This window comes from Coenobita brevimanus, chromosome 60 (genome assembly GCF_032717465.1).
Source record: "Coenobita brevimanus isolate Jiangsu-jjx chromosome 60, ASM3271746v2, whole genome shotgun sequence".
In the NCBI taxonomy this organism is placed as follows: Eukaryota; Metazoa; Arthropoda; class Malacostraca; order Decapoda; family Coenobitidae; genus Coenobita; species Coenobita brevimanus.
In genome coordinates, this window is record NC_137013.1 from 31,755,449 (window position 1) to 31,827,537 (window position 72,089).

The window sequence follows — 72,089 nt, forward strand, 5'->3', positions numbered from 1 at the left end:
TGAGAATGGCCGTATTAGGTGCATGTTTCTGCCACCTAATACGACTGCTCTCATTCAACCAATGGACCAAGGAGTGATCGTGGCAACAAAGCGCCTGTACCGTCGGAAGTTCCTGGGCCGAGGGTGATGGTGGTTCTCGAGACGAGGACGAGCGCAGGGAAGGACGTGACACTCGAGGCAAGCGGACTTTGGAAAACCTTCGCCGCTACAACATCAAGTCTGCGCTGTACAACTGGGCTAGTGCATGGAAGGAAGTCCCTGTGAAAACTCTTGAAAATGGTTGGTCTCGTCTGCTTCTCGGAACAGATGTGAGTACGATTTCCTAGGGTTTGACGTGGATGACTTCCATGCACGGCTGCACGCACGGCGACGATGTTGATGTGGACGATGTTCGTGAGTGGTTGGACGCCGACGAGGGCGCTCCTGGGTATCAGACGTTGTCTGATATCGAGATCGCGTCTTCGGTTGCTGGTGTCAGGCCCGAACTTGAAGATTCCGACGAGAAGGCGATGATGATGCAGACTCCGCCCAGCAGGACACTACTCCAGCCATCCCCAAGCTGAGCGCACTCCGGAACATCTAGAGTTCGTCCTAGACTACCTGGAACACCCGGACTCGACAGGGAGATGGGGCCCTTGGGACTCGTGGAGAAGTGCGTGCTTTCCGGCAGCGCATCATCAATCGCCAGAATCGTCGGTCCTTGCGTCAGTCAACGATTGACAGTTTTTCAGGCCCGTGACCCCGCTGTGCCAAGCCCTGGTTCCACTCCGTTGCCTCCCCAAGACAGGCCCTCATGCTCCGGAAGCCACAGCCCAGCACATCAGCTACAGTGGAGTCACCGCTCGACGTGAGTTTGCGGCTGTCTTCAGAGTCTTCTGTAGTCGGTACGCCATCACCACTACCCACCGATGCACCCCTTGGACGCCTGCCAGTGATACTCTCGGGCTCTGACAGTGAATAAACCGCAAGAACTTCTCCACTAGACCACACGGGAATTTTGAGTGTTGTGCAGTGAAAAAAACGGTGTGTTGTGTTAAGGTTTTCAAGTTGGGAGAAAAGACTAAGTAGAAAAGAAATTTAACGTAACTAACCTTCTTTGTTTTGGCTTTGGAAACTTAAAAAACTTGGGAAAAGTTAATGTGCAACACTTAAATTTAATGGAACATTATTTGGACTAAAGTGAACACTGTGAAAAGAACGGACTTCTGTGTGTTAGTGACTAAGTTCAGTGCAAGACTTCAGGAAGAGTGTAGTGCAAGTGCTTCAGGAAATCGTTCTTACTGTCAGAGTCCGAGAGGAGCGGTTATTCATCGAGGTGGCCAGGGACTTGCTGTAAGTAGCCAAAATGTTTCATGTTGTACTATTTTCCATACTATATTTACCAGAATGTTTCATATTGTATTTTTTCCCATACTATACTTACCAGAAAGTGTCATACTGTACTTCTTTCCATACTAAACTTACCTCATGCATGTGCAGTAGGAATGTGTTTTTCAGAGTTCGGTTAGGTTCGGTTAGGTTAGGTTCGGTTAGAGTCCATAAGTACCAGAATGTTTATTAATGTATGAACATACTTCTAAACCCACATTTTATGTGTCTATTGCATTTATTTCAGTCATTTATGTGCCTTATTGGTGTGATTTGGGTGTTAAATAGGTGCTATGCATGTCCGGAGGGAGTTGTATAGGTGTTTCTCTGTGTTAGGGTCCGTAAGTACAAGTCCATAAGCTGGGGCCCAATATCCGGACAAAACCAATATCCGAACCTACCGATGGCTCTATTGATCCGGATATTGGAGTGATTACTGTATATATAAGTGTTATATAGTAATAGAAATATAAACTGTGAGTGTTTTTATGAATAATATATGACAGAACACCAGCGGCGAACGATGTCAAGTGGGAAGGTCATACGCCCTCGTAATTTTCATTGCTTTCACAGTTTTTTTTTTTTTTTTTTTTTTTTGAGAGAGGGGAAGTCAGTGGATGTACAGCGAGGTTAGATGGTGAAGAATTGGAAAATGTGAGTACGTTTAAGTACTTGGGTAGTGTGATGAGTAAGGATGGAGGTTTGGAGGGTGAAGTGCTTGAAAGGGTACAGCAGGGAAGAAAGGTTGCTGGTTCTTTGAAAGCAGTGATAAGAAACAGGGAAGTGAGCATGGAAGTGAAAAAGTTACTACATGACAGTATTGTGATACCAACTCTAATGTACGGAAGTGAAGCTTGGACGTTGTTGGAAGGACACAAATCAAGAGTGAGAGTAGTGGAAATGAGTTATTTAAAAGGAGCCTGTGGAGTCACATGGAGAGAGAGGCTGACGAATGAGGATATAAAGGAGCGTTGTGGTGTTGATGTGGATGTGATAGGAAGCGTTATGAGGAACACACTGAGGTGGTTTGGCCATGTGGAGAGGATGGAGGGTGAAAGACTGACGGAGAGAGTGTATGTGAGTGAGGTGGAGGGGGGAAGAGGGAGGGGGAGGCCGAGGATGAGATGGAGGGATGGGGTGGAGAGGTATATGAGAGAGGGGGGTGTGAGTTGGGAGCAGGGCAGTGAAATGGCGGGGGACAGGGCGACTTGGAGGCGATTTGTTTGTGGCCAACCCAAACGGGATTGAGGCGTCTGGCAATAGATAGATTCCAAACTATTTGAGAATCATAGAATAGTGTTTCTAGTGATAATATCAGGCTGTGGTAATCATATTACGGGTTGTCGGGAAGTGTAAAGTGGAGACTTCGTTACCCAACTTCAGAGGTCTCCACAAGTCCTACGGTACTCGATGAAGGCTCAACAAACACCCCAGGAGGAAGCTGATGGTATGTGCCATAAGCATATATGATTTTAATATTCTAGGACTAATAACTGATTTTTGGTAAATATTTTTAGAGAGTGTCATAGCGCGAATATGCCTGCGGGAGCCGCAAGTCAAAGCAAAACAAGCCCGCGGTTAAGAGGTTAATGTGTTTTTGACATAGGTATGGTGAAATTTTTCATTTTGGGGAATAGTTTACTAAGTTTAATTTTTTCCTGACATTTGATGATTTTCACATTTTATTTGTTGGTTTTAGTGAGTTATTTACATGTGTTAGACATAGGTTAGCTTCTTTTACAGCTGTTAGGTCATTTAGAGTGGCTTTAAACTTGTTTTTGGGCTCATTTAGGTGGGTTTTGGACTTGGTTGGGGAGGAAACCCAAGGCTGAAAAATGCATCCCACACAGACATATCTCAACTTATGAGCATTCAAGATCTAAGCATTTCAAAGATGCGAACACGAAAAAACTAATGAACACATCACAGGTACGAACGTAACCACAAAAAAACTAATTTAGCTTGTGTTGGCCTATTGCGACTGCTTTTGAATGTGGCAGGTGACAGTAGTTGCGAGGCGGGTCGCTAGGCAGCTAAACCGCCATCTATTGTTTTTGTTTTGTTCACCTGGAGGAGAGAGGATCACTGCTTATTGTGCTTTAGTACTTTCACTCCATTTAATATGGCTGATAAATGCGTGTTGATAGTGGTGCTTCTGGCTCATCTAGAAAGCAACATGCCATCTCTGTGGAACAAAAACTCGAAATAATAAAGTGTGTTCAGCCTGCTTCTCCCGAAAATCCCGACTCACCCACTGCTTTCTCCTCACCCTTATCTTCCAACTAATTCCACTCCTCCACCTGCCTCCTCTCACTTCCTGGAAGTCCTCCTATGCCTGCCCTCAGATGAGGTACAGTAATGATTATAAAATTAGATAACTCTGTTATCGCCTATGTCCAATGTATATTTACAACTAACGAAACAAAATGAATTGCCACATCCACATCTTCGCAGGTGGTAGACGTTCCATCATCTTTCGTCAGTTGTAAATAGGCTTCGGACAATAGCAGGAACAGAGTCGTGTCTTATACTGTATGTTTTTAGTGTGTATTTCTTGTGTTAATATATGCATTTATATTTCATAATACAATATAAACTGCTTAAGAACATTTAAAACCTTACCGACAGATCATTGAACAGTGCGGTGTTTTTTATGTTGTACGCGTAGTACTATAAGGGATTTTCATTTTGCGAACAAAATCAACTTGCGAATAGCCTCTTGGAACCAATTATGTTCATAAATTGAAGTATGCCAGTACTGTACTTTATAATACCCTGCCTAACGAAGAGTTTTTATCTAACTAGTTGCATCGTTAAACCGGGGTATACCTGTAGCTATAGTCTAGTTCTTATGCATATGTAAATTATTGTTAATGCACTTTATCCGCAAGTGCTCTAGATGAACATAGTACTGTCCTGGAATTTCACAGGGGTTGACATTGGGAAAGCACCAAAGGGCCGAAAGCCACGATTAATATTTCTTGCTGACTTCCAATTCCTCCTCTTTTTCATTTCAGTCTTTCCTTTGAAATTTCCATGTCAGTTATTCCATGTTGCATGGTGGTGGTTCTCACTTTTTCCTGCCAAATTTAACTGGATGGTTTGGAGGTGGGGGAAGCTTTCTTGCTTTACTATCCTTATTCTTCAGCATGTAGGATTAGATCGCATAGTCATAGTCTGCTCTGTAACAAGCAGCCTTGAAAGGACCATTAAGTCTGTTGCTGTTTGCTTTCCTCCTCCTCCCAGGAAATTACAGGCACATCAGCTTAACATCAGCAGTACAGTATGTAAATTAATGGAAACAGTGTTATGAGATAAAATAGTTAATTAACTAGAAGAAAATATAATCAAAGACTCGCAGCATGGATTCAGACATTGACCTTCATGCTTAACTAACTTACTGGATTTCTTCTATGATGTTTACAAATCATATGACGACTCAAGAGCAGTAGATATAATTTACCTTGACTTCAGAAGGCATTTGACGTCCTTCACAAGCGTCTCTTTAGCAAAATAGAAGCCCATGGAGTAAAAGTAAATATGCAGAGATGGTTACAACACTGGCTTTTAGACCCAAAACAGTGATGTGTGATAAATGGAAAGGAATCCAAATGGCATAATGTGATTAGTGGCGTTTACCAGGGCTCAGTACTTGGACTGATACTTTCATTATCTACGTAAACGACATAGATGTGGTTTGAAATTGTAAAATCCAAGTTTGCAGACGATACTAAGATAACCAATAAAGTGACCAGCATTACAGTGGCAGCAGTTACAAAATGACCTTAATACTTTGGCAAGCTGGGCAGAAAAATGGCAAATGAAATTCAACATAGAAAAATGCAGTGCACTTCATATTGGAAATAACAGCATCCATGCAAATTACAAAATGAACAATATCCAGTTATCAAGTACAGAAAATGAAAAGGATCTTGGTGTGATACTATCAAATGACCTAAAACCGAGTAAGCAGTTCACCGAGACAGTTAAACTTGCAGACAAGTTGGTTTTATTGGAAGAACTTTTGGGCTTAAATCGGGAAAAGTCATTACAATACACAGGACTGCAGCTCAGACAGAAAAGTATACCTCAGTTATGGCATCAACTGTGACCAGAAACCTCCACCGGGTAGCCGAATATGAGTGTCTGCACCAGAAGAACACAAAGAGCTGGCTCGCCCAGCGTCCAGAAGTCACTCTATTCCGGAGCTGTCACACCGCCACCATCGCAACCCTAGCCACCAGCACCAACGACAGTGGGGGGCTTGGCAATATAGAAGGAGTTCCAATGTTTCAGAGTGGTTGCTAGAAGCAACATAATCGAGCTTCCTGGAGGCAGCTTGGAAACAGAAGGCATTCCAATGTTCCAGTGTGCTTGCTAGACGCGGCACAACTGAGCTTGGTAGAGGCAGCTTCAGGGCTCTCACAACAGTTGATATGAAAATCCCTAGGTTTGGTGCAAAAAATCCCCAGATTGGACAAAAAATCCCCAAATATAAAATGGCTATATAAATGTACTTACACATAGAAAAATACTATTTTATGAAATAATAAAACAATTTTTTTAATACACATGAGGTATAAATTATAGCTCTGCTTTGGTTACAGGAGACAGTCTGCAAATTGATAAAAATAAATTAAAAAAGCCCTCACTCAGTATTGTTTTACCAAAGTGAAACCTCTGGGTCTAGGAACTTGCAGAATAGGCCTACTAAAATGAAATTAAATCCTATTTCTGACTAGACGGCTGAAAGATAAAAATGAAGAAAAGCATGAGAGTTAAAATAAAGGCAGCAGAAGTAAAGAATGAATGGAGAGGTGAAGAAGAAAAATGGATTAATAAAAGTAGGAAGATAGGAGTAAGAGAAGAAAAAGAGTAAGGGAACAGAGTAAAAAGAAAGACATAGATATAAATAGCTGAAGGAGATATGAAGGAAGAAAACACTAATAAATAGGCTGCATAGATATAAATTAATGAAGAGAAGAAAGGGGGGAATGAAGGCGAGAAGTAAGTATACAGACTATTATCATCATAGTGTAAGAACAGAAGAAATAAGGAAGCTGGAGAAGACCAATTGCTTCACACAAGGCAGGAATGTAAATGAGAGGAAATTATGGCTAACTGAATTGGAGAGAAAGATAAGGGAGAGGGAATAAAGATATAAAGAAAGAGAGAGAGAGAGAGAGGAATGATTGAAGGAAGGGGATCAGTTATGGAGAACAAGTTGAAAAAGGCTGGTTTACTTTCACTCCATATGACTAAAAGAATCACAGTTTCTCAGATAAATCAGGTACAACCCAGGAACTGGTTGATTTAATCCAAATTAAAGCATCAGTTTAACAAAAATAATACTGTAACATGTAATATGCTCCTGGCACTAATTTTCAGCAATATATTGTATATAGTATGATATTCTGTATATGTATAAAAATATATGTAATCCATATAAATAATTACTGAGGGCATTCTATGTCAATTATAACACATAATAAGCAAAAATCCCCAAATAATCACTAAATATGACCAAAAATCACCAAAAAATCCCTAAAAATACAAAATCCCTAAGTTTGTCACTAAATGTACTGAAAAGTTCCAATCTAGGGACAAAATCCCTAAAAGTGAGAGCGCTGGGCAGCATGGCAACACAGAAGATCCAGTGTTTCAGTGTGCTTGCTAGAGGTTGCTTGGGAATGCTGAAGAAGTTCCAGTGTGCTTGCTAGATGTGGCATGGCAAAGCAGAAGGAGTTCCAGACCACACACTCCCTGGAGTCTGGCAGGCTTCCCCAACATGATGCTGAAGCTGGAGTCCATCCCCCCTCCCTCCCCCCCCACACACACACATCCTCTCACACATGTAAAGAATACCCTCCTACCCGTGGAAAAGGAATCCCGGGCTTAGTAATACAAACTTTTCCCAACTATCTCGGGTCCCTGCTAACTTCATCACTAGACCCACTCAGGGTACAGACCCAATCACTCTGTCCCCAGGCTGAGGTAGAGAGAGCCAGACATCGGGTCTCCACTTTGTCGGAGCCAAGGTTGTAGTCTATCTCCCCCTTGATCCTACCTCAAATAATTCACTAACTTCAACACCCCCTACAGATGTAGAGAGAAAACCCAGCCTCATCCTTTTCCAGAGAGGTCCTTGTTATGGGTGTCAGTGTAATATGCGGGACATCCCCTCCAGGTGTCACCTCCCAATTCCCCATTATCCCAGTTGACCATTTCTTGTATATAAATCTCACAATATTGGATATAAGGTGGTAAATAGATGTTTGTGCAATAACAAATCTTTTGTCCTGCCATCCGGAGTTTCTGTGTGTACCTTGACCCTGTACTCTTAAGATGCGTTGAAGCCTACTTTGGTGTTCCTCCCTGTTTAGAACCCCACTAGACTAGATGGACTCCAGCATAACACGGTTGGCTGGCGGTGGTTCGAAATACAGAGGCAAGGCAAAACAGAGTTTCGGTCACCGAGGTACATGGTAACATAGACACCATGATGGCAGCTCTAAGGTCCCACATCCCCATTTCCAAGCATGGTCCCGAATTGTATGATATTATAACATACAGTATAAGGAAATGGTCAAACCGGTGTTCGATTTGGTATACAAAGATATGCGGAAAATTGTGGTATTATTGCCCCATTTAGAGAAGTCGGTAGCCTGGTAGCCGGGAAATTTAATGTGGTCCTAACATGGGCACAGTTCAGCAAAATCAGTGATTGACTCTATCCAACCATCCCTTAGGGCGGTCATCGCGCTGTCACAGTTGAGTGATGTAAAATTCGAGGGAGACCTTAACAATACCTTAGCGGACTTGCAGAAGTTCACAATGACTGCTTATGCCCATATAACCGAGGAACAGTGTAATCAACACATCTTCACTCACCTTATGTACATCCTACCGAGTGCCATCTGGGAACATTTTACCATTCACGACGCTCAAGGGTTTGACCGGGATATAGTGACAATCTGACAGCTGCTGGCAGTGCACGCAGGGAAGCAGAAACAGATTGGGGCTGTGCACCACATCCATATGCAAACCAACTGGAAGACGGAGGAGGGGCGAAATTCGAACTGCCTCTTCCATCCAGAATCTTCCCATCCCCACCATCAAGACAGTCTAATCCATATCCACTCCTCGGAATTCGAAGCCTGTAATGCGTCCTGCGTGCTGCACAACATATGGGAACAAATCAAGGCTCAGTGCAACCAGTCCAACCACCAGGGTCCATCACAACCCCGCCTTGTCCAGCGTCATGTGGTCAGCAACGACACCCGAACAAGTGGCACCGAACTAGGGCCCAAAGATGAGGTGGATCCAGCAGCCACCTTTTATGGCATGGAAGAGCAGCTGAAAACCATGGGATCCTCAGATGCTGGGCTGGATTTTTAGGATTCCCCCCGTCAGCTCTGGCCCTGGTGGGGGCAAGTAGCACCAGCCTAAATTGCCAGTCCACATGAAAATCAAACTCCAGGGAGTCCCCGTTCGGCTCCTAGTGGATACTGGTGCTGTATGGTCCTGCCTGTACATGCGGTTCTACCAGCAGAATCAGGCAACCTTCAACACCCTCCAGGCCTCATCAACCAACCTCATTGGGGACGGGGACAAGCCCTTGACCCTGAAGGGCAAAACCTTTCCATTCTTGGTAACCACCCCAGAGCCGTCGGTCTACACCAACCACTCCTTCATTGTGTTCAACTTGAGGCATTCATCATGCAACGATTATCTTGGGTTGGACCCACTACAAAAGCTGGGAGCCACAATCGACTGCCAGCACCGGCGCCTCCGTTTCAGGGCCAACGATCACGTTGCTGGCCTGCACACAGTCATGCAGGCCATCGCAAAAAAGACAACCACCATTCAACCCCATTACCTAGCCTGGGTACCACTGAGTACCTCGGCCCAACAACCCCTGCTTTTCTCTCCACAGATGGACCAACCATTTTCTGCTAACTGCCTAATTTCCCAGGCAGTTCCCCCCCCCCACCTCAACGCCGCCACACTCGCGAATGTCAGTGATAAACCCTTCACTCTTCCCAAAGGGTTAGTCTTACGAGAACTGGAGACGTTCAATGCCCTCCAAGAATCTCCAGGCGTGATGGACACTCCTGCCCGCAACACCCCCTCCCTACCCCACATACGCTTTCCCCCCCCCCCCTGCCCAATACCAGCTAGACCTGGAACAGCTACTTCTCCGCTACCAGGAGGTCTTCGCCTCGCATCCTGGAGATCTGGGCCAGATTGAGGTCTTACACCACTCCATCCACACTACGGGACCCTTCATATGCCAGCTGTCATGCCAGAAAAATCCAGTGCACCTCCAAGAGGAAGACCACCAGGTCCAAGAGATGATCGATGCAGGGATAGTGACACCCTCCAATGGCCCCTGGTCTTCCCCTGAAGTCTTAGTAGAAAAGAAAGATGGATCCATGAGGTTCTGTGTTGATTACCACCAGCTTAATGATGTAACTGTAAAAGATACCATGCCACTTCCTTGGATCGACAACTCCCTAGACTCTCTATACAGTGTGTGATGGTTCTCCACCTTAGACCTGCAGTCAGGCTACTGGTAGGTACCCATCGAACTGGAGCACCATGACAAAACTGCCTTCTCCACCAGTGGCAAACAGCTCTATGAATTTAACGTCCTCCCTTTTGGCCTGTGTAATGGGCCAGCCACCTTCTCCTGCTTAATGGAGTCAGTCCTGCGAGGGCTTACCTGGGAGATGTGCCTAGCTTACCTGGATGATGTTATCGTACTCGAGCACACCTAGAAAGAACACTTCGACCGCTTATGACAGGTGCTGCACTGCACACAACCTATGGGCCTGAAACTCAAACCATCCAAGTGTAACCTGGCACGGGAGTCCATCACTTTCCTCGGCCACATCATCTCGCGCGAAGGACTTGCCCCAGATCCTGACAAGCTCCGAGTGATCACAGAGATCACCCCACCTACGGAGTTCAAAGGAATCCATGTCTTCCTTGGCCTCGCCTCCTATTACCAGCAGTTTGTTACGAATTTTGCCACCATTGCTAAACCCTTACACGACCTGACGAAAAAGGGGTAGGCCTTCCAGTGGACTGCCCCGAGGCTTGAGGCTTTTGAGGCACTCAAGCACCACCTCACCATGGCCCCAGTAGTCGCATTTTCTGATTATACCCAGCCCTTCCAGCTGTACACCGATGTGTCACTAGTCAGGATAGGCACCTTCCTCGCACAAGTCAGGGAAGGCAAGGAGCCCATCATAGCATGTGCCAGCTGGACCCTGACCCCATTGGAGTGGGTACCCCACTCACCATTATTACAGACCACCAGTCCCTACAGTGGCTGCGGAGGTCCCGTACTACCAACACCCTCTTAGTTCAGTAGAGGGAGATTCTGGAGGAGTTCAGTTTTGACATTTCATATTGCCCCAGCAAACCCCACATCAGCGCCACTGCTTTGTCGAGGCTTCCCCTGAACTCGCTCCTCGAGATGCAGAAAACGGAACACCATGCACCACTGAACACCCTGATGTGACAATGGGAGAATAACCAAAACATGATGTGGATGTCCAGCCATATCCTCAGCAAGCTGGCGAGGGTAGGCGACCACCTCTATACCCCTCCTGGCCATATTGTCATCTACCTGGAGAAGGTTGAGGACAGCCTGACCTATCTACACCACGGAAACGGGATCCACCTTGAACAGCAGAAGTTGCTTCAAACCTTCAGAGACATGTACTGGACATCGCACCCCATGGCCATCACCAAACAAGTGATAGAAGCATGTCAGGCCTGTGCCCTTGGGAAGGACATCTCCCAAACCCCGGAACCCACCAGGCACCTAACAGCCACCTGACCCAGGCAGCTGCTGGCCATAGAGTCATGGGCCCTCTCCCATCTAAGACATCTGTTCAATTTGTAAATACCTTTGTTGATACTGAGAATTTTTAGTTGCCTGTCCTGCCAAGTCTCACTCTGCTATCACAGTCACTGAGGCTCTCATCACTGACGTGTTCCCCTACTTTGGCCTACCACAGGCCCTCCATTCAGACAATACTTCTGAATTCTCAGGCCAAGTTTAGGAACAATTGTCCCAGTTGTTTGGGTACTGCCTCTCACACTCCTCCCCTTACCACCCCAGGGAAACACCATCTGTGAGAGAAGCCACTGGAGTCTCACTAACCATCTTTGGACCATGCTACTCATCCTGGATACTGAGGACTGGCCCTCCCAAGTGAAAATCATGCAGTGGGGGGATGAACACCTGCCCGCAATCAGAAAATATCACGCCCCACGAGCGCATCGTGGGAGAACCCCCTCTGCTAATCTCCTTCCAGCACATGGCGCAATTGCTAACCGCCAGCTCCACCTCCCTAGACCCCCTCGCGCACCTCAAGAGCTGGCTCTGCCACATGCAATCTTGCCTGGAACTGCCAAAGGACAAGTCTTAACCAGACAACCCTTATCAAGTAGGCCAGTAAGTCATGGATGCTCGGTTGTCCCTTGACCACGAACTTCAAACCAAATTCATAGGCCCCTTCGAAATTACACGCATACCGAAGTGTTACCAGGTCATTGTTAGTTTTCATGGCAAAACCAGGGTCTGCCATAACAGGCATGTACAGTATGATGGTACAACCCCCTCCCAAACAACCAGACCAACACTGAGACCAGCGACATGAAAACTCCCTGTGTTGCCAAACCCCATCGCCAACCAACCCTGATCCCCACACCTCCCCTTCAACTTTTCACCCCACCCCTCCCCACCTCGAACAACTACCACCCCTCTCTCTCCCTCCCCGTCTGCGCCTCTGACACCTAGCCTTGCGACCCTACCACCACCTGGCTTGCAGGTCTCCTCTATCTTATCCCCAACCAGCTCTCCTATTCCCCAAACCCCCAGCCCCCCATCCACACCAACTACAAACAAATCATCCTTCCGGTGCTCCCCGCCAGCCCCCCCACCCCCCATCACCTGACCCCTCCAGCTCTGCCTCATCACCATCCCAACCCACCATCACTCCACCTTGCCTTGTGCATCCAGGGATTCTTCCTCATCCCTCACCCCAAGCTGCACTTCACCAGCCTCCTCACTGCCCCCACGGCCTTCCATGATTCTGTCTCCCCCCTTTCTCGTAGTCCTGACTTTGCCTCCAGCTCCACATCTTCCTTCTCCCGCTTGCTTAACAGATGGAGTCACATTCTAGTATTCACAAGATCAGGCTGACAGTCATGACCCCTGAACAGATATGGCCCCACACTACCACCGCACAACATAACACAACTGCTAGCACCCCTGCCAACTCCCATTGCCAACTGCACACTCCACCCAACACCACAACCCCTTGAAATCAAGTCCCTCACAAACTCACTCCTACCCTCTCAACTACACCACTACCTCCCCTTGTTGCAGCAGTACTTCTGCATCTGCTCCAGCCCATGACAAGCCAGCCCCCGGGTCAAAGGTCACCATCCATCTCCCTGCCATAACTGCAGCCACCATCATCACTGCCACCTTCTCTCTCCAACCACAGCTGACCCAAATCAACACGTTTGTCTGCTATGCCATCTGTGTCATGCAGGACGGGCAGCAAAGGAGGATCCAGAAACCACAACACCTGCCCTGGCTGCTAGCCAGTTATCCTCACCCCAGCTCCATGATCCTCATCAAAGATCCTGCCAAAGAACCTGATGAACAATCCCACTCCTGGTACCTCCTCCTCCACAGTCTCAAACCAAGCAGCGTCACCAGCCAGGAACAGGTACAGGCATACCCTGGTTTAACGATGTAATTGGTTAGGCGGGGTATTGTATATCGGGGTACTTTTAATAAAGTAGTGTGGAGTGCATACCAGCCTTGGGTTTACCCCCAAACCAAGCCCAAAATCCACCCAGATAAGCCCCAAAACAAGTTTAAAGCCAATCTAAATGGCCTAACAGCTGTCAAGGAAGCTACCCTAAGCCTAAAGTCTATAAATAACTCACTAAAACTATCTACTATCTCTACTGCCAGACGCCATAATCCCGTAAGGGGTGGCCATTTGACTTTGAATTAGTTGTTTTACGAGGAGGGACACTAACCCTCCACCAACCCACTTGTTGACATGTAGGGAGCACGTAAAATAAAAATCTGAAAATTGTCAAATATAAGTCTGGAAAAAATCAAGCTTAGTAAACTGTACCACAAAATGATAATGTTCATCCACCTGTGGCTATAGCACATTAATTTAAGTCTAAAAACAGTTTATAAATCAACCTAAACACAATTTTAGTCTAAGATATCAAAATCAATAAAAAAAATAAAAAGAAAAACCCATTGTTAAACCAGGGTTTGGCCACACTAGGCGGGTTGTGGTGGTATTTCTACCCCCATCCTTAAGCTGGGGTATCGTATATCGAGGTTTTACTGAATTCGACGTTCTGCCACAAGGACATGGCTTAAAGGACAGCGGGGGTGGCAAAATAGCCGGGACTGCAGCTCAAACAGAAAAATGTACCACAGTCCCACCTCCGACTGCGACCAGAAATCTCCGCTGGGTATCTGAAACACGAGTGTCTGCAGCAGAAGGATACAATGAACCAGCACGCCCAGCGTCCAGAAGTCCCTCTAGCCCAGAGCCACCACACCGCCACCATTGCAACCTGAGCCACCAGTACCAGTGATTGTGGGGGCTTGTCAGCTTTGTGCCTGCTAGAGGCAGCACAACCAAGCTTGCTAGATGTAGCTTGGCAGTGCAGAAGGAGTTCCAGTGTTCCAGAGTGCTCACTAGAAGCGACACAACCGAGCTTGCTAGAGGTGGCTTGGCAGTGCAGGAGTTCCAGTGCTCTAGTGTGCTTGCTAGATGTAGCACAACTGAGTTTGCTAGAGATGGCAACGTTAAAGGAGTTCCAGTGTGCTTGCTAGATGCGATGCAACCGAGCTTGCTAGAGGCGGCTTGGCAATGCAGAAGGAGCTCTAGCCCAAACACTCACCGGAGTCCGGCAGGCATCCCCAACGTGACGCTGAAGCTTGGGTCAGTACCCGACAAACACACACATCACCTCACAAGAATGGAAGAGGGCAAATGTGGTACCAGTTTATAAGGGAGGACACAGGGAAGAACCCCTGAATTATAGACCAGTGTCCCTAACCAGCATGGTCGCAAAATTGTGTGAAAGAATTCTGAAAGATAGATGGATAAAATATGTGGAAGATAAATGGATAAAATATCTGGAAGAAATGAATATTTTGGCTGATAGCCAGTTTGGATTTAGAAGTGGAAGGTCATGTGTTTCCAACTTGTTGAGTTTTTACTCAAGAGCGATTGACGTGCTACAGGAGAGAGAGAGTTGGGTGGATTGTGTGTATTTAGATTTGGAGGCCTTCGACAAGGTACCCCATAAGAGACTAATATGGAAACTAGAGCATATAGGTGGACTGAAGGGGAACCTTCTGGAATGGATGAGAGACCTTTTGAGAAACAGACAAATGAGGACAGTAATAAAGGATAGGATGTATGGATGGAAGGAAGTAACAAGTGGAGTCCCACTGGGCTCGGTGTTGGCGCCAGTAATGTTCCTGATTTATGTAAATGATATGGTAGACAGAGTGAATGGTTATGCAAGTCTGTTTGCTGATGATGCAAAGATCTTGAGGAAGGTAGAGGTTGAAGAGTAAAATATTAGAAATGGTTAAAAGTACCAAGAGGCCATCATTGAATTATTTGATGGGTAACGAACCAATCTCAAAAGCGAGAGAAGAGAAAGATTTGGGAGTGCTGGTCCAGGACAGTTTGTCACCTGAAAAACACATGAACAAGGCAGTTAGAGAGACTTTTAAACTCCTGAGTAATATATGAGTAGCTTTTCATTATATGGATGAGAAATGATGAAAAAATTGATAGTGGCCATGATTCACCCCAGGTTAGAATATGCAGCAGTAATGTGGTCCCCACACAAAAAGAATGATATAAACAAGATTGAGAGAATACAAAGAACAACAACCAAAAAGGTCTCCAGTCTAGCAGATCTGTCATCCAGAGAGAGGCTGGAAAAGCTGGATTTGCCTTCCTTAGAAGAAAGGAGAAGGAGAGGCGACGTGATTGCAGTGTTCAGGACCATGGTGGGAGTAGATAAAATTGACAAGGAAGATCTGTTTTTATGGGATAAGATAGCAACAAGAGGACACGGAATGAAACTGAAGAAACCAAGCTGCTTGAAGGATATCAAGAAATATAGTTTTCCTTATAGATGTATAGATCTGTAGAATAGCCTGGACAAAGAGATCGTCCAGTCTACAAACTTAAACGAGTTTAAAGCTCAATTTGACTTATTGAGAAACAGAGACGGGACCCCACGAGCGTAGCTCATTTCCTGTATATCACAATTAGGTAATTACACATGTAAAGAGCACCTTCCTACCCCAGGAAAAGGAGTCCCAGGCTTAGTAACATAAATTTGTTTTCCTGACTATCTCGGGTCCATTCTAACTTCACCGCTAGGCCCACTCTGGGTACAGACCACACTACTCTATCCCCAGGCTGAGAGAGAGCCAGACATCGAGTCTCCATCATGTCGGAGCCAGAGTTTTAGTCTATCTTCCCCTTGATCCTACCTCAAATAATTCACTAACCCCAGCACCCCCTACAGATGTAGAGACAAAACCCAGCCCCATCCTTTTCCAGAGAGGTCCTTGTAATGGCTGTCAGTGTTGTATGCGGGACATCCCCTCCAGATCTTACCTCCCAATTCCCCATTACCCCAGTTGACCATTTCTTTCATATAATTCTCACGGTACTGGATGTAAGGTTGTATATAGATGTTTGTGCAATAATAAATCTTTTGTCCTGCCATCTGGAGTTTCTGTGTCTAACCCGTACTCTTAAGGTGTGGTGAAGGCTACTTTGGTGTTCCTCCCTGTTTAGAAGAACCCCACTAGACTAGGACTCCAGTATAACAGTCATACTTGCCTTGTACAACTGGCTAGTGTGCCTCCATCTCTATTATTGTGTGAAGTTCTGGTCTCGGTACTACAGAAACGATATAGAAAAATACGAGAAAATACAGCGAAGAATTACCAAAATGATACCACGACTGAGAAACAAACCATATGAGGAGCGCCTTCAAGAACTTAATTATTTACCCCAACAAAATGCTGGTTAAGAGGCGACCTTACTGAAGTTTTCAAAATCATGAAGGGATATGACAACTTAGACATGAATAAATATTTTGAAATAGACCGATCGAGTGAACAGATATTTTGAAATAGGCTAGCCGAGTCAAACCAGAAGTAATGGCTCCAAAGTTATAGGAAAGCATTTCCAGTCCCATGAAACAAACTACTTCTTCTTCAACAGTCGTAAATATCTGGAACAGATTACCTTCATATACTGTGAACAGTATCTCTGTTAAGACATTTAAAAACAAAATAGACAAGTACTGCATGAGAATTCTCAGTTGCCCTTGTTTCTGTCTGAATAACTTACTTTTACCAGTTATGCGTAAATTTATTCCCCTTGTGTCTACAAGGCACCCTGTAAACTTAATATACCTGTACACAGCGTCACATCACGTCATTATATATTTACCGATTTGTTAAATGCAAATACAGTAGTGTAAGCACAAACCAGGATCTGCACAGATAGCCGTGAGTTAACGGTCACTACTCTTACTTTCGACCTGTGATGGGCTGTGGATCACTGAGGGTCTCTGTTAGTTGACTACCATCGGAATTTTTAAAATGTACCAGGGGTTACTGCTTCAGGAGGTAACTTGTGTGCTTGTCCAGCATGGGAAAGTTCCTTGTCTGAGTGGAGAGAAGGGGGCTGGGCCTGATTGACTGCTGCCTACCGTAAAAGTGCCAGGCAATGCTGCCACACCACCCCTGAAAATCCACACAGTACCGTACATTTTCCACACTATGTCTACAGATGTCATGTTAACTCAATGTACCAATGCATAATGTCATGCGTTAGTCTTTTATCTATTCATTTTACTTTATTACTTTCTCTTTCAGGTTTTTCAAACTGGTAGGTTATAGACAAAGTATTATAGAATGTAACTTTTCCCTTTCAGTCTTTCGTATGAAATTTCCTTGTCAGTTTTTCCATGCTGCATGGTGGTCCTTCTCACTTTTTCCTGCCAGTTTTAGGTGGAGGGTTTGGAGGAGGGGGGAGTCTTCTTGCTTTACTATCCTTATCCTTCAGCATGTACAATTAGATCTTGTAGTCACAGTCTACTCTGTAACAAGCAGCCTCGAAAGGACCATTAGGTCTGTTGCTGTTTACTTTCCATTGTATTTGTATTCCTCCTCCTCCTCCTCCATATCTTCATTATCATCATCCCACTTGCACAAATACTCTACTCGTTTTAGTAATAATTCTTATCTACACTTGAAACTCTCTCCTGCACCTTATACAGTAATCCCTCCACTATCCGATATAATAGAGCCAAAGGCATGTCCGGAAGGTGGTCCCATCTGGAAAGTGGGCCTCTGGCTCCTGGACTGGTACTTAAGTACCCTAACCCAGCCTAACTTTGAAAGCCACCTAAATAACTCCCTACCAGACATGCATAGCACCTATTTAAACCTATTTAAAACCCTATTCACACCAATAATGGACATAAAGCATGATATAAATGAAAAGGAACCAAAGAATGAGGAATTAGAAGTGACTGTACCTCAGCCAAGGTACTTACGGCATGCTTTCTCTAAGGCTTTGGCAGTGGTGAAAGTGCTCTTGAACCACGTACAGTAATCCAGTGTTGTGCTGCACTTACAGTAATTCTTTGCACTGTGAGTTATAACCGTTTAACACTGCACATTGTTAATTGCACCACGCCAGTTTCAACCACCAGTTTGCACTCCACAGTTGATCCTTTGCACTCTAAATTCAAATTTCTTAACACTGTAAATTCCACTGTGGTCTAGTGGCGAAGTATTGAAGTTTATTCACTGTTTATTCACAAAAAAACGAGCACGTGCACCATCCATTGAGATAAGCATCTACACTCGTGATCGCAGTTAAGCTGTAACTGGTGGTGAGGGAGGAACAGGATTGCCAGATTGGAGCTCGGCCACATTATCACACTCGGTTTTCATTACCAAATTTAACTTTTCATTACCAAATTCGTAAAGCTAGCATTTATTCTTCACTAATTATATATAAGTGGAAATAAATGTAATCACTCTCCTTATAATTAACAAGCAGATTAATCAGAGACAGCAGACAGTCCACCATCTCCATCCTGTGTATCCTCATACATGTGAAAAATCCGTTTGGTAATCCATTATTCTGCCTCATTACCAAACGAATTGTTCTTTACCAAATTGGTCCACATTTGGTAATGAAAAATACCAAAAGGCAACCCTGACAGGGGAGGGGGGAGGGGGAGGAAGGAAGGAAGGAAGAGGTGAAGGGGCCGTGGTGTGAACAGCTGTTCAGCGCCATGCGCCAATTTTAAATTACAAGTGGGGAAAAAATAGGATTTTGGGGGGATTTTTTTCATTTTTTGGCCATATTTGGGTTCTGAAGGTCCAGGCCCACAACGTCCAGTAAGTGGGGTGTCTGGAAAGTGGGTGTCCGGATAGTATGGAGATTACTGTATATCTTTAACACATACTACAAGTTTTCACTGTTATGTGCTGTATCATATGCCCTCACATCTGTAAAATCTACATACTTATCCCCTCTGTTCTCCCTGTATTTTTTACACACATTGCTGAAGGATACTCCTGAGTGCTTACTGCATATGCACCTTGCTTCACCTAAAACATCCCAGTTTGTCCATAATACAATATTTTGTATGTTGCACTATTGCAAGCACTTCTCTTACATACACTATACATGATATGCTTAACAGATGTATACCTTTAAAATTTGGGTACAGTATTTCTTTTTGTCACCCATGTCCTGATAAAGAAGCACAATATCAACAGAATTACGGTATACTTCTGAAATTTGATTATTCACTTTTGTCAACCTTGCTTTGATATAGTGACCCAGTACATACAGTGTGTACGTATCAGTTGGTCCTTAACCCCTAGGCGCCGGGCATGGGTTTACCTATCCACGTCCCAGAACCAGGTTATTTCCAGGATAATCGATTTTCCCCCAAATAATTTTTTTTCATTACAAATCAATCACATATGACAAAAAACAAAAAGTGTGTACTTATTCTCTGTTGGCGATTTGGAGGTGGTGGTGGGGTGTGAGGGAGCCGGTGTGTGGTAGCTGGGCTGAGCATGTTCAAGATCTCGGTGGTGTGTTGATGGTATTAGTGGAGGGAAGAGGGATGATTACTTCACGCCCAAGTGTTGAGTGTGTGTTTGTTTCTCTCACTAATTCACAATGCCATATGAACACAATATTACAACTAAAATAGGAAAAAAACACAAGAAAGTAACTAATAAAGATTGGCTTATTTTATGTCTTCCATGATCTATCTATCTATCTATCCATTGACAGACGCCTCAATCCCGTTTGGGGTGGCCACAAACAAATCGCCTCCAAGTCGCCCTGTCCCCCGCCATTTCACTGCCCTGCTCCCAACTCACACCCCCCTCTCTCATATACCTCTCCACCCCATCCCTCCATCTCATCCTCGGCCTCCCCCTCCCTCTTCCCCCCTCCACCTCACTCAAATACACTCTCTTCATCAGTCTTTCACCCTCCATCCTCTCCAAATGGCCAAACCACCCCAGTGTGTTCCTCATAACGCTTCCTATCACATCCACATCCACACCACAACGCTCCTTTATATCCTCATTCGTCAGCCTGTCTCTCCACATGACTCCACAGGCTCCTCTTAAATAACTCATTTCCACTGCTCTCACTCTTGACTTGTGTCCTTCCAACAATGTCCAAGCTTCACTTCCGTACGTTAGAGTTGGTATCACAATACTGTCATGTAGTAACTTTTTCACTTCCATGCTCACTTCCCTGTTTCTTATCACTGCTTTCAAGGAACCAGCAACCTTTCTTCCCTGCTGTACCCTTTCAAGCACTTCACCCTCCAGACCTCCATGCTTACTCATCACACTACCCAAATACTTAAACGTACTCACATTTTCCAATTCCTCACCATCTAACCTCGCTGTACATTCACTAACTTCACCTCTCTCAAAGACCATCACTTTACTCTTCCCTACATTCACCTTTAGGTTCTGTTTCTTACTCTCTCAAACTCATCCACCAAGCCTTGCAGCTCCCCTTCGTCTTCACTCAACAACACAGTATCATCTGCAAACAACAGTACAGGGAGTTTCCAAACACTATCCTCTCTCACCAGGGCCACTCCAACATCCACTACCCTACCTTGTACCTCTTTTATTACCCCATCCATGTACAGATTGAACAACCATGGAGACATGACACATCCCTGTTTCAAACCAACTTTCAAAGAGAAAAATTCACTTAGTTCACCATCCACACGCACTGCAGCCTTCGCACCATCGTACATACTCTTCACAGCATTCAACAACTTCCCATCTACTCCATATATTCTTACCACTTTCCACAATCCTTGTCTATCCACCCTGTCATATGCTTTCTCCAAATCCATGAAAGCCGCATACGACTTCTTTCCCTTCTCTAGAAACTTTTCCACTAAAGATCTAAGAATGAATATCTGATCTACACAACCTCTTCCCTTCCTAAAACCTCCCTGTTCTTCTCCAACTAATTTCTCTGTTCTTTCTCCAACTCTGTCTATAAGTATCCTACCATACACTTTTCCTATTATACTAAGAAGACAAATGCCCCTATGATTACCACACACTTCTTTTTCCCCTTTTCCTTTGTACAAGGGAATAATTATACCTGACTTCCAATCCTCCAGGACTCTACGTTCCTCCCAGGCCAATCTGCACATCTTCCACATCCATTCTACTACTATCTCTCCCCCATGCTTCAGCATTTCACCACACACTCCATCAATTCCTGGGGCTTTCCCCGATTTAACTTGCTTCATTGCTTCCACAACTTCTATCCTACTGATTTCTTCCTGTCCTCTCACCTCCCTCCTTCTCCCAGCCATTCCCCAGCCACTTATACTCGCATTACTTCCATCCTCTACGTTCAACAATTCCTTAAAGTGTTCTCTCCATCTGCTCACTTTTTCTCCCTTCTCCACTAGTAATCTACCATTTTTGTCTTTCACTCCCCTGCTAACTTCACTTCCACCCTGTCTTACTCTTTTCACTTCTCTCCAGAACATTTTCTTACAGTCCCTCCACTTTACACTCAAATTCCTTCCAAATTCCTCATCCACTTTCTTCTTACTCTCTCTTACTAATCTTTTCACCTCTCTCTTCCTTTCCACATATAACTCTCTCTTCCGCCTCTCAGCTTCTTCCACGCCCCTATTTCTCACCCATTCAGTGTATGCTTTCTTCTTTTGTGCCACAGCCTGTTTCACCTCTTCAGTCCACCACGCTGTTCCTTGCACCCCCCTCCGTCTTCTATTCCTTCCACACACCACATCACATGCTGCACATATTTCTTCTGTAAATATCTTACACACACCTTCCACGTCTCCCATCTGCTCCAATTCATATTTGCCCAATCGTTCCTCCACTTCTTTCTTATACTCTGCCTTTTTCTCATCCTCTTGTAACCTTTCCACTCTCCTTGCAACTACTCCTTCCTCTCGTCTTTCCCTTCTTCTATTCCTCCATCTCACTTGCATCCTAATTCTGGCCACCACCAAGTAGTGGTCAGAAAGTCCACTCCCCCAACCTCTATACACTCTTGCATCCTTTACACATCTTCGCATCCTTTCATCCACACACACATAATCAATCATTGCCTTCCTTTCATTCAGTTCACCACCCACCCTTCTCATCACTGGCCATGTATACCTGTGGATCCTTTTATGCCTGAAGAGGGTATTGGCTATCACCAACCCCCTCCCAGCACAAATGTCCACTAACGCACTCCCATTCTCATCTATCTCGGCAGGCACACCCCACTCACCAACTATTCCATCCACCTTCACATTACCAACTTTACCATTCATATCACCAATCAAAAACACTCTCTCATTCCTTCCAAACTTTTCCATGCACACTTCCACATTTGTCCAGAACTCTTCTCTCACTCTTCTAGCACGATCTTGCGTTGGCGCATACACACATACAATCGCCCACATTTGTATTCCAACTTTCAACTTTACCCACACAATCCTTGACCCAACTGATCCATACTGTCTTATGCTCTTCTTCCATCTTTTACTCACAACTATACACACTCCTTCCTTTGCCCTCTCATTCTCATCTACTCCTGCACATATACCCCATCCATACTCCCATTCTCTCACACTTTCTCCTCTCCATTTTGTTTCAGTTATTCCACATACATCCACTTTCGCACCCTCAAGCACCTGGACAATCTCTCTCTCTTTCACCTCATCATTCCATGATACTTTTAAAAAATTGTCTGTTTATTTATTCACTATTATTTACACACTATTTACACATTAGTTCACTGTTTTTAGTAACTCTTGACAGTATGATACTCGCCATACACTCTCCCCAACACCCTTCAGGGCCCCCTAATAGCCCTTCCCACCACCCCACCCCACCCCACCCCTCCCTACCCCTATCCCAACCCTGAACCAGTATCAGCTGGTTCCAAGGCCACACTCTCCCTATGCTGGCCTCCCACCACCCTCCACCACAGCCCTCCTCCCTGCTGGGCTGCCCTCCCCCCCCCACCCACACCCCTGCCCCCTCCCCTGGCCAGCTAGCATTAACCTGCGCACCAGCCATGCCGGGACAATACTCTGAGTCCATATGGTGCACCACTAAGTTCAAACATGCCCGCAAAAAATTAAAACGTCATATGACGTGGACCGTAGGCCTCTACCAACACGTCATATGATGTGGACCGGCACCTAGAAGTTAAGCAGTGTAGAGAAAATTATGTAGAAATATCCTCATGACTAGCTGGGGTACCCGGTGTTGCGTGGGCCAAAAAGGCGAACACTCTAATCCTATTTGTTCTAGTTCAGTTTTTCTTTCTACTCCAGAAAGACCATGTACCTCTTATGCTTTTGAAGAGGGATTATATGAGGTCCAGGAACTTTCTATTTCAACTTTCGCAGACTAATGCATAGTATTTGTGCGCACTTGTTTACTATCACCGGTGACCTCAAATGACTTTGGAGGTCAGCCTCACATAGCCTATGTTTGAACTGGAGGTTATATGAATCTCCATGCCAAAAATTGGGCTGCTAGGTCCAGTCGTGACCTCAAATTATTTCTGACTGGTGGCCTCAAATGGCGTTGGAGGTCAACCTGACATAGCCTATGTCCGAACTGGAGGTCAGGTGAGTCTTCATGCCAAAAATTGGGCTGCAGGGGTACCTGGCGTTGCCCGGGCCAAAAAGGCAAACACTCCACCGGTGACCTCAAATGACACAGATCTGAATTTTGACCCCCCTAAAACCATCCTTGGGTCACCCTGATTCAGAATATATATGGGTCTGGGGTTCTCTGGCCCATGGTTTGGGCGTGATTGAAGGACACACAAACAACGCGTCTCTTTTATATATTGTATACAGAAGATATATATATATATATATATATATATATATATATAATATTCTCTCTCTCTCTCTCTCTCTCTCTCTCAATACATACATACACAGTATATACAGTATGTATATATGTACAGTCTGTCCTTGCCTAACCTGGGTATTTTCCTCTTCACCGACCTCGCGTTTGGCAAACATCGCATTACAGGAACTCTTGAGAACCCCTCTTTCCTTACACACCCCTGCCTAAGTCCACTTTTTCCCCCCATGTGGTGCAAAAAAAATTTTATCCACCAGTTTAAACCTCCAGAAAGCTTTAACATGGTTATTAGAAATACGTTAAGTGAACAGGACATTTTTATTTATTGTACTGTACCTTATGAGAGGAGGAGAGCAGACACATGTCGCCGGAGATGAGTTAGAGGGAGAGAACACACACTAAAATCCATCAAAGTCTGTTTCACTAGCAACACTCCAAACATCACTTTCTAGGTCCTCAATAACTTTTTCATCCTGTTGTCTCTGGATATCCTCTTGCCGCAGACCAATGGCAGCTTGTCTGGCGATGTAACGAGTGATCATTGTTTACGGCAGTTTACTCAATCGGTGTGCATACGATTGTAGATGCTGACTGCATCAGCAATCTGCTTAATCACGTCGCTACCTCTTGCAAGGGATGGGCCGCTGTCAAAGGTGAACTCCTTGAGAGTCTCAGCTCGACTCAGGATTCAAATTACCACATTACGCTAACAGTGCCCACGTTAGACTGTTTACTCGTATTTCTTTCCACAAAATCGTGCCATGTTAGGGCAATATCATGTTACAGCAAACCGTGTTAGGCAAGGACAGACTGTATATACAGTGGAATCCCCTCAGTCGTGAGCACATGCTGTGATTTGAGAATTCTGCAGTTAGAAATAACTAATCTTATGGGGAAAATTGTTTATTGGTTTGTCATCTCAGCAAAGTATCCCCCCATACCCCCAAACCTACATCAAACTGGTCACCAGCAAACAAGCAACCTGGAAAAGAAATTATTAAAGTATGTTTAATGGGAATGAACAATATTGTAAGATTCTTTGTGGTAGGTGGTGGTGACCATCATCCACTCACTTGATGTAGTGCCGCCTGCTTCTTCCTTAGCCTTTATCATTTTTTTTCTGTGCCTGCCCTCCTCTCTTCCTATTTCTCCCATCTTTCCTGTCACTTCTTACTGCTTTTCTTTCCTTTACAGTTGGCTTTACATTGAGTGACAAGCCAAATGGTTTCCTGTAAGCCAAGAAACCATTTGCAACGCTGAATGGTAACCATATAACCAAACCATACGTGCTCCCTACGTGTCAACAAATGGGTTGGTGGTGGGTTAGTGCCCCTCCCCGTAAAACAAATAACTCAAAGTCAAATGGCCACCCCTTACGGGATTATGGCGTCTGGCAATAGATAGATAGATAGAAGATGTACTTAACGTACTTTCCAGAATCTTCCCTATAATCCTTGACATGGGGGTGAGAACAGTTGAATAACTGGATATTTGATTTAGTGTGAAAACCTTTATCAAATTCTTGCTGGGGTAGAGAGGTATATGAATGAGGGGGGATATGAGTAGGAGAGAGGGCAGCCTGATGGCAGAGGACAGGATGAAAGAGGTGATTCGTTATGATCACCTCTTGCAAGATTAACGTGTCTAGCTGTAGATATAAAGACAGATAGAAAAAAAAATGCGATGTACATTGCATGGTTAAATGATAAACATGAGGCTTGCTGTCTTTGTTGCTCACTTCTTGACTCCTGGCTCCTTGTGAGTTTTATTGGACTGTAATACCTAGCTGTGAGATGTGTTTATCAGCTCTAACTGCCAGTGAGATAACCAGGGTCCATTTTGGATATTGTAGAGCAGGGTCAAAGTGGAAACAACTGAACCCATGTTACATAAGTGGGACCTTCAGTTATGAGCAGGGCCAAACTTTCATTCTTTAGTGTTGTAGTAAGAATCATCCTAATAGGCTTACATTCTTAAGTAGCCTACAATACTTTGTGAATATAGCCTCCGAAGATTATGGATATTTTGCAATATACTAGTGCTGATGGCAGAGGAAAGATACCATAGGAATTAAGTAAAAATAGTGATACAGTACTCATTGTTTTCATGGCAGATGATGAAATGCCTTTAAAATGGACTGATAATTTCAGCAAGTATTAGCTACCTGGTCACGATTATGGCAATGCGTTGGCCAGCTGTCGATAACAGCCCAAGGAACTGATGTGGGCTGCCTGACAGGCTACAGTACACCTGTCAGTGGTCTAAAAGTGCAGTCATGCCAGTCTTCTCATCAGTTTTATAACCTGTTCACCTGTCACAGATTTCTGTAGGTCTGAGACTACTGTTACTTATGCTTTTGTGGTGAAACATTGCTTAAGGATAGTTGTGGGGTGGGTGTTTGAAATTAGGATGTATCGAGGAATGTAACATTATATTTGAAATCTTTGTAGTACAGTCTGACAGAGTTATTGCAGCACAGTATTAGGCCAGATGGGAAAATACTAGAATCAGCATCCTTAATATAACGAAGAAATTCATAAATTAACAACCATTATATGAGTGACCAACTTTACATAGTCTTGTCTGGTGATAGGTGGTGACGACCATCATCCATTCGTTTGATGTACTGGTGCCTACTTCATCCTTCACCTTTATCATCTTTTTCTGTCTGTCCTTCTCTCTTCCTATTTGTCCCATCCTTTCTGTCACATTCTATTTCTGTTTTTTCCACTTCAGTTGGCTCCACACTGAGTGACATGCCTAATAGTTTCCTGTAACTCAGGAAACCATTTATATTGCTGGGTGGTAGTCATATAACCAAACACTGGGGTGATGTGGAGCATATTATGGTCCCTTTGTTAACTGGGTGGAGAGATGCAAATATTGCATCCGTCCAGGGAGCAGACATCTACAATCTTCCCAGTGTCTCACGGTGTCGAGGCACTGTCTACCACATGGAAATGCTGGTTCATTACATGGGATGGCCCTAAAAGGATGGATCTGCTTGGCCAGACAGACCGGGGTTATTCAACAGTAACAACAGAGCCCTGTCATTGTAGACAATATCAGTAAACTGGGTGTTCTATAAATGTGGATTTATGTACATGTACTTAAACAGCATTGATTATGTAATCCAGGGACATGAAGAAGTGAATACTACTCACATATTAGAATACTACTCACATATTATCTGCATTTCACAGAATGTAATAACCACAGGGGATGGTAGCCCAGGTTAGAAATCCATATCTCCTATTAAGAGTAGGGATGTGCAACTCAGCTGCCCAACAGTTGTGTCACAAACCACATCACAGTTCCTGTGATGCAGGATTGGATTAGACTGAACCTAGGATTTCCATTCTTCAGTGATTCATGTCATGAGAGTTCAAGATCAAATTCTTTAGATCTTCCCACCCATTTATGGCATAGGATATGAGATTGAGATGACTAATATAGAGTACATATACTGTTACACAATACTTATCACTTCCTTTGCTCTACCTTCCTTTATCTTGATTCTCTTACTAATCCTGGGACATCATAACTAGGTCTCTTCTTCCCCTTAAAGTCATCCATAGCATTTACCTTGTTTATTACATGACTTGTATAATAAAAAATATGGTATCAACACTGGCCACAAGCTCTGCTACACTGTGTCAGCATGTACCTTGGGTTGATTTGACACTGGCCCAGTCTTGCCCAGAAATCACACAGGAAGCTCCTGTCCTTACACTTGCTCACAACAGCTGAAAATATTGATAAATAGTAGTTTTACTGTGTCCTTAGTATAAAGTCACAACTCCTTACAACATTTTTCATGTCTGTGCCAAATCATGATTAATGTTTGCTTAGGCTTGTGAACTCTGTTGTATTTCAAAATACATGAACGGTACTGTAATGTTTGATGGGAGTCGGAACTATTCAGATGTTGAGAAAGCACAGTTTGTATTCAGTCAGTTGTATTAAAAAAGAACAAAAAATGTGTGCTGCACAACTCTAAATGTGCTATGGCAACAGGATCTCCGATTATTGCATTATGAACCATTTCATCTAAAACAATAGACTCAATATATATGCGTTTTTAATAACACTAGTTCAACAGTTATTAGAGGAGGATGGTGCCTTCAGCTGAGTATACTGTAATAATTTGGCAGTAGCCACAATGAATTCCTGTTCAGCGTCACACCCAACCTGTAGGAGTTAAGGTATTAAACTACCAGTGGAAAATTCCATTGCATAACCATGAAGGATGTTTTTTTTTTTACAATATTCTGTACTCTAAGCTTGAATCCCTTCAGTCTGATTGTGTATTATATGTTTCATTCTTGTTACCATAAAATATTATTCAGCGCTATCACTGAAAGAATTTTTAAGGCTTTTTGTGTTAGGTGAGGGCACATACCATTCACTTACTCAATTTAGTACAATATACAGGTAAATTTACACAGAGTGACAGGCCAGACAGTTTCTTGGAACCCACGAAACCATTTAGTACACTGGGTGGTAACCATATAACCTTGTATTTCTTGCAGGCTAGGCAAAAGAGAGGGGATTTGGCTGGGCTTAGCATTCCCCCCAAACTCTTATTCATTGGCAAAACTTCAGTGTGCTCTGGAGGAGCAGCAAGATGGATAAAAAAGAATGAGTAGTAGTCAAGGCGAAAGACGAAAGTGGAGAAGCCAAGTACAGTGTAGTTCCAGCATCCGAATTCCGAACTTCCAAATATACCAGTTTTACAAAAGCATTTTGAGAGTCAGTTTACTGAAGAAAATTTTTGAAAGAATATGTTTATCAACAGAACTCTTGGTCTACGTTCCAGGGTCAGAATTAGGTTTTATAGGTGTTGCAGTATCCTAGTCATCCAAACTGCATCAAGCTGATTCAGCTTGACCCATGAGACTGATTTCCTCACGTTTGACTCTGGGATAGTGCCCCTGCACACAAAAAAGGGTGATGTTTGTCCATTGTCCGATTTTCATGCCAGAACTCTCAAAACCATAACTGTGGGATAAGAAATTATAGCATACATACACATATGAATGAAAGGAATACTAAGCAGGTGCATTTGTGTACATGTGGCTGATAGTAATGACAGAATTCCAAAAAAAAAAAAAAAAAAGTTTTCCATAGGCATCTTGATCTCAACCATTTCGTATTTGAGGAATTATACTGTAGTAGGTGAACACAGTACCAGGTAAAAGTAGTGGAGGAGTTAAGTCAGTGAACTGGGAACAAATGGATCTGGATAATGCATACAGGGAATAGAACTGGGAATGCAAAAGCAGTGTGTGGTGTCACAGCAACTAGGAAGAAAGGTACTGTACAGTTTGGTGGGATGAAGAGGTTGAAAGGGCAGAGGAGGAAAAAAGGAAGAAGTGGCCAGGGTGGATGCAAAAAAGATTTCAGATAAGAGAAGGGAATACATTAAGAGTAAGATGCATTAAAAAACTGGTAAAGAGGTAAAATGAGGAGGTAAATGATGATCCTGTAAGAAAAATGAATGCAAATTACTTTGTAAAGAGGAAACTGTTGTGGAAAAAGGTGCAAAAATGTAGAAGTGGAAGTGGAAATAAATGTGAAAGTGTGTAGAAGTGAAAGTGGAAATAAGTGTGAAAGTGTCAGGATTGAAAGTGGCACTAATCAATGGAAGTGTAGTAAGAGCAGATGGAAAGAATATTTTGAAAGACTGGTGAATGGGAATGATGACACCGGAGTAGCTATGAACTTGATTTGTTTTGGTGGTGTGCAGAGAAGGAATGTAGTCCTAGGAAATGTGACACTGGCAGAAGTAAGAAAAACTGTGGTGCATGTTAAGACCAGAAAGGCAGCAGGTGTTGATGAAATGTATGCTGAGATGATTGACTGCAGTGGAGAGAGTGGAAAGAAATGAATGTTGGCGATGTGTAAGAAAGACTGGATGAGCGAAATTACTGTATACCAATAGAGTGGAAAATGGCTGTGAATGTACACCCTGTAAAAAAAGAATCGGGACCCCACGAGCTGATGCTTCTCGCAATGACCACTGATACGCACCAAAACTCAGTTGGGGCTTCAAATTCCTTCGTGCGGTGTGGCATATTGTATCGTTCAGTAAGGGTCCCGATTCTTTTTTTATAGGGTGTACCTCTGCACAAGAATAATGGTGAGCGAAATGAGTGAAAACTCTATCATGGCATATGTCTTGTGTATTGCAGGAAAGGTACGGTATATGGAAGAATTATCATGAGAGAAAAAATGATCATATCAGAAGGGCCGGTGAGTGATGAAAAGTGTGACCTTAGGGGTGGTAGAGGATGTGTAAATCAAATACAGTACACTATTTACAATGAAGCAGATAATGGAGAAGGCTTGCGAGAAGGATAAGATGTTATTTATGAATTTGGAGAAAGCATACAAGGTAAGCATAGAGGGATTAAGGAAGGTTATGCATCACTGAAAGCGGTGATGAAAAATAGGGAGCTGAATATGGAAGTTAAGAAGTCATTGCATGATAGTATTGTGATCCCTACCCTGACATATGGAAGCAAGGCATGGACCCGGCTAGAGGGGAACAAGTCAAGAGTGAAAGCAGTGGAAATGAGTTACCTGAGAGGAGCATGTGGAGTGACATGGAGGGACAGGTTGACGAATGAAGAAGTGAAAGAACGTTGTGGGGTGAATGTGGATGTGATTGAGAAAATTAGGAGAAATACACTGAGGTGGTTTGGATATATGGAGAGAATGGAGAATGAAAGACTGACTAAGAGGGTGTATGTAGGTGACGTGGAAGGAGGGAGAGGGAGGAGGAGACCGAGGATGAGGTGGAGAGATGGAGTTGAGAGGTATATGAGGGAGGAGAGAGTGAGCTGGGTTGAGGGCAGTCATATGGTGGGTGACAGAGCGACTTGGAGGCATTTTGTCTGCAGCCACCCTTTGCAGGATTAGGGCGTCAGGTTATAGATAGACACTGTAGATGGTATAGATGCTAAACTGCTGAATGCTCTTAGTTTTTAGGACAGTAGTGAAAACTGCATAAGGGCAGGTGGGCATCTGAGTGACTAAATATTAGTGCTGGTGTGTGACAAGGTTGTGTGGTGTTCCCATGGCTGTTCAATATACTGGGATTCTGGGGTTATGTAGAGTTAATACAGTAATGTATGCAATTATGGGGAGAGGGATGGCATTAGTACTGAGTGGTGAAGGAAGAATCTGTTGTATGCAGATGATGCAGTTCTGCCTGTAAATGATAGACAAGATCTTGGTAGAATGGTCCATTGTTTTGTGGATGACTGTGAACATCTTGCCTTGAAATTAAAGAGAGATAAGAGTAAGGTTGCTGAGAGGTAAGGTGACTGCCAGTGTGATGTTATGGTGAATGGAGAGAAAGAAATTAGACAGAATGTTTAAGTACCTGGGTGCAATGATAGAAAAGAGAGGTAAATATGCAAAGGAAAGGTACAGTGGAGTAGCACAGGGATGGAAAGTGTGAGGTGCTATGATGGTCGTTACATGAAAATAGGTCTGAGTGCGGTAACTGAGAGAGGTTTGCATAAAGGAGTTTCAGTTCCAACATTAAAATATGGGGCATAAAACTATGGTATAGCATGAACATGAAAAATCAGGAGTAAGAGCAGTGGAAGTGGGGATGTAGAGATGTGTATGGAGCACAGATAATGGACAGGAGAGGGAATAATATGATTCTTGATAGATGTGGAGTAATAAGTTTGTGGACACTATTCAGAGAGAGTGCTTAGGTCGCATGGTCTTGTGAAGAGAATGGGTGTGATAAGTGAGGTGAAAAAAATATATCTGAGTGAGTCTGAAAGAGAGGTATGGTACGCCAAGAAGGTGCATAGACGTAGTAAAAGAGAGTGAGAAAGCGATGTATGGAGGGTGATGAGGCATGGGAACTGAAAGTGGATTGAGCTTGCTAGAAGAAATTCGTATTGAGTGTGTGACAAAATGTTTATCATACCTGTTCTTTACCACTGAAGTGATAGTCATTGGGTTGACTCTAACAGAAGCACGAAGTGTATAATTATGATGTTTATGCCTGCGGGGTGGAGTCAGGAGGCCAGAGACTTAAAAGATGAGTAAATGAGTTTGGCCTATTCGACTGAGCAGACTTTGGTCTCCTGCCATCATTTTTGTTTTTTGCTCCTTAGACCCTATTTTACCCTTTTCTCAGGTATGAATAGTGGTAACAATAATAATAGATTTGGATGGTGATAATAAATATACTCATCTATTTCTAAAATTCTCCTTAAAGCTAAATATAATCATGGGGTATTACAAAGAATAACAAAGATGTCCCCAAGCTGAAGGAGTTAAGCCTAAAACGTGAGGGGTATATGTAGCAGAAGCAATGTTGAGGAATTTTATACCTTGGTCATCTGTGAGGCAGATGAGGCAAGCTTGGGGACAGGTAGGAAGCATGTAGTTTGGGTTGGACCTGCACTCCCCCTTGCTGGCCCAGTACTGGCAGTGGGGGTGGTTGTTGCGGCACACTCCTGCAATATCATCTTAAAGAAAACAGTGAAAGGTACCATATGTAGGCCTGTCTTTGGCTTCATCAAAACTGAAAATGGCAAAAATAGCCCCAGAATGGCAAAAAAAGTGAATTTCTTGATTTTTTTCCTGGCTTTGCTATGACACTTTACAGATTTGTGTGTGTGTGTGTGTGTGTGTGTGTGTGTGTGTGTGTGTGTGTGTGTGTGTGTGTGTGTGTGTGTGTGTGTGTGTGTGTGTGTGTGTGTGTGTGTGTGTGTGTGTGTGTGTGTGTGTAAAACAATCCAAAGGGTCTTAAAAAATTTTTTCCTTTGTAGTTCATTTCACTATATTCATCACTCCTACAGATTTACACTCCTCATGGTCATCCTCGCAAAGCTAACTGTATCCTCACACTCCATTCCACTCGACCACCAGAGACCAATTCGTGGCTCCATGGATTACTACTACTAGGATCGTTGAAATATCCTATAATCCGCCCACAAGGGATTTTTTTTTTTCTTTCAACAGCTAGAAGGCAAAACGAGATGATTTCGTTATATTTTCTTTTCCTAAAAACACACACCAAAGGGTTCTTAACAGGTTTTGCTTTTGGAGTTTATTCATATCTCTTACCATTTTTGCTTGATGCTCCAACTTGAGCAAGTTCACAGAAAGACAGGCAGCTGTGAACTTAGAATTATATAATTATATATACATATATGCATACACAAGTACTCGAGTTTATGCAATCACACTGTACCCATGCTCATTCAACGCTGGTTACCCTATTGACCTAAAGCAACAATAATGAAGTATGAAATTCTGTGACCACAACTGTCATGAAATACACACCACTACATATATTAGATGTGACTGTCTGAAAGACAGTTTATTTATTTGATGGAGGGTGGGGGTAGGAGAAAAATTGCCTGAGGGTCGCTGGTTGAGTAATTCCTGGCCTAGAGGGCTTTCTTAAGCAAAATAAAAGTCTAACGGTAGTAAGAATAAGCTTAAAGAAAAATACGTCGCCAAATCCAGGGGTTAAACTATTCGAGTAAAATACACAATATATATATATATATATATATATATATATATATATATATATATATATATATATATATATATATATATATATATATATATATATATATATATATATATATATATATAAGTATATGTATAATATGAGTGCGTTTAAGTACTTAGGTAGTGTGATGAGTATGGATGGAAGTTTAGAGGATGAAGTGCTTGAAAGGGTGCAACAGGGAAGAAAGGTTGCTGGTTCTTTGAAAGCAGTGATAAGAAACAGGGAAGTGAGCATGGAAGTGAAAAAGTTACTACATGACAGTATTCTGATAGCAACTCTAACGTATGGAAATGAAGCTTGGACGTTGTTGGAGGGACAAAAGTCAAGAGTAAGAGCAGTGGAAATTAGTTATTTGAGAGGAGCATGTGGAGTCACATGGAAAGACAGAGTGACAAATGAGGAAGTGAAGGATCGTTGTGGTGTGGATGTTGATGTGATAGGAAGCGTTAGGAGAAACACACTGAGGTGGTTTGGACATGTGGGGAGGGTGGAGAGTGAGAGACTAACGAGGAGAGTATGTGAATGAGCTGGAGGGGGGAGAGGGAGGAGGAGGCAAAGGATAAGATGGAGGGATGGAGTGGAGAGGTATATGAGAGAGGAGGGTGTGAGCTGGGAGCAGGGTAGTGAAATGGTGGGGGACAGGGCGATTTTGTTTTGTGGCCACCCCTTACGGGATTAAGGCGTCTGGCAAAAGATAGATTGATAGATAGATGTATATCTATATATATATATATATATATATATATATATATATATATATATATATATATATATATATATATATATATATACATAACATCAAGCAGGTAGTCAGTAGCATGCAGGTCTCCACAAATGGGGGGGGGGGTACAATGCAGTGTACACATTTATTAATCCGAAATTTCAAAGGGGGGGGGAGTGGGGGCCAAAGGTCTGATTGGGAAGGCAGGTCCTCCCCCTTCCCCAAGTTACATCATTGCAGGTAACCCACCATGACAGAAGTTACAGGAGAGTGGACAGTTTGCGTTCATCCAGCCTAGGTTCCTGGCACACTCCCCGTGGGTTGCCCACACCTTGCACGCCTGCCACTTGTCCTGGCACACGCCCTTCGAGAGCTCTGTTGAGTTTAATTATTATAAGTGCCTCGTTCCACTGATGCTGAATCGAGTGTGCTGTATTCTAGGTGGCATGTACTGTACACCTTCACATTTCTTTGTACAGCATATATATATGGTTAACATCGACATAGTTTGCATCAATAACGTACAAGAAATTAAAAATCGCTAAGGAAGAGGTAAAGGTGAAGGTTAGGGCAGACGCCATGAGGCGCTTAGCCGTGGTACTCATCTCCGTAACTTAGGCCTTTGAGCCTGTGGCGGGTTTGTCTCCCAATATCCTGGGATACAAGGGCACTGCATCATCCATATTACCACAGTTACCTCCTCTAAGTGTTACCCTATAGGTACTCAATTTACCAACCAAACCATAAAGGATGAATGGACACCTGAATCAAGTGACGCCAGCTGCCCGAGCCGGGATTCGAACTTTTGCGCTAATGGGCCGGCAGCTTCACCACTCAGCTAAAGAGAATACGGCATACATGACGCAGATTGTCAGGTTGTGATGATCGGGTTAAAGGCTGAAAGAATGCCACGTTCATGAGAAACCATTTGTCACTGCTTAATCTCGAACTTAATGTAAGTGATAGTGAAAAACAGGATGCCTTGGCCCTAGTCTAATGAACGGAATGTTCCTATTCCAGCTCGACTTATATGAGAATGGAAAGATATTGGTAAAGAGAATCAACCATAAGTTACACTATGACTTATTCACTATAAAGATAAATATGGCGATGAAGATGGTGCTTGTCACTGACACTCCTAGACAAACGTTGTTGGTGTTGTTTGCTGGGGTTTAACCCATTGGCTCCCAGCGTCCAATATAATGGACAGAACCGGGCATTTTCAAAATTTAATAAAGCAGGGAACCCCGGGGTAGGGACCTATGAGCTTCGCGATTATGAGCCGATAGGCGGAGGGCAGTATGCTTAGTACCCGTCCGGCAAAATCCCTCGCACAGGAACTCTGGCCACTAATGGGTTAATGGCCATTACCTACTAAAAGGGGCATTATAAGGATTCGAACCAGCGCTTGCAACTGCCTGAGTACAGCAGCTTACCAAGCGAGCCATTTCGGCACCCAGGCCAAACAAAATCATTAACAAAAATACTAGAGAGAGAGAGAGAGAGAGAGAGAGAGAGCCTCTGTGGTACAGTGGTAGAGTGTGCGTTTCGTACACGGGTGAGCCAGGGTTCGCGCCCCACCAGGGTAAGAAACTTTGGGAGAGCTCACCCTGCAACGTACTACATTGGCGGACACAAGAGGTGCTGTGGTTGAATCAGTGTCACTTAGCCTACTCTAAAAGTATGCTTGCACCCACTCTGCTTGCGTGGGCCGATTACACTTGGTTCACAGACTACACACACATCCAAAGCCACTCCAACACTACAATTACACTTACAAGCACTTCTCACCCTACATACAATCTCTACCAGACAGCCTAGGCCACTTGGTAGAGATACATTGGTTGTATCGTCCCGACTTCGGTCGGGATAGGCCAGTCCTGCAGTGGATACTCAAACGGCTGATGATATATATATATATATATATATATATATATATATATATATATATATATATATATATATATATATATATATATAAACAGTGCAGGAGGAAAGATGGCTGGTCTATGGAGCCAAACGATTTTTTTTTTTTTAATGGCCATCGCCCACTATGCAGGACATCAGGCCAAATAAGATAAAGTTCAGACTACAGCAGCTCACGCACCATACACAAGACGGCCAGTCTAGGGAACCAACCTTGGAGAGAATATAAAATGTTCGTAGATCGGCTAGCCGCTAGACAGACCTCCTCCCCCCTGACAATCAGAATCGGGGGAATCCCTTCACCCATTTTGGCCGCCCGGAGCAGATCGTACAAGGTGGAGAAAGTCGTGACTCCGAGCTGGTACGACCGGGTGTGGGCGTTAAGGGTTAGGAGGTGACGGTAGGAGGCCACATCTATCCGATCCTTAGTATTCATGACAGGAGGGCGCGATGGGCTGCCCTCCTCTGCCAGAGGATGGGGGGACTCATTGACCTCCTCCTCGGCTGATGAGCCGGTTGACACATCCTCGGCCATGGAGACAGAGTCAGAAGAGTCCCGCCCCTCCACAGTCACTGACGGTGGTTGGTGGACAGCGGCAGCAGTCTGAATCTTACCTAGGTCCGGATCCGGGTCAGTAATGGATTTTGCAATCTTCCAGTTGAGGGAAGCGTCCAGCCTCAGCCTCTTTCGCGTGGTGTTGTGCAGGGGGCAGCGGGTCGCGGCTGCCGGGCCCGATGCTCCTGATGGCGAGGAAAAAAGTGTACATTGCGGGCGAAGCATTCGGGTATGACAAGGCAAGGCAGCCTGTTCTCCTCAAAGATCTTGGGGAGAAGAACACGCAAAGCCCGCTTGTCACCCCTGCAAAAAGCCTTCACCATCGTGATGCACATCTCCATGATGGTGCTTATCTCTCCAGGACTCCTAAGATCCCTGTCCTGGCGTCCCTGGGCCGTGAGACGCCACGGTGCATAGGTACAACCCTGTACGGCCACGCCTCCCGGTCCAGCAACATCCCTAGCCTCAGGACCCTTGGGAGTCCCAAAGAGACTAAACTCCACCAACTCGCTGTCCCCAAGGGAGCATTGGAGATGCCGAGGGTTCGGTGCAACGACAGCCTGGCGGTGCACAAAAACATCGACGCCAGTATCGTGGCATTTGATGAAACCATACCCCGCCCTGACATTGAACCAAATCACGGTCCCCTGATCTTCTTCTGGGCCACCGGAGACAGTGGTCGGCTATTTGTCTCCCACAACGGGTCGCAGGCAGTAGCGGGAGATGCGTCCTCCATTGTTGCTCGTTCGGTCTCTCTCCCCTGATCTCTCCTCCAAGCCAAATGAGCAGGGAGCATAAAATGAAATGCTCGAAGACCGGCAAGGTCGATCGACTTACCCCTGACTATCAGGTTAGATGGAATGCCCACACCCAGGTCGTCCGCCCGGAAAAGATCGTACTGGGTCTTACAGGACGACCCCCCGAACTGGTGTGACCGGGTGTGGGCGTCAAGAACCAGAAGATGGTGATAGACAGACATCGTGCTAGACAAACGATCTACTTGGAGGTGAAAGAAATTGGATCTTGACAGAGGTCGCAGGCAGATCGAACCCAGTCAACCTAGGGGTTTGGTGCTTCGCTCGGCTTCTGCAGTGTTCATATACACACAAATGATAGAAGTACTGACAAGACTTACTTGAGGGGCCTTTTTTTTTTTTTTTTTTTTTTTTTTTTTTTTTGGCGTAAGGCATCCATTATACTACAGTATTTGCTCTACTGTTTTTGTGTTCTCCATCACCCATTACAGGCTATCTAGACTGGAGTATTCCCACTCATCTTCTCCAGCCAGTCACATCACGTAAGTGCCTTGAAGTATTACCACAACAACTTCTCTCCACTGTAGAACTAGAAAGGGTATACAGTGTCATCTAGCTGCAGAGAAACCGAATAGCATATTGTCATGTACCCTCCAGAAATAGTATGTAGTTTTTCTATACATAACATTAATTTCTTGTATGCGATTTGTGTATTCTGTGTCGAAGATAAAGTGATATAAATAACTCGCCTGATTATATTACGATGTAATCCTTACGTAAAAAGAATTAGAAGGCCTCAAAGCCTGTGAAACTAGAGTTGAGTGGTGAAAATACGCTAAGTATACATCAGTCTTTCCTTCCCTTTATCTTGGGTTGTCGTACACTAATATAACATATTAGTCCCAAGTTTGGTATTACATTAACCAGGCAACAAGGATTTTTTTAAATGGTGAAGAATGGCAATGTTATTTCCTACCAAAATAACCTATTGCTACAGCCATGTATGATGGCCTCGGAAGGATTATTAATGAAATAGGAAGTCCCGTCAGACTGTTAATTATCGATTGTTTTTCTCACCTCTGTTATAAACGCTTACTTAGACATGGAAAACAGTATGGGTATGTAGTTCCAAAAGTTACACTACAAAACAAGTAATTTATATGTTAACTGCATGATATAACCCCCAACGTAGAAATGTAAGCTGATATAAGCTCATTTTCAAGTTAACTGCATAGCACTGAATACCGTACAGAACCACCATGACTGACTTGCTCAGTGCTTTTAAAATATGGCTATACCTATCAACAGAAAATTCGAATTCGTTTGTAATAAGTACGAAGTTTGAGGGTAATTAATATTTTGTGGTTTCAAATCCATCCGTGATAGCTGTACTGTAGAGCCACATACCTCTCCCGCGTTCTCAGGGAGTGTGTAGTATTTTCATCTGAGTTGCTGTTTATGAAGAATCTTAAGTAATTTTCACGATAAGCAGGTCTCCATAGTATATTAATGTTTTCAGAAGCAATTTTGTTTTTCGTATTTTTCACTTAGATATTCCTTTCAAGTCGTAGTTTGCTTGTGAATTGTACAGTAGGTGTGTGAGGAAGAAAAAATACAAATGAACACTCATACACGGCATAAGTAATTAGTAAATATGGAACGCGCCTGTACTTACGGGTGGTGGTGGATGGTTTTGTGGTGGTTTGGAGAAGAGGTGGAGGTATGGTAGTGGTGGTGGTTGGTGTGATTTCTGTGGTGGCCGTAGCTACGCATTCATACAGTAAGTTTATCTTCAGGATGTCGATCTGAAAATAACAAAATCGTTTAGTGGACATTTGTGCCGGGAGGGGGTTGGTAATAGCCAATACCCTCTTCAGGCACAAAATGATCCACAGGTATACGTGGCGAATGATGAGAAGGGTGGATGGTGAACTGAATGAACGGAATGCAATTATTGATTATGTATGTGTGGATGACAGGATGAGCAGGTGTGTAATGGATGCAAGAGTATATAGAGATTAAGGATGGTCAGAATCAGTGTCCAAACGAAATGGAGAAATAGAAGAAGGGAAGGACAGGAGGAAGTGGCTCATACAAGGAGCATGTAAAGGTTACAAGAGGATTAAAAAAGGGCAGAGTATAAGAGGGAAGTGGAGGAGCGATTGGGTAAATATGGATTGGAGCAGATGGGGTATGTGGAAGGTGTGTGCAAGATATTCACAGAAGAAATATGTGCAGCACGTGAGGTGGTGTGTGGGGTGAAGACAAGACGAAAGGAGGTGCAAGGAACAGCATGATGGAATGAAGAGGTGAGAGAGGCTGTGGCACAAAAGAAAAAAGCATATAAAGAGTGGATGAGAAACAGGGACGTGGAAGAAGTTGAGAGGCGGAAGAGAGTTGTATGTAGAGAGGAAGAGAGAAGTGAAGAGATTAGTAAGAAAGGAGTGGATGAGGAATTTGGAAGGAATTTGAGTGTAAAGTGGAGGGAATGTAAGAAAATGTTCTGGAAAGAGGTAAAGAGAGTTAGACAGGGTGCCAAAGAAGTTAGTTGGAGAGTGAAAGATAAAAATGGTAGATGACTAGTGAAGAACGGAGAAAAAATGAGTAGATGGAGAGAACACTTTAACGAATTGTTGAACACAGAGAATGAAAGTAATGCGAGTATAAGTGGCTGGGAGAAGGTGGGAGGTGAGAAGACAGGAAGCAACCAAAAGGATGGAAGTTGTGTAAGCGATGAAGAAAGTTAAAATGGGGAAAGCCCCAGGAATTGATGAAGTGTGTGGTGAAATGCTGAAGCATGGGGGAGAGATATAGTAGTAGAATGGATGCGGAAGATATGTACAGTAGATTGGCCTGGGAGGAAGGTAGAGTCCCGGAGGATTGGAAGTTAGGTATAATTATTCCCCTGTACAAAGGAAAAGGGGAAAAAGAAGAATGTGGTATTTGTAGAACATTTGTCTTCTTAGTGTTATAGGAAAAGTATATGGTAGAATACTTATTGACAGAGTTAGAGAAATAACAGAGGAATTAGTTGGAGAAGACCAAGGATGTTTTAAGAAGGGAAGAGGTTGTATAGATCAGATATTCATTCTTAGATCTTTAGTGAAAAACTTTCTAGAGAAGGGAAAGAAGTTGTATGCAGCCTTCATGGATTTAGAGAAAGCATGTGACAGGGTGGATAGACAAGGATTGCGGAAAGTATTAAGAATATATGGAGTAGATGGGAAGTTGCTGAATGCCGTGAAGAGTATGTATGAGGGTGCTAAGGCTGCAGTGTGTGTGGATAGTGAACTGAGTGAATTTTTCTATTTGAAGGTTGGATTGAAATAGATGTGTCATGTCTCCATGGTTGTTCAATCTGTATATGGATGGAGTTATAAAAGAGATACAAGGTAGGGCAGTGGATGTTGCAGCGGCCCTAATGAGAGAGGGCATCCCCTTACTGTTGTTTGCAGATGATACTGTGTTGTTAGGTGAAGACGAAGGGGAGCTGCAAGGCTTGGTGGATGAGTTTGGGAGAGTATGTGAGAAACGGAATCTAAAGGTGAATGTAGGAGTAAAGTTATGGTCTTCGAGAGAGGTGAAGTCAGTGAATGTTCAGTGAGGTTGGATGAGGAGGAAATTGAAAATGTGAGTGCGTTTAAGTACTTGGGTAGTGTTATGAGTAAGGATGGAAGTTTAGAGGGTGAAGTGCTTGAAAAGGTACAACAAGGAAGAAAGGTTGCTTGTTCTTTGAAGGCAGTGATAAGAAACAGGGAAGTGAGCATGGAAGTGAAATAGTTACTACATGACAGTATTGTGATGCCAACTCTAACGTATGGAAGTGAAGCTTGGACCTTGTTGGAGGGACAGAACTCAAGAGTGAGACCTGTGGAAATGAGTTATTTGAGAGGAGCATGTGGAGTTACATGGAGAGACAAACTGACAAATGAGGAAGTGAAGGACCGTTGTGGTGTGGATGTGGATGTGATAGGAAGCGTTAGAAGAAACACACTGAGGTGGTTTGGCCATGTGGAGAGGATGGAGAGTCAGAGACTAACGAGGAGAGTGTATGTGAGTGAGGTGGACGTGGAGAGAGGGAGGGAGAGGCCAAGGATGAGATGGAGGGATGGAATGGAGAGGTATATGAGAGTGGGGGGTGTGAGCTGGGAGCAGGGCAGTGAAATGGCGGGGGACAGGGCGACATGGAGGCGATTTGTTTGTTGCCACCCCTTACGGGATTAAGGCGTCTGGCAATAGATAGATAGTTAATGGATCATCAGCATAACTCGCCAAGTATGCAAGTAGCGCTTGCATGCTGTGTGTGTGTGTGTGTGTGTGTGTGTGTGTGTGTGTGTGTGTGTGTGTGTGTGATGGAAGAATGCTACTATTCAACCTTCAGTATATCTTTGCTTTACGTGTCCCCATTCCACGTGACCCGTTGAAATCTGGCCTAATAATAATAATAATAGTAGTAGTGGTAATAATGCGACTGACCTGGCTGGGTCCCCTGCGCTGACCTATGGTGACCCCTGTTTTGTGGGGGATGAGGGTGGGGAGGCTGGGGTCTTTGGAGAACTGGTTCCACTTGTAGTGCATCACAGAACCTGGGGGGAGGGGGTAAAATAGCTCTGACTTCCCTCTCTGTCAGTGGGTGTGTGCGGTGCGTGCGTGCGTGCGTGTATTAGGCAGAGTAGGTTTACACTCACACACTCACAGTTTCAACATATTGTGTAAGAGGGCCGTATATATAGTGGCATAGGAGGTTTCGTAATACGTATTGTTTGGTAGTTTATTTTACATATGAAAAGTCACAACTGCCATGGATGTTTTGTATCTGGTGTTAATATCCACACAGTTTGTATCTTTATGACAAGAGGATACCGGGATGTAATGTGCTGAATAAATCGCCAGAGAAGAGGTGTTACGAAATCTCCAAATCCGCTCAGAAAACAACCTGTAGTAGTATTCTAACCGAAAAAAAAAAAAAAAAAGCACCAGTATTATTGTCCCAAAAAAATGCACTGTACCTTAACAACTTCGCATACAGTGAGGCACAAAAGTTCACTTAATGTATCACCTATTCTGCTTCACACTCACCCCTGTTGCTTAATATTTCTAATCGGAGAAAAGCTTGGTATGGTTCTCTGTCCATAGGTGATTCTCTTTGATGTGACGCGTCAGGGGGGGAAAGCGCAGAACATATGTGAGGAAGACTCGGTAGAACAGTGGACGAAATTTTGTCCCAGACTGTAGAGGTGCAGACATAAATATCGATACACTTCATTACAATGAATAACGAGACAGTGAACAGTGGTTTTCGAAATACAGTGGTGGAATTTTTGGAGCCCAACAATCTTTTCAGAATACTATGTACGAGTTTTATCACTTCGTCAAAAAAGTGTACGGCAGCTCCGTTCACAGGTGCACTATAGAAAATATCTAGAGCTGTTTTAATCTGACAACGATTAGAGTAGATGATGGCCAAGTGTAGTCAGACTAGAGTGTTGATCTGACTATACCCATTTTATTCTGACTTGGCCAACGCAAGAATCTGGTGCCAGTCACGAAAATGTCCTGTATGGAAAGGAGCTGGAGCCAAAGTACTGCAATTTTCTGCCACTGAGCTACATGAAAATAGAAAGGAAAAAATCTGGGCCAAAGTAAGGTAACACGACTACAGACATGCCAAGTCTCTAGCACTGAGTGGGAGGCTCCTTCCTTTCCTCCCGCCAAGAGCAATAAAACTTCCTCATTTTGGCACAAGTGTGTGCTTGTTCTTATTAATTGTTCTCTATGTCTGTGGTGCAGGGAATTCCCCTGCCTAACCACCAGGCTAATTATCTATGGGCAAGCGATATAAAAACATAAATCTCTTATCTGTATACATGTGCACACGATTGAAACGGAAGGATCGGATAAAGGATCGTTGTATCGGAGCGCATTATGATGCAAATGGAATAATATTTCATCCATTCCCTTTACCGCGTATTTCCGGTACAGCAATAATTAAGAAGAAGACGTTTTTACAAAGTTGCAGATCGTGTATTTTTGGAGATAACATTAATATGGTCATCTGCAAATATATGTTTCCTACACGTAATGACTTTTGGTGACACCTGTTACTGACGACACGAAACTGCGATACTGCAGGGACCCTGTGCTATATATATATCTATGTGTAGACTCCAGGATTGTAAACAGATGCAATGTAGCTAAAATCATTTCCCACAGCATGACACCTTGTGACTCGTGAGGCCCAGTCCCAGGACAGCACCTTAACGTGTGGTACATGCATGATGCTATGTTTCTGTGAAGATCCAGGCCTGACTGATACAACCTTGAGCAGCACCACGTGGAGTGAAAAAAATAAGCAGACAGTTTTACAGACATGCCAAGTCTCCCGCTTCGGACCACGCTAGCAAACAGGAATCTCCCTTTTTGAGCTCCCTCTAACTTGGCATCTTGCTTCATGTCTAAGGTTCATCTGATTTTATGGAACCAGGACTTATTACTCAAGTTGTTGGAGTAGTTCAGTTCCGCCAAGCGAAAGCAACCCACGTACCGTAGTCGTAAGGCGTGGCGTGGGTGAGTGGGTGAGGGCTGGGACGGAGAGCGAAGTTGACCTTGCCTCCTGGCCGAATGTTGCGCCACACCACCTCCACGTACTGGTCTCGGTCCGCACGTGACTGCTCGTGCCAGAATCCTGTACCACACACAACCACACTGCTTCTCACACACACACACACACACACACACACACACACACACACACACACACACACACACACACACACACACACACACACACACACACACACACACACACACACACACACACACACACACACACACACACACACACACACACACACACACACACACACACACACACACACACACACACACACACACACACAATATTGCAAACTTACATATAAACATTAATATCTACTGCAATGACTAGAATGTGATAGGATGAAGGCTTGTAAAACTCGTCCCAAAGAAGACTGAAAGTCTGTAAGTTAGAGGAAGAGAGAAAAAGTGGCTGAAAAAGCTCCATAGCTGACCAGAAGTGCAAGTCGATAGTCAAATGATGGAAATGTAGCAGTAAGACGACTGGTGAACGACAGAACCTCGGCTACAGAACGCCCAAAGAGGAACTTAAGATGAGGACAGAACAAGAGAGATAGAAGCAGTAGGAGGGCTGTTTGGATACTAAAAATATGTGCCAGACCGTATCGAAGACCTTTGAAATTTCTAGCGTAGTATGGTAGCAAAGGTTTCACTGAAATCACGAAAGGAGAATGACTACGAACGTGAGAGGAATATACGAGTAAACTGACAGTGGCGTGTCTTTGGCGGAGTGACAGTCCGAAAGATTTTCTCTTCACGATCCCTTTCTTACAACGCAATATCCTGATTATTAATGTTAACCAATTCTATAAAGCAATCTGTATCTGTGGAGTTATCTAAGAAACAACTCAAGACTTCTTTCTTAAAGCGTTATGACAATAATGATGGTATCGAGACGGAGGGTCGCATGGTTTAGTACAATAGGTGCCAGTATTCTGACGCGATAGCCTACGACAAATGTAATGACTGTCATATTCTTATGTCCAGGTTTTAGGCCCTAGTTATTTCAAAGGCTCATTTTTAACAGTTACTGAAGAAAATCCTGATCGACCTCTTTGGAGGTATGTGTGGTACGCCATATGTCGATTCTTTAGATGAACTGGAACTCCTGAGAAACAAAACACCAACCATTATCATTATCATCATCATTATTATTATTATTATTACTATTAAGGTGCTTTAAAATCTTGCTGAAGAGGATAACCTCAAAGACTTCAGAAATGCAAATGACTGATGGGGATAATTAGAGGTCTGGGAATGATCATCCTTTTTCAGGACAGGAGAGTAAGGCAGTGTGGTAGAGTGAGACAGGGTGGCAGGATGAGGCAGTGTAGTAGGGTTAGGCAGCATGGTAGGGTGAGGCAGTATGGTAGGGTTAGGCAGGGGTACCTATGGCGTGCATTAGCTCGTGTGCCACTACTCCTGGAGTAAGGCAGGGAGGAGCCAGCCTCACCACCTGGCGACCCCCTTTCCTTCCCACGCTGGACGCACACCTACACACACACACACACACACACACACACACACACACACACACACACACACACACACACACACACACACACACACACACACACACACACACACACACACACACACAAATTATTACCATTTATTTCACAAATACATTCAGGCATCCACACATTCACACAGACAAGCATGCACACACGAACATAAACAAAGTTCATATCAGGAAAATAAATGACGAAAAATCTATTCAAAATTGTCCTCTCAATACCCTCTACATACATGTACACACACTCAAAGAAGTATCGTTACAGGGGGTCCGATGAGTTTCATACTGAACAATCCAGCTGTCTGGGTAGGGTTGGAGGAAGGCTGTTATCAAACGTTTCATTCGTGGTGTCAGTTTGTATCGTCCAGAAGGTGTAACGATACTTTTTTGGGTGTGTGTACATGAAAATATTTAGTTCCCATAAGAACAGCAATAATTACCATCCTGTCGAAGCAGTATTATTGCACTGATTCTGAATATATTAATGCTTGTATACTAACCAATCCCCATTTGCGTCTAAATAGGGTCAGGCCAGTAATCAAAATGTATTATTATGGTACTGTATTTCTCTGGTAACCTATCCCTGCATTCAGGATGTATAGTAACTGTACCTTTAACCTCTTCAAATCAATAATGTCACCTGGTTCAAGGGGTTAATATATACAGTTTCCTAAGAAATAATGTGACAAACCTCATATAGTTATTCTTCGATTAATTTTGAGTAATATATAATAATGTACCAAATAGATCCAGTTCTTAACAGTCACGGAACTATAGTTACGGTACGCCAAACGATGACCATGCTGGAGACCACATTCGCCAAGGAGGTCATCAAACTTATCAGTAAATGGTCAGTAGCGACTGACAATTGGACCCACGTGGAAATGTTGAGTGGGACAGAGACACAGGTTAGAGCTAGAATCCTTTACTTTCTCTGACGTTTCGTGCTGCACAGAACCAATCATCAGGGTGTGTTCTGTGTAGCCCGATATGTTAGAGAAAAAAGAGAATTCTAGCTCTAACCTGTGTCTCTCTCCCACCCAACACTTCCACTTGTAACTGATCATCTACAGTTGGACCAATGTTGGTACTGCATTTCTTACTCAAAAATTACCTCAAACATAGCTACCTGAAATTTGGCACTCCTATCCTGAGACCTCTTATATACAGCATAGACTTCATAAAACCTGCCCAACTCCCAACTCACACTGTAGACTGCACGATGGCGACGTAGTTCGGATGCTGAGCTGAATCCCGGGGCACGAACCGCACGCAGGTGGCTTCGTGTAACTGTAGCATCCCTCCAGCCACAGCCATACGACCTTCACTCCCTTGCATGGAACAAGGAACAGGCGCGGTAGTGAGAAGTGGCGGTGATTAATGTTAGTAGTGGCCAGATCAGTTCCAGCTGACACCAGACGAGTATATTCACCTAGTAGTATATCACAGAGGCCTGAGAATGTTAAACTGATTGCTATTTATATGAGATGTAGGCAGAGATGAAGTTTATGGCAGCTGATGTAGAGTGTTGTCAGACTGAGTGAAAATTAGTTGTCGAGGATGTAACAGACTTTAAAACTGACGGCAGCTGATATGAGGTGTGGGTCAAGTTAAAATACATGATTGCTGATGTGGGTTGGAGACATTGAGTTGACACTTGAGGGTAGCTGATGTGGACAGTAGAAAGAGAGTTTAAAATAAGTGGCTGTTATATGTGGGGTGGCTTGTAGTATTTCTGTAGAGACAACCATGCCATGTGAGGTTTTGGCGAAAATAGCCACTTTTGGTCACTTTTTAGGCACATAGAGTCTTCGAAGATATTGTCAATAATTTATCTCAAACTTTATCTCAAAACGTTGCAAGGACCACATTCCAGCTTATCTTACCTATTTCTTCGTTTCGCGCCCCCCTCCCCCAAGCTTACTAGCATTTCAGTTCATCCCACCTGTTCCGTTGCTTACCACACCCATTTGCTTACCTTCTTTTTTGAGGATTTCATGGCGCGACGCAGGACACGCGGTCGACGAACGCGCTTGTTATCTCCTCCAAGGAAGTTTGGACGGAGGTTATTTATTCACTCGTGTCTGTCCGTGTACAAGATATCCCCAAAAGTTGTTATCGGACTTAAGTGAAATCTCGTGGATTGATGGGCACTGGGTCAAGATAGAGCTGATTAGATTTTGAGATGGATCCGGATCTGGATACAGAAATAAATAAAACATTTTGTTGACGGAGGTATGCACTCTCTGTGTAACAGGGCAGACTAAGACCGTAGAATTAACTGGCTTTGTGATATTAAAAGTATTCGTTTGGTATGCGAGGAATTATGGCATTTAGTTATTATTTTATTGACAAGCGGAAGTATGCACTGATTTTTTTTTTTTTTTTTTTTTTTTAATGCAGGCAAGAAGAAACCAAAGGCTAGAAACCCTCAGGTTTGTTCCGTGTAAGAAAAGACAAAAACAAGATAACAGAGCGTATCAATATAATGAATGCATCTTTTCATGAACCGTCTGATAATAATCATTCTTAACTACGTGTCAAGTGGGGTTGGTGGAGGATTAGTACCCCTCCCTGTAAAAACAATTAACTCTAAGCCCTTGGCCACCCCGTTTGGGATACATGGCGTCTGGCAATGAATGAATGAAAAAAAAAAAAGGTGGCGTGGTGGAGTTGGCTCTAAGTATAGGCTGAGATAAAGGCAAGGGCGCTGATTACGTTTTGTAAAGCTCGTCTAGATTTACCCTATAGGCTAATTTCAACAATTACATATATATATATATATATATATATATATATATATATATATATATATATATATATATATGCAACTCAGAATACGTACGGATGTTTAAGCGCAAGCTAAGCTACATCATTCATGATTTAATGTACAGGTAATTGCCTGGAATTAATTATTGTATATCTTTCGGAATTATATTCCAGCATGTCAGAAGCAATTTGGTGGCTTACTGATATTAAATTAGCGTGTTAACAACCTTGCTGCTGTCACTGTCAATGACCACGGAAGTACAGTATGATAGCCTACCATGAGCTCCTGTAGAGCGGCTTTCTTCTAGAATTAACGTTGGAAGATAACATGTATAATTATTATCCTCCCTACAGCTTATGTACTCTGTCTTAAGAAAATATCTGAAAATTCTTGGCCACACGACGGGCTGCTTACCATGCACAGCAAGGTCGCCTCACATCGCAGGAGTGGAGGATCTTAGTCGTTGTTTGCCATTAGATCTACCGCTTCCTCCACTTCTAGAGTTCTAAGCTCTAACACAGTTCGTGTTGAGCTCTTTCAGTCTTTCACACTCACCTTCATTTTGGGTCCCATACACTTTTAGTCTTTCAGCTCTGGCACTCCCCATTCTCTCAATATGTCCACATAGTTCAAGCACACCTACTTATTCATCAGATTACTGTAAAATTGCGTTTTTATGGTCAAAACTCTATTTCTTCACCAACGTTTCATTCCATGCGTGCTATTTGCATTAGCACAATCAATAGTGGTCTCTGATTACTTCACCTTGATGACGTCATGCCCAATGTCCATATACGGCGGTTAAATGCATGCTTCCCAGTCTTTACTAGAGGTTCAGCAAAAATTGAGTGGCGATAAAACATGGATACACAGGGTATGCTTCGACAAAATTGTCGTTTCAGTCTTGGGAACGATTCTTTTTCATCGCACAAATAGATTATCATAATAAATTATTCATAGTGGCAGATATTATTATATACCATTTTGATTGATTGATAAGTAATTTTAGAATGTCTAGAAAATAAAAGATGGTAGTCCGGTAGCCCATTGTTTACTAGACTATGAGAGTCGTCTTCACTGCCGTGTTCTCGCCCGTCATCATCAAACTAACCACCCATTACTGCGGTGTGGTTGTGTGTGTTACGATGATCTTGAAAGGAAGATGCAGGTAGGCTTCTTCGTTATCTTAAAATTTTGATCGTGAATTGGAAGCATTTCGTTGATGTTTGCCTTTATGAAACAAAGTAATAACTGTAAGGCGGCCAGTACCGTACTTTCTTAAACGTTTCAGTCAAGTTTTGTTTCTTCTTGATCGTTTCGTTTTATTATTATTTTTTTAAATAATTTTCAGCACAGTGAATGTTTGCTGATACCGGAGATTATTTTTACTCAGATTTTTAGTTTCTGGTTGCTTGTGCCCTTTCTCGTGGATAATAGCGGAGGTTAGGCTAACATAAACATTGGATCCTGGACCTAACCAAGGCATAGACCTGAGAGTGTTTATTACTTTTTTCTTTATTAATTCTTTGTCTCACGGGCGCGACCTTTCCATATTTCTTATTGAAATTAGTCTTGCAGGTAACATATGATGCTTCGTAGGTTATCATAGGTAACCGACATTTTTTTTATTTTTTGCCTGTGAAATATGTGAAGACTTTTTCATATCACACACACCATCATCCCGACGAAGTTCCACCAAAAGCATTGGAAAACTTCCTGCCAGTTTCCAAAACGCATATCCTATTTTTGGCTCGGTGTCAAATTCGTTACCCAGAACGTCCCAGTACCGTACTAGAACTTCGACTCTCCCGAAATTGCTCCACTTATAATACAGACAAGATATGCAAAATCCATCCTAGAAATTTATCTACCAACAAAGCTCCAGGCCCAGATGGAATTCCGTCAATTGTTTTGAAAAAGTGTTCCCCTGAACTTGCCTCTAATTATTCAGCCTAGGCTATGCGTACGTACTTCATTCCCAAATTCATGGAAAGAAGCCAATATCTACCCAGTTCCGAAGAAAGGAAGTTCCTCTGACCCCTCTGATTACAGACAAATAGCTGTCACATCTTCTCTTGGTAAGGTATTTGAAACTTTAATTAATAAGCACATTGTTAAACATCTTGAATCAAACAACTTAATTAGTGACAGACAATATGGTTTTCGCCACAAAAGATCCACCATTGACATACTCGGTCTCCTAACTCATACCATCCATCAATAAACTGACCTACATGGAGAAACTCTTGCAGTAGCCCTTGATATTTCTAAAGCTTTTGACAGAGTATGGCACCGTTCCCTGCAGTCCAAACTCCTTTGCTATGGACTAATGTCTTTTGCTCTTTTGATTTCCTCATATCTCAGTGACAGGAAAATAAGAGTAAAAGTAGATGATGTATATTCCAATTTTCACTCAGTTAACGCCAGTGTGCCGCAGGGATCAGTTCTGGCGCCAACCCTGTTCCTCGTCCATATTAATGATCTCTTATCTGTCACCCACAATCCCATCCACTCATATGCAGATGACTCAACACTACATAGTTCAATTACACTCAGACACCCATTTACAAAGTCTAAAATCTCTAACTCTCAACTCAGTACAGCCGTCTCCGTATATCAAGACCTATCTACGATCAGTCATTGGAGACAAAACAACCTTGTCTCATTTAATGCTAGGAAAACTAAATATATACAATTTACTGATAGACAGATATTGCCAGATTCGTACATTACCTTCAGTGCTGCTAATATTCCCATCTCCAAAAGTATTGAAATTCTCAGCGTCTCACTTAACAATGCCCACAGCTGGATCTCTCATGTTAGATCACTTGCTAAAACTGCCTCAAAGAAACTTGGATTATTGTACAGAGTCCGTAGCTTCTTCACTGACGAGCAGTTAGCTATAATTTATAAGAGTCATGTGTGCTCTCAGTTTGAATATTGCTCACCCTTGTGGAATGGATGTGGAGAGGTTGCATTAAAACAACTAGACAAAATTCGGACCAAAGCTGTTACAATTATTAACAACCCTGCAATTACAAATAAACTACCTCCCCTACAAGTAAGAAGGAATGTTTCCTCCCCTGCATTATTTTACAGATATTTTAATGGCAAATGCTCAGACGAAGTTGCGTCCATGGTGCCACCTCTCCATGCCTTCCCTCGTGCTACACGGGCATCTGGTAGCGCTCATGACTGGAATGTCACTCAGCCATATTGCAGAACTTCTGCCTATCAGAATTCATTCCCCGAACTGCATGTCTCTGGAATGCGCTTCCCTAGAGTTGTTTCCCTTCAAACATCAACCTACAGCTGTTCAGGTCTAACTGTTACAGATATTTTATGAACAGAGGACAGTAATCTGGTGTATGGATTTTTTTTTTAATTCATTTGTTTTTCCTTCCTCTCTTCTGTTTTTAAAAAGAAAAAAATGTTAGGGTTGAATAATTTCGGTTAAGTTAGGATAGGTTAGATTAGGTTAGGTTAGGATAGGATAAAAGGTTAGGTTATGATAGATTTGATAAGATTTATTAAGTCAGGGCTCAGATTGGGATTTGGCTTGATAGGTATGCGGGGGCTCGCAAGGTTAGGTTTAGTGGCAGTCCTAGGTGATCAAAATCAGAGGGGTCTGGGGGCGAAGCCCCCAGTCAGAATAAGCTAGGTTAGGATAAGTTAGGCTGGATCGTTAGGTTTCGTTAGTAATCAACTCGTCCAGTCGGTAAACAGATGCCATGGATGAACGGCCGCCTTCCTTAAATACCCCCAAATAGGTATATTTTATTTCTTCCAATCACTTTTTGCAGTTGAAATTCAACACTTACCCATCTGTGTTGCATATTGTACCAAAATTACTTTCCGTGAGATCGTGTATTTGTAAGAATATACCGTAGCTGGAATCGCGGCGCCCGTTTGATAAAGAATTATTTTTCTTTACGGCGACCCACATTTTGTATATGACTCGGCGATCCGTGATTTCATAATTATTTCTTGCACGGGAAAGAAAAATATCTAGGTCAGTACAATGATGAACAGACGATAAAGCTGATAAGACTGACATGTTCAGGGTAAATTAACTTTAAAATTTGACGGACCTAGAAATATGATAACTGTAATTTGACGGACCAAAAAATATGAAGCAAGCATGTAATAATTCTTCATATTTTGTTTGCAGTTGTTCACTCTAATAGCCTGTTGAAAACTGATGTATAATGTACATTCAGATTAATGACCACTGCTACTACATGAGTAAACTGTCTGCGCACACCCCCTCCCACTCACCCACGCCTAGACTTGGGCACACGTACCGGTATATGATTCATTTTTGTTTTCGCTTGGCAGTCAGATCCTGACTGGTTTAGAGGTCGCTTCATTGATAAGAAGTTGCAGCTTGCATGCATGCATAGATCCCCAGGGTAAGGCAAATCATCTAGTAACATCAAGAAAGCCTAACTCAGATCAGTACACAAGGCAGCACTATAGTTCTTTCACCTTAACCTGGCTCAGATTTTCTTCCTTTTTTACCCTGTTTTACGTAGTTCAGTAGTAGAGTAAGATAATATTACCGCTGTACATCCATTCCGTAGTACGTCGTGACTAACATTATATTCTAGTGTTAGTCTGTTGTTACAGCGCAGGATTTAATGTGGAGAAATGGCAATTTTAGGCCAAGTTGGAGTAGATAGAGTACTGCGTCGATTTCCTGTCATACCATATATTTAGTTTATTTCTGCAGGAAGAACTAGACATAATGAAACATTGTACACTCCTTTGCTTTGGCTTCCCTGCTGAAAGAAAATTGTATATAATTTTTACGATAATTTCGTCTCGTAAACAATGCTGCATAAAAAAGGGGGCATTTGTGAGGATGGTTATCGAAGAGAAACTGTTTTCAATTGCCTAAGCTAAATAGAAAACATATTAGTTTCAGTCTCCGTAAGTTGAGTGTAATTCCAAAATAATACCGATAACTTTCTTTTCTTTTTTGTAGGGGTAACAAACACTCGAAGACTGCTTACAATGAATGGAGAGAACAGCCATACAGCATTTACAACAGGGAATCGACTCTGTATATAATCGTAGTTCCCAGCCATGAGTCGCATTCTTGTTGGCGCCTGACACTTCTCAGCACGTTTTCCTCAGCGGTTTATTTATTAGTGTTCACTTTGTTTGTTGCTTACCCGGTATATATATTGGTGTTTGTTTTATTCGTTATCTTGTTTCTGTCGCCAGATTTCTAAACTGGATTACCTCCATTACTATTTTATTTCTTTTCAATGATGAATAACAATTGTCACATTGAAAATAGAAGAAAAAACTGCAGGCAGTCCAGGATGAAATTCAAGGAATCACCGTCCTTCCCTTCTTTATTGAGTTGGACATGACTCTGCCTAGAAAACACACACACACACACACACACACACACACACATATATATATATATATATATATATATATATATATATATATATATATATATATATAAAGAGATGCTGAAAAAGAAAATAACATCATTCATCAGGCCAACCCTGGAAATCTCAAAAAACAGATAAGACTGAAAAAGTACAAAGGACAGGTACAATATGGGTACCAAGCTTAAGGGATCTAAACTAGTGACATATAGAGGTGTGCGGTACGTAGGAGGACTACTGGGCCTTGAAAGCAGGCTGTGAAGCCTATGCCCAGAGTCGGTCACATAAAAAGAAAAAAAAAAAACGAACAAAGACTAGAAAAATTGAATCTGCCAACACTACAGGAGAGAAGGAAAAGAGGAAACATGATTATGCCATATAAATACATCTCAGGGGAAGAGAAAATAGACATAAATGAATATATAACCTACGGGGAAGCATCAGCAAAAGGACACTGCAAAAAACTACATAATAAGAGAGAAGATAAAGACGTAAGGAAATTCAGGTTCCCAAATAGGGCAATTGATCAGTAGAATGCGCTACCGAATGAAATAGTGTGTGCCAAAACTCTTCATAAATTTAAGGATATGTGTGATAATGGTTTAATACACGGGACAGTACGAGCTTGACTCATTCCTGTGAAGATACAATTAGGTAAGAACACACACACACACACACACACACACACACACACACACACACACACACACACACACACACACACACACACACACACACACACACACACACACACACACACACACACACACACGAACCTAACTACAGTAATCTAACCAGACCTATTGAAAAGGGGTGAAACTTGTTGAAATACACCAGAAGCAAAGATAAGTATTACTAAGACCAATTTAAGAACAGGCGGGACATATAAAGCGAACGTTTAGCCGACATAGTATGCATCAGAAACTTTTAAGGTGTAATAGGCCACATAAATCACCGAGGAGGAGATATTTCAAAGTCACCAAAGTCAGTGAGTACGTTGGCCACTGTCGGTCTGGTCATGCGATGGACACTGCTTTGGGAAGTTCTCATTGAAGTCTGAATTTAGTGTGGTGAAGTAGTTTAACCTTGTTACTATTATGACGCCTTTATATATTTATTTTTGTTTTCCTTTTTAATTTTCAGAGGATTTTTACTTACCTTAGGCAGTTTTTTTTCTAACTGGAAAGGTTAGATGCAGCCTTCATTAATGTCTGCTTTTAGGATTTTTTCTTTACCTGAGTAAAATCATATGGTAACAAAAACAAAAGCTTGACTGACAAGGAAAGTATTCAAACAGTCTCTCTGACTACCATGCCCAACTTTCAGTTGAGAATCCTGGTCCCTATATTCAGTTCTAGGTTCCCGTAACGATCATCATCATCATCAAAATCATCATCATCATTGTCGTCGTTGTCGTCATCATCGTCGTCATCATATCAGTCCACTGCAGAACAAAGACCTCACCATCTTCTTCCACTTAGACCTACGGTGTTTGCTGTTTGCCCGTTCCATCCAGTCCCAACAAATTTTCGAATTCCATATGGCCATCTTTTTCTGTGTCTGCCACTTCCTCATGCAGCGTCTTTGGGTTGCCAGTTTTTGCCACTCTTGTTGTTAATCTGTCATCTTTTCTATGAAGGACGTGACCTGACCATATCAATTTTTGCTTTTTGAGAGAGAGAGAGAGAGAGAGAGAGAGAGAGAGAGAGAGAGAGAGAGAATAATATATATCGGGGACGAAATTAAAGCAGATGTAGCATTACATTGAGTGACAAGCCAAATGATATCTTGTAAGCCAGGAAGCCATTTTGCAAGACTGGATGGTAACCATACAACCAACCCACACATGTTCCCTGCGTGTCAACAAGTGAGCCGGCGGAGAGTTGTTGTCCCTCCCCGTAAAACAACTACAGTAATTCAAAGGCAAATGGCCACCTCTTATAGGACTATGGCGTCTGGCTATAGATAGATAGAGCTGTTTCTAATAGCCTACTAGTTACATGTTGCGACACATCGTTCAGTAGTCATGACCCGAGAAGTGCCGCATCATAGCAGACCTCGCTATTAATTCGATGAGCCACACTCGCCCCCAGCACATGACACACATTTTTTCGCAGGTCATTAACTCCATCAGTACCGATACTTTTTTTTTTTTATTATTATTATTATGTATTCTTGCCAGCTCCTGATTTTATACTGCTTAGGACTTCGAACTAGGGGGCTTAGATATAGCCTTCCTTATTCACTTCACGTAAAATTGCCTGGGGAGAGAGAGAGAGAGAGAGAGAGAGAGAGAGAGAGACGTCTTGGTGCTGATGGGATTAAAATACACAAGAATCCTGAGATGGATGATCTGACTATTTATAGTTGCTAACCCAATACACTTGGTAAACCTAGTCATGTGTATGTTGCCTCAGTGTACAGTTTAATCTCTCTCGCCCCTTTTTTCTTCAGTTTCACGCTATATCTTGACGGTATTATTCGCTTCACAGCAGACCTTTGTTAGTATGGTATGTGGTTAATGAAGGTAATGTCTAACTCCTGTTGTTCTATCTCTCCATAGCTGAATAGGTCGTCTGATGGCAACTATAATACAATACCAAATGCATCATTGGAATGAAAATTAACGTTTTCCCACAACATATATAAAGATTATAAAGGGTTAAAATTAGGTGTTACTTACCTGAATATCCCCTTGTAGAATTATAAATATTAAAGGACACCCCCAGGCTGAAGGTGTTAATAGGGGTGTTCTGATATAGCTGAGATATGTACTGCTAGGGACAGAAGATCGCCTCATATTTCACCTCTCGCACTTGTCCTTTCCCTTTGCCGGTTCATATTTCTGGATTGAGAGAGATTTGGTATCTTTCTCTCCACCTAGATGATATGATACGTCAGGGAGGAAAATGGCGACCATGTCATAATACAGTGGGCGCAGTGGAACAATAGACGATCTTTTGTTTCTGAGTGTACCTACGTCCTTATGAACCATGGTCCAGTGCTATATCCATTCGACCTCTGCCTGCCTTAAATAACTGCAACTGATGTGCAACTCACCAAATGATGAGGAGATGGTGTAGGGAACAACACCTTCCGCCCACGTGTTGCTTCGATCTTTGATGGCGATACGTGTAGACTGAAAGGGAAGTAGACTCACTGAATCATAATAATCATGATCCTCAGCCTATATTGGTTCAGGAGAATGATATTCCTCAGCTCTCCAGGCCGGCCTCTAAATTAGCCTGTTCCATCCCAGGCTGAAACATGAGTGCACTTATGTGCACTGCATTGCAGCAGATTTTGGTATCCTTAAGCAGTATCACTTCTGATTCTCCCTAGAATTATTATTACTTTTATGCCAAAGAATCTTTTGAGTGCAGAGAGAATTATGAAGGTTATCCTATCATCCATAAAAATATGAATTACTTTCTCTTATTTAAATAAAAAATCCAATGCTGTTTGCAACAGGGAGGTATGCAACTTCCGAAAGATTCTGACAGCAGTCTATCCCCAAGAATCACGTTTAGCTACCTTGTCAGTCTTTCCGAACCATGCTAGATCTATCCCTCGCCATAACAAAACCAGTTTTACCCTTTCTAAAGCAAGATATTTTTAACACAAACTCGTTCTTTTTCACTTTGGTCAATTGCCAAGAATGCCGTGAACAGTACTGTGCCACTCTCTCCTCTCATCCACTGTGATGGCTCCATCGTCATCTCCTTCCCTGCTCAACTTGAAATTATTCAGAGCTTTATTCTAGCTCCACTCTGGGTAATTTCAGTGCTGGTCTGTTCTCCTTCCTTCCCACTCTTCCCTCCAACTTTAACACGTCTGATTATAAAAAACCTCAAGAACAAGCACATAAAACGTTAACAAAAGTACACCTTTTTAGGTCGTTGTATACATTCTTCCCTGAGTCCCTTTATCCATCCAATCGTCCTTCCGCCCATCCATCCATCCATTCATCCACTCGCTTTCAGTGTTGGTAGTAGGGCTTTTAGATCTGTGAATATTTTCGGATTGTAAAATGTACCGGTATATGTTTTATTGTAACTTTAGTCATCCTTTTTCACTTTTTTTTAATGAGAAGGATGACGCATTGAGTGGTTTGATATGTATTTTTTTTTTTAATCCATTTATAAATACTTTAACTGACGTATAACATTACACCCGAATGCGAAAACGCTGGGTGTATTTTCCTCTCTCTCTCTCTTTCTCTCTCGCTCGCTCGTGTGTGTGTGTGTGTGTGTGTGTGTGTGTGTGTGTGAGAGAGAGAGAGAGAGAGAGAGAGAGAGAGAGAGAAATATCTCAGACAGTTATTATCCTACTTGGACCAAACATAGTATCAGAGCTGAAGATCAAGCGTGAAATAATTCGATTTTGTGAACGATGAGTCAAAGGTCAAGTAACAGGGCAAGGTCAGAGGTTTGGTTGTTTGACCTTCCTATGTTTATATTGTTACTTTGTTTTAATTGGTTATTCGATGATAGAGACATTTGATGGTACTCCGCTAAGGTCGTTTAATCAGTCACTCAGTCACTCACTCTAACTAGTCAATGAATCAGTCAATCAGTCACGCAATCAGTTCATTCACTCTTGCCTCCACACTCACCGTAAAAGCGTCGAACAGTTCCTGGTGTGAGTGGATGAGGATATCTCCCTCAAACAGACCATCTTGCTCCAGTGGGTCCCTCGTTTCTCTCGCTGTGTCTTCCTCGTCGCCGCCGCCACCTCCCTCTGCTGTGGGATCAAGACGTATACAACCCTGATCTCTCTCTCTCTCTCTCTCTCTCTCTCTCTCTCTCTCTCTCTCTCTCTCTCTCTCTCTCTCTCTCTCTCTCTCTCTCTCTCTCTCTCTCTCTCTCTCTCTCCTTCACCTTCACATGGCTTCAGATATATCATGGCTAAAATTGAATATCCAGTTCTGACAGTAGTGAAACAGAATGACATAAATTGAAATAATATGGAATCGTCTTATTTATGGTAGTTCGAAATCATCATTGTCAGTATTAAAATATCTAAAAAATACATCAATCTAAATGAGACCTACCTAAACTAATCAGTCTAATGAAGGTGTTTGGACTCATGGTGTTTGGACTTACGGTGTTTGGACTTATGAAGGTGTTTGGACTCATGAAGGTGTTCAACTAATGGTGTTTGGACTCATGAAGGTGTTTGGACTCATGGTGTTTGGACTCACGAAGGTGTTTGGACTCGTGAAGGTGTTTAGACTTATGGTATTTGGACTCACGAAGGTGTTTGGACTCATGGTGTTTGGACTTATGGTGTTTGGACTCATGGTGTTTGGACTTATGGTGTTTGGACTCATGAAGGTGTTTGGGCTCACGAAAGTGTTTGGACTCGTGAAGGTGTTTGGACTCGTGAAGGTGTTTGGACTCGTGAAGGTGTTTGGACTCATGAAGGTGTTTGGACTCATGATATTTGGACTCACGAAGGTGTTTGGACTCATGAAGGTGTTTGGACTCATGATATTTGGACTCACGAAGGTGTTTGGACTCATGAAGGTGTTTGGGCTCACGAAAGTGTTTGGACTCATGAAGGTGTTTGGACTCGTGAAGGTGTTTGGACTCATGAAGGTGTTTGGACACATGGTGTTTGGACTCACGAAGGTGTTTGGACACATAAGGTGTTTGGACTCACGAAAGTGTTTGGACTCATGAAGGTGTTTGGACTCATGAAGGTGTTTGGACACACGAAGGTGTTTGGATTCATGAAGGTGTTTGGACTCACGAGGGTATTGGACTCATGAAGGTGTTTGGAGTCATGAAGGTGTTTGGACTCAAGAAAGTGTTTGAACTCGTGGCTTTTGGACTCACGAAGGTGTTTGGACTCATGAAGGTGTTTGGACTCATGGTATTTGGACTCACGAAGGTGTTTGGACTCATGGTGTTTGGACTCACGAAGGTGTTTGGACTCATGAAGGTGTTTGGTCTCACGAAGGTGTTTGGACTCATGGTGTTTGGACTCACGAAGGAGTTTGGACTCATGAAGGTGTTTGGACTCATGAAGGTGTTTGGACTCATGATGGTGTTTGGACTCATGAAGGTGTTTGGACTCATGAAGGTGTTTGGACTCAACAAAGTGTTTGAACTCATGGCTTTTGGACTCACGAAGGTGTTTGGATTCATGAAGGTGTTTGAACTCACGAAGGTATTTGGACTCATGAAGGTGTTTGGACTTAAGATGGTGTTTGGACTCATGATGGTGTTTGGACTCATGATAGTGTTTGGACTTATGATAGTGTTTGGACTCATGATAGTGTTTGGACTCATGATGGTGTTTGGACTCTGGCTTGTCTGTACAGAACCCCCAAACGTGTAAAGGAGATAGTGACCGTGTGTGTATGTTGGTGGTGGCCGGGGTGAGGGGGGTGGACGTGGGGGTGGAGGAATGTGGGTAAGGGTGAGGATGGATGAGTAGGGAGTGGGGATGAGTGGAGGTAGGAGGTGGAGGAGTGGTAGTAGGGGTGGGGAGTGGTGGTAGGGGTGAGGATGTATGAGTAGGGAGTGGGGATGAGTGGAGGTAGGGGGTGGGGGAGTGGTAGTAGGGGTGGGATGAGTGGAGGTAGGGATGGAGGTGAGGGGTGGGGGAGTGAGGCTGGGTGATAAGACGATAGGAGGTCGAGGAGTCACGCCCCCTCTTCGGTGATTCATGTGAGCTAATACACAACTACACATACGTACATACACGTGACGTACATACATACATACATAGATAGTAGTAGTAGCAGTTGTAGCAGTAGTAGATTCAACTGACATGTGAACCCACTGAACTTACGATCATGCAGTCCACCACCCTCATTCCAAAGGGTAGGCAGAGAATTGAGGAACATTTGTTGAACTTGGCAGTGGAATCGATTGCTTAGGTTATGCCAGAGTCATCATATGAAGGTGTCCCTCTCTCCACACACACACACACACACACACACACACACACACACACACACACACACACACACACACACACACACACACACACAGGCACCACGAAATTAACATACCAGTCAGGGTTTCCAGTCGTGTAAGGAGTAGATTTGCACCAACAAGATTATTTATTTATTTATTTGTCCTTTTATGGTATTAGTTTATTTCAATTACCTGTCCAGTCTCTTTAATTAGCAAATATATAGTACGGTACAATAAAAATGATGCAGATTTTTATTGGGTAAATGGTACGCTGTTTGATTCGAAAGCTCTATATATTGGATCTACTTTATTATTCATATTATTTATTCATTTATTGTGTCTGGATTCTGGCCACCTTACTGAAGTCTGTGTAATAATTTAGTGTTTTTTTATTTTGCACGAACAGATTTTTCGAAAGAAAGGGGGCTGACTGTCGCATGAGGATTGATAGATAGGTAGATAGACAGACAGACAGACAGATAGATATAGTGAATACCGTTCCTCCTTCCTCCGCTAGTTTTCGAAGATACGTTGTTCAACTTGTGCAAGTAAGTACAGTCAGGAGACAAGGCTTGCTCAGCACCTCTCTCTCTCTCTCTCTCTCTCTCTCTCTCTCTCTCTCTGCGGACAGGAGGGGTTAGATAGCTACCGTACAAGTTTGTTTTTACTTTTTTCTCCATCATTGCAAAGCGTCTACATGAATCTATGTAAAATGATCTTGAAGTATACCATTTTTCCTCTAACTTGGTCTAAAACTCCCATCTCTCCGCCTTGAACGTTTTGGTTTAGCAGTTGATTAGCACTGGAATATAATGCTATACTGCTGTTACTCTAACTTGGCCCAAAACTGCAATCTCTCCACCTTGAATATTGAGTTTCAGTAATAGATTAGCACGAGAATATGATGCTATACTCCTCTTACTCTAACTTGGCCTAAAATCGCCATATGCTGAATGCTGAGCTGGATCAATGTATTAACTAGAATATGATGCTGGTTACGAAGAAGTGGACTGGAAAGGATGTTGAGCCATTGTATTTTTTCCCCTGGCACTGAGTTACGTGAAATAAGCTGCAGAAGGACAAAAATCTGAGCCAGGTTAAGATAAAAAGAGTATAGCAAGAATTAAGATTAAAGTAAGTTACGGATTTGAAGGAGTTGAAGTCTGCATGAATTTAGATGCGTGCCGGAGACAGGTTTGCGCCCACCATATTATATTTCTGTTCCTGAGGGTGTGAGAAGGGATAATTTTGTGTGTAAGATATGTCGCTGATATTTTCCTGATGGGTTTATTGGACGTGGGGAATAAGTGATATATTATTAGTGTTCTTGGTCTGGCCTACCTGTGCCACGCTGGATAACTGAGCTGGTGTGGGATATAGTCAGGTGAGGATGGTGAATGTAGATGGTGGTGGTGGTAGTAGCAGTGGTGGTGATGATGGTGAATGTAGATGGTGGTGGTGGTAGTAGCAGTGGTGGTGATGATGGTGATGATGATGGTACAAGGTGGAGGACGATAAAAAGAGGGGTGTTGCTAGTGGTGATGGTGGACATGATGGTAATGACAAGTGATAGCAGTGAAAGCAACCCAGCAAAAAAATAAAATAAAATAAAATAAAATAAAACAGGAAGAACAACAGCAAGAAGAAAGTAATCACGCGACGTTCTCATATACCTTGCTTTTCACGACTCAGGTAAACACTAAAGATATCGTTGAGAGTAATGATAAGTAAACTAGGCGATGAAGAGAAACACAGAACATACTGAACACAAATGCACTGTATACATTATGCGGATTCCTTTCTCTCTCTCTCTCTCTCTCTCTCTCTCTCTCTCTCTCTCTCTCTCTCTCTCTCTCTCTCTCTCTCTCTCTCTCTCTCTCTCCAACTTTCTTCCTATTAGTTTACCTGACTATATATTTATCTGTCTGTCTGTGTGTGTCTGTGATGTCTTTCTATCTTTGTCTATCTATCTGTGGCATCTTTCTATCGTTCATTCAGTCCATCAGTCTCTCTGCCAGTCTCTTTCTGTGTCCATTTACCTACATATCTATCCATCTGTCTATCTATCTATGTGTCTATCAGTCTATATCCATCTGTCTGTCTCACCCTGCCGCTGTTCCGCCTGCTGTGCCGCCAACCGCCACTCCTCCTCTGTGATGGCCTCCCCTTCTGAGCCTCCTTCATCCTGCAAGTCACATAAAAAAAAAATAATAATAATAATAATGCCGCTCAGAGACATTTGACTAGCACGGGAATAAGATGCTAGTCACGAAGAAGTTATGTGAAAAATATATAAAGCCGTTGCATTCTCTTTTATTCTGCCACTGAGCTACGGGAAATAAGCTGCAAATGGACGAAATTCTGGGCCAAGTTAAGGTGAAAGAACTAGAGTAGCCTGTGTCACGTAGAATAAAGTTTAGTGTACGAAATAATGCTGCAAATCGTACCTCTTAGTCCCTTGCGATGGCGAAATTTTATGTTTTGTGGCCGTAGAGTTATGGTGAAAGTACTGTTATTGAGCTTATCCATCCACCCACCAGTCCATCCATCCTTACATCCATCCTCTCATACATACAAATACATTCATACATGCATACCATACATGCATTCGTACATACATACATAACACACACACACACACACACACACACACACACACACACACACACACACACACACACACACACACACCAGAATTTTGCCCCCGTCTCCATCTTGACCCTCCCTAACCCCTTCAGTACCAGGAGGTGTTGCCTCCTCCAGACGATTTTACTCAGCCGTGGGAGGGACTCATGGAGGTGAAGGAGGCAGGGCAGGTGATTTGTTGATAAAGGAATGCAGAGTGATTATTAGTTTTGTTATTTATGCCATGTCTATATATTTGAGTGTTGAGAGTTACTGAATTATCAAAACGAGTTTCTCTCTCTCTCTCTCTCTCTCTCTCTCTCTCTCTCTCTCTCTCTCTCTCTCTCTCTCTCTCTCAGGAAATAACATAAATACCAACTGTCTTTCAACCTATAATTCCGAGCTGGGAGTGGAAGAGAGGTGGAGAGGGAGGAAGAGAAGGGGTATAGAGGAAGGGAAGGAGAGAAGAGATAAAGAGAGGTAGGGATAGGAAACGAGAGGAAAAAGAGGAAGAGGGAGGGAGAAAGAGAGGAGGTGGATAGGTTGAGGGAAGGTAGACAGGGAGGGCGTGGATATGAGAGAGAGAGAGAGAGAGAGAGAGAAAGAGAGAGAGAGAGAGAGAGATGAGTAAAAAGGGCAAGAAAAGAAGGTGAAAGAAAAGTGATGAGGAAAGGTAAAATTAGTTTACGGAAGAGGAAGAAGGTGAGTAAGAGAGGGTAGAGGGAGGGGAGGGGGGAGGAGGAAGTAGAGAGAGGGGGATGGGGAAGATACGGGAAGAGGTAAGAGAGAGAGAGAGAGAGAGAGAAGAGAAGATAGCGCGGTGGGTAAGAGAGAGTGGAAGGTAAAGAAGAGAAGAGAAGAGAGGAGGTGAAGAGATGAGAGAAGAGGGAGAAGAGGAGGCGGGGAGGTAAGCGAGGAGAGAGAAGAAGGAAGAGAAGAGAGGAGGGAAAGGAAGGAAGAGAGGAGAGGAGGGAAAAGGAAGGAAGAGAGGAGGTGGAGGGAAGGGAAGAGGGTAAATGGTCAGGGGGGGTGAGAGAGGGGGTCAGATAAGTCATGCTGGGTCAGGGGGTCAAAGGGCAGCGGAAGTAACTCGAGCTAGGTCACACGGTAAAGCAAGGTCGGGTCAGATAGGGTCAGGGTGGGGGTGAGGTGGGGGATGGGGGTAGTTGTTGATGATGTTGCTATGGGGTAAACTTAGAGAGAGAGAGAGAGAGAGAGAGAGAGAGAGAGAGAGAGAGAAAGAGAGAGAGAGAGAGAGCTTGGAGGTGAGTGAATGAAAGAACTGAGTGTGGTGGTGACTGAGTGAATGTGTGATGGTGAATGAGTAGGGGGTGAATGGGTGAAAGAAGTGAATGAATGAATGAGTAGGGGGTGAGTGGGTGAAAGAAGTGAATGTGTTAAGTGAATGAGTGGAGGCGAGTGGGTGAAAGAGGTGAATATGTTAAGTGAATGAGTGAATGAGTAGGGGGTGAGTGTATGAAACATGTTGGGTTAGCGACACAAGAGCAGAGTGTGGGAGGTGCTGATGCAGTAGACCACAGCACTGACACAGCCATCACGTATGTCGCCAAGTCAGCCTGTATACACACACACACACACACACACACACACACACACACACACACACACACACACACACACACACAGAGCCAGACCGGAAAACAAACCCTAAAATAATTCCTCATATATATCACCAATACTACTCGACTGATTTCCATTTCACCACAAGCACATCAACATCATCCCATTCAGGCCACTGTCACAAACACCCTGCATAATATTATACCTTACGTTTTCAAGAACATCACCTTTCGAATAATATTTGTGTAAATCATCATCATCATCATCATCATCATCACGTCGTTTGAGATAGAAAGAATACAGTGGAAAAAATAAATACTCGGACTGAAGGGGTTAATGGAGCAGTACCGTATATTCAAGTGATTCGCAACCTGGGGCATGACTCTCTCTCTCTCTCTCTCTCTCTCCTACCCTGTTCCTCAAGCTGACCCTATTTGTGTGGAAAAAGCAGGAGGAAAAAAAAAAAGATGACGTCCTCGAACTGAAGGGGCTGCGTACTATTTTTTTTTTTATAGGAGGCACTGGAGAGAAAAACTTCATAATGATTTTTTCCCCGTGATAAAAATTGTCTTGATTTTTTCGTTTTTTTTTTTTTCCCTTCGGTCCTCTCGTGCAAAACATCCCGGAAGCAGTGCGAGGTGAATTCCTGGATATTTTCTGACGATTAACACACACACACACACACACACACACACACACACACACACAGGATTGGGGAGAAAGGAAGTGAGAGGGAAGGGATGCAATAGAGAAGAGAGACACTAAAGGCTGAGTGAGGAGAAGGAGAGAGACTGCAACGGAAGAGGATGGGGAGGGAGTGAGAGAGAGGAGTGTAGGGGAGGTGAGGAGGAGAGATAAAGGAGAGAGAGACTGAAGGGGAGAGAATGGAAGGCAGAGAGAGAGAGGAAGGAGAGAAAATGGAGGGGAATAGGGAGGAAGGAGAGACTTAGGGGAGAGAAAATGGAGGAAAGTGAGAGAAGGATAGAGGAAAGTTAGAGAAAGGAGAGAGTGAAACAGCAGGGAGGTGAGAGGATGGAGGGAAAGTAAGAGAGAAAGAGAGAATATGGAGGAGAGTGAGAGAAGATCAGTGACTGTGGGTGCATTATGTCATTGTTTGATATCAACTGCCATGCTGTAATAAATTGTGTGTGTGTGTGTGTGTGTGTGTGTGTGTGTGTGTGTGTGTGTGTGTGTGTGTGTGTCTTAAGTCCGTGAAGCACCTCTATTCACACCCACCCACACACACACACACCCACCCACCCACCCACACACACACACACACACACACACACACACACACACACACACACACACACACACACACACACACACACACACACACACACACACACACACACGCACGCACGCACGCACGCACGCACACACACACACACACACACACACACACACACACACACACACACACACACACACACACACACACACACACACATCATCATCATCGTCACCACCACCACCTTATTCCCACCAAGAAATGAGGTGAAGTAGAATCGGGAAACCAAGCCAGATAAAGCACATGATTAGTAAGACTTTCCAGACAGCATACCCGGTGAAATGGGCCACACACTCATTTGCATATCAATCAAGACTTTGGAATCCTGGCTCCACTTCCACAGCCATCTGCTCAGGATTGCTATTGCTGTTTCCTTTTTCCTTTATTATTTGTGGTAGGTGGGGGCGCTCACCATCCATTCATTTGATGTAGTGCTGCTCTCGGTTTTCTGCCCTTTCCTCTCCTCCATCCTTCTTTCCATCCATCCTCTTCTGTCTTTCTTTCCTTCATACTTTCTTCTTTCTTCTGCCTGCGGGTGGCTTTACACTCCCTCTTGTGACTTTCTTTCCTTCATTCTTTCCTCTTCCTTCTGTCTTTGGGTGACTCTACACTGAGTGACAAGCCAAATGGTTTCCTGTTCACCAGGAAACCATTTACTACGCTGGGTGGTAACCATATAACCAAATTTTGGCTCCTGGTGGTTAAGTGGATAATAAAGGTGCTCCAATCGGATTGAGCCGATGAAGGTTTATATCCAAGGGATGGTTGGGGTTTATTGCTCACGTAATGCCACTCAGGGATGAGTGAGGCTGGTCACTCTCATCTTAAATGCCAGGACCAACTTTCCTATCCCCGGGCTATTACGCTCCTCATGGGGCAACGTAGGATTAGATGATGGATGGATGGATGGATTTATTTAATCTATTTAGTTATTTTTGATATGCGTTATATATACACCTAGTGGCTGGTACTTTTGTCTGCTGTCAATTTCGAAAAAAAAGAGGTACAAAATTTACTTTTTTTCTGACACACAGTTATTGACCATGTTTACTGTATGGGTAGGGTTGATGAGGCTGTGACGGAGCCAAGTGTGAAAGTTGAGGAAGCAGGGAAATGGACAAGGGACTGAAATTGATGGATGAAGTGTGTGTGTGTGTGTGTGTGTGTGTGTGTGTGTGTGTGTGTGTGTGTGTGTGTGTGTCTGTGTGTGTGAGAGAGAGAGAGAGAGAGAGAGAGAGAGAGAGAGAGAGATTATCGAAACAGGAATTGACAAGAGACTGACGGTGATAGATGAAGTGTGTGAGAAAGCGAGGTGTGGAAGTTGAAGAAGCTAAGATGCTCAGGAGGAATTAAAACTGATGACTGAATATAGAGGGTGGTCCATATACCGCACGTCTCAATTCTCGTGTGTTGTGGGGACGATATACAAACCATTACTAGTATCTGCCATGTATAATTTTTCTGCTTCCATTTGCCTAACCCTTTTCATGATTTGTAGTGTATTATTTATTTATTTACTGTATGACCACTTATTGTATGGTTGATTTAAAATGTCATGATGCTTCCCAAACTACTGCACTTCCCATATCAGCAGACTGAGCCGTCCTTGTAACACACAAGACAGGAGACGGCAATATGAGGATCGTCTGTATTTGTTATTCAGTATTCACACCTCCCTTGTCCCTTACACCCTTACTTACCTCAAGGACTTGTTGAAAGGGCATGACCTCGCTTAGAATGGCGGCTAGGTCAAGGGGGGCGTCCTCTTGGGGTGGTGGTAGTGGTGGTGGTGGTGGTTGGTGTAGTTGTTGGTGCTGCTGCTTTTGATCTTGCTTTTGTTGATGGGATTCGTGATGCTGATAGTATTCTTCTTCTTTTTGTTGTTGTTGAGGTTGTGTTTTTGTTGGTGTTATGCGTGCGGTCTCTTCCTCCCCTGTGGTTGGTGGACTGACAGGGTTGTGGTATTGGTTTAATGTGGCGTTGATAAAGGTAGGCAAGTTGTTGAGGTTGTGAGGTGAGTTCGGTGACTGGTTAGTAATGTTGTTTATTAAGGTGGAAGTGTTGTTGTAGCGGTTGTAAATGGTGTTGGTAGTGTTAAATAGGTTGCTGAGGTTGTACGGAGGGTTAGGTGGGTTGTTAGTAAGGCTTTCTGTTAAGGCGATAGGATATTCGGAGTTGTAATCGTGGTTATAAGTAGTGTTGATTAGGCCAGGTACATTATGAAGGTTATAGAGAGAGTCAGGAGGAATGTTAGTAAGGTTGTTTGCCAAGTAGGTAAGGTTGTGATGGTTGTAATATTGGTTGTAAAGGCTGTCGATGAAGGCAGTCAGGTTTTGGATATTAAGAGGGAAGTTGGGAGAATTGTTCGTTAGGTTGTTGATTAATTCAGTAGAGTTGTTGAAGTTGTAAATTGCGGCAGGTATTTTGTAGGAAGAGGCAGGTGTGTTACGGATAAGGTTATAAACAGGTATATTTGTGGTGTGTCTCTTGCAGGTGTTTGATTTGTGAGGTACTTTAGAATGGCTGATCTTGTGAGTTTTGTGAGTGTGGCTGTAGTTGACCTTAACCTCGTCAGAAATGGTTGTTTTTGTGGTGTTATATGTTGATGGGTTTTGAGGAAAGATGTGAAGGGCGCTGGAGTTGTAGTTCTGAGTTGTACTGCTCGTCTGTGAGTTGTTGCCAGAGAGTTTGTGAGTAGCGCTGTGTACGTCCGAGGGTGTGGCGTTATAGGCAGGGTTAAGTAGTACTGGGGTGTGAGGAAATTTGTGAGAGGCACTGCTGGTATAATTAGAAGTACTGTGCGTGTGTGAGGTGTTGTGAGCAGTGGGTGGAGTGTGGGTTATGCCGGGGAGAAGAGTAGCGCTGTGTGGCTGGGATGTGCTGGGGGCTACGTATAGTGTGTTGTAGAGGTTGTACGTGATGTGGTTGTGGATTACTATGTTCGCTGCCATGGTAGGAGGAGTCGTGTTGGTTGCCTGAGTCATGGTGTTGATGGCGTGAGTTATGTTGTTAGTGCTATGAGTCATGTTGCTGGTGTCGTGAGTTATGTTGCTGGTGTCGTGAGTTATGTTGGTGTCATGAGTCATAATGTTGGTATCATGAGTCATGTTGGTGTCATGAGTCATATTGTTGGTATTATGAGTCATGTTGGTGTCATGAGTCATATTGTTGGTATTATGAATCATGGTGTCACGAGTCATGTTGGTGTCATGAGTCATAATGTTGGTATTATGAGTCATGTTGGTGTCATGGGTCATATTGTTGGTATTATGAGTCATGTTGGTGTCATGAGTCATGTTGGTGTCATGGGTCATATTGTTGGTATTATGAGTCATGTTGGTGTCATGAGTCATAATGTTGGTATTATGAGTCATGTTGGTGTCATGGGTCATATTGTTCGTATTATGAGTCATGTTGGTGTCATGAGTCATGTTGGTGTCATGGGTCATATTGTTGGTATTATGAGTCATGTTGGTGTCATGGGTCATATTGTTGGTATTATGAGTCATGTTGGTGTCATGGGTCATATTGTTGGTATTATGAGTCATGTTGATGTCATGAGTAAAGTTGGTTTTATGAGTCTTGCAAGTACAAGTCATTTTGGTGTCATAAGGCTTGGTAGTCTTGTTATTCATATTCCTGGTGTCATGGAACGTGTTAATTATGTTGTTGGTGTCTTGAGTCGTGTTAGTCGTCTTGTTATGAGTCATGTTGTTCGTGTTGGTGTTATCAGTCATGTTATTCATGTTGGTGTTATCAGTCATGTTATTCATGTTGGTGTTATCAGTCATGTTATTCATGTTGGTGTTATCAGTCATGTTATTCATGTTGGTGTTATCAGTCATGTTATTCATGTTGGTGTTATCAGTCATGTTATTCATGTTGGTGTTATCAGTCATGTTATTCATGATGTCATCAGTCATGTTATTCATGTTGGTGCCGCAAGTCATGTTGATGTTATGAGTCATGTGGGTAATTTTGGGAGGAGCCACAACAGTACCACGAGTCACGTTTGTAGTATGAGTCATGTTGGTATCGTGAGTCATGTTGATATGAGTCATGTTATTGATACGAGTCATGTTGTTGGTATGAGTCATGTTGGTATCGTGAGTCATGTTGATATGAGTCATGTTATTGATACGAGTCATGTTGTTGGTATGAGTCATGTTGTTGGTATGAGTCATGTTGGTGATATGAGTCATGTTGGTGTTAGGGTTTGTGTTTATATCATGAGTCTTGTTGTTGATATGAGCCATGTTGGTGTCATGTGTTATGTTGTGGGTTTCGTGACTCATGTAGGTATTAGTTCTGTGAGCATTTTGAGTCAGATTGTGTATTTGCACCAGATACGCCGTAGTGAAGGTGTAGGTTGGATACGCACACATTGCCATCTTCACCGTCATCACCGTAAGTAGCAGCAGCGGCAGCAGTAACATCACCCTCCTCCCCATTCTTCCTTAATTTATTCTCTAACCTTTTCGTTTGCTGTACTGTTTTTCTCTCTTTCTCTTTGTCCTTTTTTTCGGCCGTCCTTCACGTATTCATATCATTTTTCCTCCTTTTTTTTTTTTTTGGTGTGTGTGTGTGTGTGCGTGTTTGGCTTTACCCCCAACCTTCTCTCTTTTTTTTTTTTCCTCTTTTTCGACTTCACTGGCTCTTATTTCCCCTTTTTTTCGCTCTGTTGTTTCCAGATATCTCTCTTTCCCGTACGTCACTTCCGGCCTCTTGCTCACACTTCCGGTTTTTATGCTTCCCTTCCCATTTCACTCAGTTTTTCTGTATAATTTTTTTCTCGGCTTCCTCAGTTTTAGTTTTAGTTTTTTTTTTTTTTTTCCGATATCCGGGCACTGAGATTTTCCGATTTATTTTGCTTGGCTGATTTTTTATTTATTGTTTATTCTGTATATTTTGGTGATTTTTCTCATTTAACGTTGACACTGAATTCCATGGGAACTGATAATTTTCGATATGATTGTCTTTACTGTTGGTTTTCTGTTTTAGTTATATTTTCTTATTTTGGTGATTTTTTTTCCTAATTTGTTTGCACTCTAAAATATGCTGCTTCCTTTTGTATGGGTGGCAGAGTCTGTGATCCTTATTCTCATTGTCTCCCTAATATATGATCTTCAGTGATTTGTTTTATTTAGTATACATTATTATCATCTTTCTTCCTGAAGTCTCTCTAATATCGCAATAGCCTGCATAAGTAAGGTACAAAAATTATATTACCCTTCCGAATCCAAGAATAAATAGCTAAGGAAGAGGTGTTAGGGAGCTTCCTTACCCGGCGAGAAAACAGGTCTTTGAGTCTAGTTTAACCAGTGTATAAAAGTTGTCTTGATTGGTGTCATTCACTGTAATCGATTTCAATTCACTCCTAGTTATTATTATTATTATTATTATTATTATTATTATTGTTATTATTATCATCATCATCATCATCATCATCATCATCATTATTTACAATATTACTATTACCATTATTATTCATCATCATTATTATTATTATTATTATTATTATTATTATTATTATTATTATTGGTATTATTATTATTATTATTATTATTATTATTATTATTATTATTTTATTTTTATTTTATTATTATTATTATTATTATTATTATTATTATTTCACCATTTCACCATACCTCTTCCCTTATGCTGACCCAGATTTTCGTTCATTTGCAGCTTGATTTGTGGCAGAAAAAGACAGTGCTACGGCTCTCCTTACCATAGCACTTCTTCGTGACTAGCGCGTATTCTAGTGTTAATCTCTTGTTACAACTGAGCATTCAAGTTGGAGAGAAGTCAGTTTTAGGCCAAGTCAGAGTAAAAGGACTATCGTATTGTTATCCACTGTGTAATCTGGTTTTATTCTCGCTGACTTAAAGATATTTCGTAACGCATTTTTCTCATT

The 72,089-nt window shown here is 43.0% G+C and overlaps 1 protein-coding gene across 1 annotated transcript; it reads right to left on the bottom strand.

Annotated features, from left to right (window-relative positions):
- Nucleotides 1-38,569: 38,569 nt before the first annotated feature.
- LOC145403352 (hatching enzyme 1.2-like) lies at nt 38,570-46,075 on the bottom strand. Its single transcript, XM_080275141.1, has 5 exons — nt 46,066-46,075; nt 43,979-44,119; nt 41,911-42,020; nt 39,110-39,239; nt 38,570-38,574 (listed from the first exon to the last, which is right to left on the bottom strand). The coding sequence occupies exons 1-5, from the start codon at nt 46,073-46,075 to the stop codon at nt 38,570-38,572; spliced, it is 396 nt and encodes a 131-aa protein (XP_080131267.1).
- Nucleotides 46,076-72,089: the final 26,014 nt, after the last annotated feature.

What these genes read in the sequence shown, in the direction of transcription:
- LOC145403352 (XM_080275141.1), bottom strand. An exon ending in CGCCACGCCTTACGACTACG is followed by an intron (nt 42,021 to 43,978) that starts GTACGTGGGTTG and finishes CCCTCCCCCCAG; the next exon opens with GTTCTGTGATGCACTACAAG. An exon ending in AGCGCAGGGGACCCAGCCAG is followed by an intron (nt 39,240 to 41,910) that starts GTCAGTCGCATT and finishes TGTTATTTTCAG; the next exon opens with ATCGACATCCTGAAGATAAA.